We start from the raw sequence: 69861 nt of genomic DNA, 5'->3' as shown, positions 1-69861 counted from the left end.
ACACATCCAATAAACCTTAGCATCACTCCGGGACACTTCCCCTCAAACCTGAAACAAGGTATTGTTATTCCTATACATAAAACAGATAAAAACAATTACAGACAATAACTCTACTGATCAGTTTATCTAATGTAGTATTAGTGAGCAGTTTAGTAGTAGTATTTGAGAATATTATCAATGCACAGTTGGTAAAATTTCAAGAAAACAAGAATCCCTCAGACGCTATTACCGCTGTTACTGATTTTACTGTTAAAAACCTCGGTAAAAGCAAAAAGGGTATTTTAATCTTCTTAGACGTTTGTAAAGCCGTTGATACAATATCCCACCGTAAATTAATAAATAAACTTGAAAAATTGGTATTACGGACAGCGAACTTAACTTATTTGAAAGCTACTTAAATGGACGCAAGCAAAAAGTCAAAATAAATAATATCCTTAGCAACCAGTGCTCAACTAACTACGGTTACCTCAAGGAAGCATATTAGAACCATCTTTGTTCCTGTTGTATATAGACGACTTATGCAATATTAATATTCAGGGAAAAATTGTCAGTTTTGCCGACGACACTGTCCTACTTTTTGAAGCTGATACATGGCTAGCTGCTTACAAAAATGCTGAAACGAATAAAAGCATTGTAAAAAAGTGGTTGGATAGAAACACGCTCACACTGAACAACCAGAAAACTAAATATTTCACATCAAATATAAATATTACAGGTCAAACCCATGACGGTGTCTCTATTCGAATACACTCATGTGTGAATTGCGATGAATGCTGACAGTGCTCCAACATTGAACGCACTACTCAGATGAAGAACTTCGGCATTAACATTGATCCATACCTAAAATGGAATCTTCACACTCAAATAATTGCAAACAAAATAAGAAAAACCTTGCACTTTTTTCAGAACAATACAAAACTTTCTCGACTTACAAAACTTGATAATGATCTACTTTGCTGTCTGTCAATCTATCATTGAGTATGGAATCATAGCATGGGGATGTGGCACTTCATCTGCACTAGACCCAATCATAAAAACACAGATAACAATAATCAAAATAACCCTTAGGCTTCCTCTAATTACAGACTCGAACTTAATCTTTAATATTATGAATGTGTTTGACGTTCGGCAGATATACTCAAAAACTATATACAAACATACATAAATACCACACAAAAAGTTTAAATACTCGCTGTATTCGAAACAATAATAAAGATTTATTCCAAATTCCGGTAATGCATACTACTTTCGGTCATACAAATTATATGTACATTGCAACAAGGTTGTACAATACTCTTCCAGAGAACATAAAAAATGTGATACTCAAACAAATTTCAAAAAGAACATTATAATTTGGATCAAAAGTAATAATAGGGCCTTTACCGGTGCCCTCACCCAAATTCGAAACTATTGATATAGCAAAAATATTGGGGGATTGCATATAATTTAAGCGTAGGTATATTCATATGTATTTAAATTAACTTTTAAAATGACTGCCTCAACACACTCTAGCCGGTAGCCTAGTGAGGCAGGTTATGAGAAAACACTCTGGAACTTGCCGTAGATATACAAAATATTTTTTTAAGTGAGCAAATTGTGAAATAACACAATATAATGAAATAACATTTACTTGCGCACTTGAACCCGCGAGATCCTGCTTACTAGTTGGCTAGTCTTACTCAGAGACCACGGAGGCTGTCGATTTATATTAATATAAATTAAACAATGCCCGAATCTTTTTACCTTCATAAAATAAATTTAAAAAAATAATCTCGTCGAATTTAATGTTTCAAAGACCCAATCCTGTCTGATGACGTCTAAAAGGGATCCAAATAATAATCTAGTCTCCTTCAACGGAAGCAATCTTCCGAACAGGCCTTCCATTGATATGCTTGGTGTAACTATAAGTGACCAGCTCAGGTATGGGGGCTCCATCGAAGCCGTTGTAAAGTTGGCCTCTCAGAAGCTGGGCGTACTGTACAGGGCCCGCAGATACTTTAATAGTACACAACTGCTGACCCTGTACAAATCGCAAGTGCGCCCTACTGTCGAATTTGGCAGCCATCTCTGGTCCGGAGCCCCTAAATACCTGAAAAAAACCCTTGACTCTGTGCGAAAACGGGCGGTCCGTTTGATAGATTCCCCAATCTTAACAAACGGACTGCAATCTTTAGAGCACAGGCGTCAGGTAGGTATGCTGTCCTTGTTCTATCGGTATTACAATGGAAGATGCTCTGAGGAACTAGCGTCATTGATTCCTTCGGCACCGGTGCGTTGTCGGGATACACGCCAAACGCGCGCCCAACATTTGTCACACGAGAACGGGTCGCTTCTAAGATTCGTTCGTAAGTTCAACAGCTCAGCTGTGGAACGAACTGCCGGCCTCTGTGTTTCCTCCCTCCTACAACATGGGACTCTTCAAGACCCATGTTCACTCCTTCCTCTCCGCAAAAAGACCCTCCACACAGCATCCCCAAAGATGGCATAGGCCCTGAGGGAAATTATTTTCTTCAGGGCCTCCTGTGTGAAGTTAATATAAAAAAAAAAAAAAAAAAATGTGACACGAGTTAACTAATCTTAAGAGGAATTAATACTGCACTTTTGTTAATATTTATGATCAAAACACAGGCGGAACACGAGTTAATTTTCCAGTTCGAGACTGCTGGAAGTTTTCCCATGATCACTTGCGATGCTACAAGTCTCAGCATTCTCTACATCAGAAAAGGTTTCTGAAATGTGTATACGGAAGTGCCTTGTTAAAGCTGATTTGCGTGAAGACAAAAACTGACACTTAGAACAGGAAAATGATTTTTCTCCAGTGTGAATCAGCAGGTGCTTTTTTAATGCAGACTTTCGTGAACATAAATAGCCACAGCTTGAACATGCGAATGGCATTTCTCCACTGTGAGTCCGCATGTGTAGTGACATGTGAGACTTCCGTGAACAAGCGTAGTTGCAGTTTGAACAAGAGAACTGTTTTTCTCCAGAGTGAATCAGAAAGTGCCTTTTTAAGGCAGAGCTGTTTGAACATGAATAGTCGCATTCAGAACAAGAGAATGGCTTTTCTCCACTGTGAGTCCGTAAGTGTATTGATAAGTGAGACCGTCGCGAAGACGAATAACTGCAGCTAGAACACGCAAACGCCTTTTCTCCGGTATGAATAAAAAAATGTCTTTTCAAGGCAGATCTGTTTGAATAAGTCTTCCCGCAGAAAGGGCACGTATATGGTTCATCTCTAGGGTGAGTTCGCAAATAGGTTTTGCAGGAAGACGCGATGCTAAAACAGTCAGATGACTTGTCTCCAGAATGAGTCTTTAAATGTCGATTTAAATTGGACTTCAGTGAACACGAATAGTTGCAGCTTAAACATGAAAACGGTTTTTCTCCAGTATGGGTCCGCTTATGAGCTAGTAGTAGAGATTTCGAAGCAGATTTATGGTTGCATTCATTACACATGAAGGGTTTGGGAAAGCTTTGCCTTTCATCGTAATTTTGTTCATCTTTATTTTTTAAATTCACGCTCGTACCTAGAAAAAAATCAACAATTAGGTTAAATGAACTTTATTTGTATAATACCATGATTTAAAAGAATAAGTAAAAAAAAACAACAATCGTAAATGTTTCCACTAGTAACGCGTGATTTTTTTGAGGTTAGGATTTTCATGCATTAGTATTTGACAGATCACGTGGGATTTCAGACATGGTGTCAAAGAGAAAGATGCTCAGTATGCTTTGACATTTCATCATGAATAGACTTACTAACGAGCAACGCTTGCAAATCATTGAATTTTATTACCAAAATCAGTGTTCGGTTCGAAATGTGTTTCGCGCTTTACGTCCGATTTATGGTCTACATAATCGACCAAGTGAGCAAACAATTAATGCGATTGTGACCAAGTTTCGCACTCAGTTTACTTTATTGGACATTAAACCAACCACACGAATGCGTACAGTGCGTACAGAAGAGAATATTGCGTCTGTTTCTGAGAGTGTTGCTGAAGACCGTGAAATGTCGATTCGTCGCCGTTCGCAGCAATTGGGTTTGTGTTATTCGACCACATGGAAGATTTTACGCAAAGATCTTGGTGTAAAACCGTATAAAATACAGCTCGTGCAAGAACTGAAGCCGAACGATCTGCCACAACGTCGAATTTTCAGTGAATGGGCCCTAGAAAAGTTGGCAGAAAATCCGCTTTTTTATCGACAAATTTTGTTCAGCGATGAGGCTCATTTCTGGTTGAATGGCTACGTAAATAAGCAAAATTGCCGCATTTGGAGTGAAGAGCAACCAGAAGCCGTTCAAGAACTGCCCATGCATCCCGAAAAATGCACTGTTTGGTGTGGTTTGTACGCTGGTGGAATCATTGGACCGTATTTTTTCAAAGATGCTGTTGGACGCAACGTTACGGTGAATGGCGATCGCTATCGTTCGATGCTAACAAACTTTTTGTTGCCAAAAATGGAAGAACTGAACTTGGTTGACATGTGGTTTCAACAAGATGGCGCTACATGCCACACAGCTCGCGATTCTATGGCCATTTTGAGGGAAAACTTCGGAGAACAATTCATCTCAAGAAATGGACCGGTAAGTTGGCCACCAAGATCATGCGATTTGACGCCTTTAGACTATTTTTTGTGGGGCTACGTCAAGTCTAAAGTCTACAGAAATAAGCCAGCAACTATTCCAGCTTTGAAAGACAACATTTCCGAAGAAATTCGGGCTATTCCGGCCGAAATGCTCGAAAAAGTTGCCCAAAATTGGACTTTCCGAATGGACCACCTAAGACGCAGCCGCGGTCAACATTTAAATGAAATTATCTTCAAAAAGTAAATGTCATGGACCAATCTAACGTTTCAAATAAAGAACCGATGAGATTTTGCAAATTTTATGCGTTTTTTTTTTTTAAAAAGTTATCAAGCTCTTAAAAAATCACCCTTTATAATACTCTACTCAGATTTCATGGAAAATTAGTACCTTACTGACCAAGTAAGAAGTGCTGTTATACGTAGGAACTACTCAATACTATTTTTATTTATTTATACTATATATTATAAAGTAGAGCGGAAGATACTTTTAGTATGGCCCTGGTGTAAGACCACCATTTAGAATTGAAAAGTTGCTTGGAATGGCTTTGGCCGTGTTTGGTGGCTAGACCTTTACAGCCAGGTACTTCACCACCTTTTCTACCCAATTTCCTTCCTATACTTGCTACCTTCAGCCTCACAACAAACCCCAATTGCCAATTGGGATTAGGAGCAGTTTGGAATCTTGTGTGCTTTCACATTTAAAACAAATTACAATAAACACGACAAAATACAATATTCTACAGCAGCACACATAAGCGTAACTACATTGCCCACTCTCCGATACAACGACTTCACACCATGGGAAATCATTACTTGGGTGATGTTGACATATTCAATACCAACTTGGCAAGTTTTGTGGATCATTTAAAACATTTATTTCAACAATACTCCTAAACACATCATGTAAACCTACAAATAGCTGTAATTTTCTGTTTTTGTTTCTTATGTTTGTATGACTTGTTGCATAGCTTTTATCAAATGTAATTTTATTCTTATTTTTTATGTTTCAGAGTATCTGTCAAATTAAAATTATACTACCAACCATGTAAAAGCCCTCTGGGCGTTAAATAAATAAATTTTAAAAAATTGTCATTAATAAAAAAATACAAACAACTCTTAGGTCCAGTTTGGCAGCAACTAACAAAAAAATAGTTTGCAATAGTTACCTGCAGCTTGATCAACATTTGAAGAGCGCTCACTGCATTCTTCTTTAATATTGTGGAGATCGATATCAATTTCCAAGTCTGAACTATTAACTTTGTCTTCATCCAGACTTTCTGGTTCTGTCTTTATGGTAGCAACATTCCATACAGTTGAATTACTATCCATCGTGTTCTCTAGTACTGTCAGTTACTGGAAAAACATGTGTTTTTAGAAAAGAAAAAAAAAACAGCCTTAGACACATTACGCTATATTATAGGCGCATTAATTGGGCGTGACACTACGCTATAATCTTCCTCAGGAGAGGGAACAGAGCAATTGGGGGAAAGGACTTGGGCGGAACTTCATTTCTTTGTATGGGATCTGTCACTTTGACTGATGAGAGCCGTGTAATTACGGCGCTCCGTAAATTGTTCTGACCCCCTCTCTTGCCGTCGCATAATTTTCAAATATCTTCTGGTTAGCAGATCACAGCGCAAATCGTCTCAACTCCAACACTGTAAGCGTAGAACACGGCGTATATACAAATTATGGCTATGGTTGAAATATAGCCGCTGCATTACAACTAAACGTTTCGGCTAACATTGCCGTAAAATTTATCTCGTTTACGGTTGATTTTTTCACTCCATATTGTATGAAATGTATTGCATTAGTTAAATTACGTTTACAAACCAATAGAAGGACAATATTACGTCCAATATCATAACACAAGTAGAGCGGAGTGAAAGTGTTAATTAAACCACTCACGTGCGATGTTTCGCGAGTGTGAAATTATTTCACCATAGATAAACGTCAGAATCATAAATATACCACTCGCTTCGGAATATTGTGATTTATATTTATACTAGTTGACTGACGTGTACCCGGCGTTATGGCGGTTATCCTTAGAAGATAGACATAATATTATACAATTGCGAACTTTTCTGTAGACCTTTTCAAGATATACAATTCCGTAGATCATTATTTTCTTATGTATCTTATAAGGTTTAGCCAGCGTTAGCAATGTAAACGTCCGAAAATGAGTTTTTTACGACTTGATTACTAAACATCGACTTTTCTCTACTTTCTATAAGTGTAATATGTATGTATTTTATATGTACACCTTTAAATGATAGTGAAAATTCTATAAAAATCCGATGCATAGTTTTGAAGAACTAAGCGCACAAACAGACAGACGCGGATTGCCACTTTATTTTATACTATTTAGTACAGACATATGAATTAATAGACGAGAAGATAATGGCGAGGGGTAAAATCAACTGTTGAAGAACGAAGGGGGTTAAGCTGACTGTGATTCGTCAATAAATCAATCTGACAGTAAATAGGCATCTCGCATTATAATATCACCATTTAGTTCTTAAAAGTAAAATCTGCTTTTGAATGAATAGACATTTTTACATGGGAGCGCAAATTACTTGCCACGTTATGAACTAATTTGCGAAGTCCAAATTCGGCAAAGTAAATTTCTTCTGTTTGCAGAGTCGTAGTTAGTTTCAGAGTATTTAGTTAAGACACTTTTACAAATGTTTCATAATTTACTTACCCCAGTAAACAACGATGAGCACACTTGAGAATCGCTACATTGTGATGTGATAGTATATGTTTCTAAAACTGATCCATATAATACGGTGTGAATAAGCTTAAAATAAAGTAAAATAATGCTTACTTATGGAATGTAATACGACAATTGGGTTTATTCTCTTTTTCACATCTATTTTTACAAGTTTTCATATCACAAGTCAACATTTTGCCGTGTTATTTCGTAAAATGAACCGATGATGCCTCGACCATAGTTCGCACAAGAATGATGACGTCACGTTTTCAAATTTCACTTGAGGCCATACGCGAGCACAGCCGGCTCCAATGGAACCGGTATGGGGAGTGGGGATAATACGCTTTTAATCACTTAGGGCAGGTCTACTAATATTCATATGTCTATGCTATTTAGAGATATTTTATGTTATCCACTCGAATACGGTGCATATAATCCAATCCCTTGAGGCTTCTGGCATATGATCGTTACGTTTCTTAAAGACAGAGACTCTTGGAAAGTTGAAGAATTTTTGTGTATTTCGGCTTCTTAAGAAAATCCAAATAAATGGCATATTTATTGTTATCAATTTTAATTTGTAGAACTCCATTTTAATTTTTGGTTTTTCCTTTAAATATTCAAAAATATTATTATTAAATTTACCAAAAAACTGTTAACTTTCCAACGAATTCTGCTGTGTGTAATCATTACTACGCGTAGCAACTGATAAAATATTTATATATAATACTAATATTATTAATGAATTTTAAAATTGTTTCATTTTGAAGGAATAATGTCGTCGTTCCCAAGCACGACTGCAAATGGCAAAGAAAAGAAAAAAAAGTTCACAACGACTAAGCGTTTTTAATTTATTCGATGTAAACTGTTGTTTATACGTTAGCCAACTGCAGTCGTGCTTGGGAACGAATACAAGATATCGACATCTCTATATAGTATAAAATAAAGTCGCTTTCCGCGTCTGTCTGTTTCAGGGGGTATAACTCCGATACTTTTTTTGGTTTTTTGATGACGTCTTCACAAGATTATCCAATGAAAAGCCGTCGTGGTTTGGTCTTTCACTCTCTCTCGTGTAACAGAAAGAGAGGCTACGCTCCATTTCCCCCGGAAACGATGTGACGCCATTGTTGCGTCCTTCTGACAGATTCAGATTGTTTGCGTGATTGGTTTATTTATGTTGTTTGCTTTCGTGAATTCATGAGTTGTTGTTCTGTGAAAATGACTGAAATTATGAAGCTGTGTTGTGTGAAGGGCTGTACAGACAGTTCACTCGTCATAAATACCCAAAATACGGAAGTTACAAAAGTACAAAAGAAACAAAAATGCCAATGGATCGCTTCGAAGATGCGCACCATAAATAAACCACTCGCTGTGTTGGAGCCTTGTCGTCCTGAGAGAATCTGTTAACATTTCTAACATTTATTTTAAAAATAATATTTTATGCTGATGAATAGCACAATATGATCTTCCCTAGGTGCCTACCGAGGGAATATCATATTGTCTATGGCCGCGCTTTTTTTATTGTCTCCTCTACTTTGCTGAGTGGTTTGTTTATGACTTGAAGTCATCAGTGGACAAAACAGGGGCATTTAACTAAGCTTTGGCCTTGAAACTCATTTGAAACCGCCACGCCCACCTCAAAATTCTTATAGAAAACGAATAATATGGCTAAAAGCTCAGATCTCATTGGTGAGAAAAAGAAGGATTGGTTTGATCTCTCGATCTCTACCATAATGACTCGTGTAACAGAAAGAGATGACGGAATTTTGCCGTTTGACAGTTTCAAATCATTCAAACAAAATGAGTGTGGTTTATTTATACACGCGGGTTGTCATTTGCTGCCGAAATTCTATCATTTCCGTCGAAAATATTGCGTGTTAAAGTTGTTCGTGATAAAAATACAATATAAGCCAGTATAGTGTTAGCGAGTTACAAACATATATTCAACCTACCTACGTAAGTTCAAGTTTAAAGTGAATTGACAGTTTTTAGGTTTTTTGAACAATGCTTCATACTTGGCATATGTCTTCCTCCACAACGTATAAATGTTATTTATTATATCGATAAACTTATTCATGTTATTGATTAGTGTTATCCTGTATTATCTTATTGTTTTGGTGAAATTAAAGATTTTTAAACATATGTAACCATGAGTTCATGAGGCTGAAAAATGTCGGAATTCTTCGACGTACTGTCGGACAATCATGTTTTGGAAATTTTCTTCAGTGTTTTTGCAAATTTCTTGTCATTTTGGGTTTCTTCTTCTCAGATTAACAAGTTTCATCTTAAGGAAATGCACTGTAAAAGTTTATTTTCTTAGTCAGATGAACCTTGCCCTTGGAAAAAATTTCGACATTTTTCTGCTTCAAGGACATTTTTATTTTTATAATAGTTTTTTGGGGCTAGTGAATGAATAGAGTAGGCTGAAAGCAATTATGTTGTCTATGGTCGCATCTTTTTTTAAATGGCCTTGAGTTTCCTCTACCTTGTCTACTGCTCTGCTCCGCACGGTAGGTACTGCTTGTATTTCTGTGGTTAAGTACTGTATAATTCCGTTACATACAAAAAGCCCGAAGATATCGATCTAGAGAGTGGTATATTTATGGGACAAAATTTCTCCCTACTAAAGGCCGAAGTCAGCCGAAGTTATCAATCTAGTGATTAGTTTATTATTTTATGGTATATTTGTACGCTTAGTTTTCTAAACTATGCCCCGGCTTTTGATATACAATTAGTAATACTCTATAACTTATAGAACTTATTCCTGAAGCTTAATATATTTAAAACATGCATATTACATTTAGGAAAGCAGAGGAAAAGTCGACGTTTTGAAATCAAGTCGAAAAAAAAAATCGGACGCTTTATATTCCTAACGCTAATACATCAAAATTATGTGCAACGGAATTTTACATAAAAAAAGCCTAGAGAAATGTCCGCTACGGCACATACAATTGTCTTGGGAAATTTTCCTAAATCTAGGGGAGAACAATTTTTTTTCTCGAAATATCGAGCTCTTTAATTTTTTGAATTTATTTTTCACAATTGATATTCAAATTTAATTATTTAGAAACAGTAATGTTTATTTTAAATGCATACACTGGAAAAATAATTTTATCATGTTTCTAAAACAGTATTTGTTTTTATGGAAAATTTTAAAATAAGATGTGTATAGCGCGTTTGGAATATATTATACAGAAAACATTGCAAACTGAACAAATTAATGACTGTGATGAAAGTACTGAAGGGTTACATTAGTGACTCCTTGCAATGTAATAAACGTACAACAAATGTTATACGTGTATTAACACCCCCACCAACACCCCCCCCCGCCCTTAACTTTTTACTAGCTAATGTGGTATCCCCCGAATCTAGTGAAATAATTATTTTGGCCATACCATCACTGTCTTTCACTGTGTTTTGAATTCGTTTTTTACGTTTCGGAGTGGTTTACTTACGGTTTGGGCTAAAATATTTTTATTTTTATTTCTGCAACAAGCAACGATGACCGTAAGTCAAATGATTATTTTTTTACTTTCATGTTTATTTACGTTGGTAAATGTATGTCGTAAGATATCGTGACTCTGCCAAGAAGTAATTGGTACAAAAAAACATAACCTCAAATGCACTTTGATAATAACAGAGTTTTAAATGAAACCTTTCAATTCACCTTAATTACTTTGAAAGGAAACCATCTGCATTTGGGAAAATTTTAATTTTAACATTCTAATTTTTAATTACGTAAAATGAACATTCGCTTTCGTTATATGAGATTGTATGGTATGACATCCATTTAAAATAATCGTTGATGACATTTTCTTATGTTGGTATTGTTGATGCTACACGAGTGGCTAGAAGACAAGTTATTACCATTTACTTGAAAATTGTATGGGATGATAACCGTTTCCTATCATTTCTGTCAACGGTATTTTAATATGATGGTATTCTTGATGCTACATGAGGGGCTAGATTAAACGTAAGTACAATTTAATTCAGGCATATAAAAAATAAAATAATATTAAGGTATTTACATATTTTTTTTAAATGATTTTGTACCTATGTAAATAAACTTAACCTAAACTACCGTTACCTAATCTAACCTAACCTAAACTAACCTAAACCAACCTCACCTATACTAACCCAATCTAATCTATATTAACCTAACCTATACTAACATATACTTACCTTATCTAACCTAACCTATCCTATACTAACCTAACCCAACCTTTTAAAAAAATATTTACCTAAATACCTTTATTTAATTTAATTTAATTTCTACAGTCCGTCAAAATAGTACCTACCTAAAGCAAATCGTAAGAACATATCTTCTAGCCAATCGTATCAGGAAAACCAATATAAGAAAATGTCATCAACGATTATTTTAAATGGATGTTATCTCATATAATATCATAACGAAAGCGAATGTTTATTTTACGTACATAATATTGAATAGTTATCCCTTTTTAATGCGTTTCGTTCCATTCTAACGCATTGGCTAGGCTGTTATGTGAAGCTATTTCATCCGTTCAAACAATGCGTTTCGTTTCACACTGGAAACTGGAACGTGCTATATATTTTTTCGATTAGTATGAATATAACTCGTGTTAGTATTCTTCCACAGACTACTGACGGAATGGTAGTTTCAATTGTCAACGAATGTTTGGTGGCATGGCTCGGAAAGCGGTCAGCCATGGTCTCAGGAATGTACCAGGGGTTGGAGGGCTGAGCTTACCACCTTTGGGTTAGACTGGGGACAAATGGCAACAAGTATATATGGCTAGATACCCCCACGAAAAAACTATACCGAGATATGAACTTATAAAAAATAACAAAATTGTAACCAACTAACTAACCATCACGCCGTTTCACCGCAGGGGTAGGCAGAGAGGACGGACCGCCAAACAACTCGGTCACACCACACACTTCTTGCCTCATTAACATTCATACATCGTCTCATACATACTCTTCTATTATTCAGACTCTTGACATGGCCCGACTCAAGTGTCTGATTCACTTGATCATGCCATGTCTTCCTCGGGCGTCCCCGACTTCTGCTACCATTCACATTTGCATCGTATATTCTCCTTACACTCCTTTCCTTGCTCATTCGCTCTACATGCCCAAATCATCTAAGCGTCCCTTTCTTGATCTTACTCATTACGCTTACATCAGCCTTGCACTCTTTGCAGATATCCACATTCCTCACACGATCATACATGGTTTTACCACACATACGCCTCAGGGATCTTATTTCAACAGCATTCAATCTACTTTCATCCTTTCTTTGCCAGTTCCATGCCTCACTTCCTTACATCAGGGTAGGTACCAGCACTCCATTGTGGACTGCTAACTTCGCTTCTTTGGACAATGTTTAGTTAGCGCCAACTGCGTTCAGTCCTCCATGAATGGAGTTCCCTGCATTTCCCCTTGTTTCAATATCTCTGTCAGCCTTCCCATCTCTCTAGAACATGCTTCCTAAATACACAAACTCATCCACCTGCTCCAAGTATTCCACATTCACAATTATATTGCACACTGTTTTCGTACTCTCTCTTTCAAACACCATTACTTTAGACTTACTTATATTCATCATTAACTCATTCTTCACGCATACTTCGTTCATCACAAGAAACAAAATTGTACAAATGTAATAATATATGTTTTTTATTCTATAAAATACAAAATGGACTTATACACATGAACACAACATTTACAAACATGTCACAAGTACACAAACATAGTTTGACCATTTACTAATTGTTTCATGGAGGGACCTGGAGGCATGGAGGGACCGCAAGAACAACTCGAAGAACACTTCGCTTTAGGAAAAAGTTTTGGCCGTTATTGTGCCAGAACCCATTGATGAAATACCTGCAGACGAGACCTCTTTTCAGTTTGTATGTTCCAGATTATATTAATGCACACCTCTGGCCTGTAGACCCACAATACTTGATAAATCTACTTGTATGACCTGTGCAAAGGATGGTGGTCCGTCTGACAATTTGTTAACAGACCGATTGTCATGTCTAATGCACAGACGCAATGTGGGCATGCTGGTCTGTTCTACAGGTATTTGAATGTAGCCTGCTCTAAGGAGCTAGCAGCATTGATCCAGTTGATGTTGGCATCATTAGATTGTGCCGCTTCGACTTGTTTTTGTGTAGAACTGCTTGTATGTGGAACGAGCTATCGTCATCAGTTTTTCCTCCTTCATATAATCCGGTCCTCTACCTTAACCCGCCTCACAACGCTGCCCAACTAGGTGGCGACATAGTCTCCCAATTGGACAAACAGGGGACTCTTGCGAGGTGTCCCATAAAAATATTATTATTTTTTTAATATGGATAGTGAAAAATTAATTGGTAGTTTAAAACTTATTTTGTAGATAGATATTTTAACTAATGATATGACCGATTTCGAAGTTCCTCGCAGATGCGGTGTAATTGTCCCTCAATCGCACGGGTAGGAAGATTCTCCCCGCAATGCGTACGCCCGCGCCTGGCCCGTCTTGCGTCAAAAGAAGACCACGCCTAACTCTGGTGAAGGATTTTGTAAGTACTAATTCTGAAAAATGGTTGTATCGAAAAGATGTTATGAGAAAAGCATAAGAATCGGATGTATGTAATAAACATATTAGACTACTAATTTAAGAGAACACTAGAAAAAGCACAAAAGGCAATTATTAAACTAATTCTTCCAGTACCATACGATACAGACTCGGAAAAAAACTTTAAGATGCTCGACTTTCTGTCTATCAGACAGCTCTATGCAAAATCGTCTTTTTTTCACCTCTTTAACCTTTCCCTTACTGTGCTAAAAAAATCCACGCGTTTCGGTGCTGTGTAGTCAATACACATCTCAAAATAAGCGATTTAGATTAAAATAAATGCAACATTATGCCAATTATTTAATATTTAGTGCTTGTAATTTCATTTATTCAACACTAAAATTTCTTTCTCATTTTGTTTTAATATCGGAAAAATATGAATATTCATAGCTAATCGCTTATGTTTATTATATTTTATATCAAAAGTGATAATAATTGTAATTTAATTACTAAAAACATGAAAAAACCATCGGCAGATGCTAAAAAAACGTGCGAGGGATCCACATCTAACGACGGTCCGCGACCGACTTGCTGGAGGCTGGCACACACACAGCTATGCGGTCGTAGGTATCGATGGTCTAAATCAGAGGTTCCCAAACTTTCTTGCCTCGTAGACCACTTGCCAAATATATTTTTTTCCGTAGACCCCCTGCCTGCCGAATATTGAATTTTCCTAAAACTATTAACGTCCCATGTGATAATCATTTATTTTCTTAGTAAAAAGATTCCCTTCCCTTGCCTGTCCAACAACCGGGTGGCGGTATAGTTGATCTGTTTTTGCATTGTGCAGACAGGGGCGCCCTTGCGAGGGATTACACCAAATGAAAATGGAGGAGGATAAGCAACGGGAATTTCTTTCTGTAGCTGGCCATATAGAACTGCCCCTTAAGTTCTTTGTTAGCGCTTATTCCGATCAGTTCTTCTTGTCATATGATATCCGATTCTTCAACATTCCACTTCCACAGTCAAAATATCCTCAAACTTAGTTTTGAAGTCTGTGTGAAGTACATTTAAATGTTGAACGTCATTTTTACCCTGGACCTTTTTCAAAAACAAGTTGGGAATCTAGGAAAATTCGCAGCTTCCGATGCGCAATGTTTTGCTTCAATATATTAATACTGACTAGAAAAAGAATGTGTAATTTTATTTATATACCTCAATAAACAACTTTACGAAATATAAAAACACAAATATCAAATAAGTAATTTCTCAGTCTATTATTAGTATTACGTAAACTGTGTTATTTGTGTTAGGTGTATTGTGTCATTTACGGAACTCCTAAATGTTGACTTAACCCATTCATGACGAAGGTGCCATATGGACCTCGAAAAAGTGTTGGACCTCAATTAGTCACATCATGCCGATATATTAAAATGGCGATGTGAAATTCAGTTTTATGTAGTCTACAAGCATGTACGAACACGTTTGTCTTAGAGGCGCTCAGTTCGTTTGCATGTGCCGGCGTGGACAGACGTGTATAAACGGAGTTTGAAAAAAAGTGCAAATTTTTCAAAATGTCAAAGCGAGTGAAGTAAGTAATCCAATAAACTTATGTGTAGATTTGATTTTTTTTTTCCAAAACCGTTTATGATCCGTAAAGAATGAAATTTACTAACTATTTATAGACATATTGTTACAAAAATAATCCTTATTGTATCAAAGAGAGTACTTTGAATTGATGGTTTTGATTTTTGGCTCCATATGGACCTTTCGGCAGATCTCACTATACATAAATTGTAATTTTTCGCAGATTTCATTGTTTTTTCGTGTTTTTTAGGGGTCTGACTGTTGAAGAAGTGATGTTACTGCTTGAAGAACAATCGGATACGAATTTGGAGGATGATGAGGTAGTGGATGTGGATGTGTATGTGGAGCCGCCAAATAAGAGTGATTTGTCCGGAGCAGATTCAGCTGATGAAGATGACGGTGGAATAATTGCCAATATTTCTCGAGCGCAATTGTTTTCTAATTGCCAAATCGTAAATCGCCGTCGACACAAAAAGGGACAAGATACGCCCGATTATGATTCAGATCAAGAGAACCCTAATCTAGAGCATTTCGGAGACGAGCGTTTGGATTCAACTTTCAGTGACTTCGACATAAATTTATTCGACGCTTCAGCATCACACGGTCAAACGTCTGCAAGCACTTCTTTCGAGCCTCCTTTGAAACGATGCCGTGTTAGTACTGGAGACAGAGTGAATGATCCCTCTGAACCACCTTATCGCATTCCAAAACGTATGCCTGGTCCGAAAACTATGTTTCAATGGAAGTCTAACGATGTGACGCCAATTGTTTCTAGCATATTTCCCGAAGGAAATTATACCGACGTAGCTGCTTTATCACCGGTGGAATTATTTGAACTAAATTTTGACAACGAAATGTACGAATTCATCGTTACAGAATCCAACAAATATCAGACCAAGCAAGACCCTGAAAATAGTCATAAAGTATCACCTTTAACTGTCGGGGATATCAAAGCGTACATGGGTATACTTAGAACATCGGGATTATGCCCGATTCCATCAACTCGATTGTACTGGAGCAGCTCTCGCCCTTTCTACAATAAGCAGATTGCGTCCACCATGTCTCGTGATAGATTTGAACAGATACACAAAATGATACACTTTGCTTCACCAAATCAGTTCAATAGTGCAGACCGGATGTGGAAGTTACGTCCATTTACAGATAGGCTTATTGAACGGTTTATGCGAAACTTCCACCCAGAAGAAAATTTAAGTTATGATGAATCGATGATTCCATACTATGGCCGCCATGGATGTAAGCAATACATAAAAGGCAAACCCATTCGATTCGGATATAAAGTGTGGAGCCTAAATACACCCTCCGGTTACTTGATCAATTTTGAGATCTACCAAGGCAGCAATCCCCGGATTCCAAAGGAGTATGGTGTTGTAGGCTTGAATGCTTCACCACTACTTATGTTGGTCGATCAATTGCCAGTGGAAAAGCGCGAATTGCCATATCACTTCTACTTTGATAATCTTTTTACGGGTATGCCATTGCTGTACTATTATGCATTTTTATGGATACAATGGCACAGGTACAATTCGAGACAATCGGATTCCCAGTTCATCTCCTATCCCCAAGAAGAAGGCAACAATGTCAAAATACAACAAAGGTGTGCTTTCTCGAGGACATACTGAAAGTGCGCAGACATCATTTGGCAAGACCCCCATCTACGTTACTCAATGGGTTGATAACGCTGTTTGTTCTGTAACTTCAACAAAATACGGAAAGAATACATTGGATCTAGCAAGCCGTTACTCACGGAAGGAGCAAAAAAAGATCAGTATACAGAGGCCATATGCAATTCATCAATATAACACGAATATGGGCGGAACTGACAGAATGGACCAAAACGTTGCATGTTATCGCATTACTGTTCGCCAACAGAAATGGTGGTGGTCCATTTTTACCTGGGCCATTGATGTAACCATTCAGAATTGCTGGCTTCTGAAGCGCAAAGCCACGGGCAATTTTAAATTGGGGCAGTTAGAATTCCGTGAAGAAATATCAAAGCATTACTGCGAGAAGTATTCTATCAAGAAATACTTCAAGGCACCCGACAAACTCACCAAAATAGGTCAAACGGCGATGCAGTATGATACCTCCGTCCCCCATTATCCTGGGCCAATACCGATAACTGAGACTAATAAGGGAGGAAAACTGTCTTGTGCATCTTGTAAAAGCAAGCAGCGCATCCGTTGCATCACATGTAAGGTCGGACTATGCGTGAAATGCTTCGAAGGCTATCACACTAAATAATGTTGTTGAAAATTACACTTTTTGAACAATAAAGATGAAAAAATGAAATTTCTGACTAGTTATTTGCCGAAAGATCCATATGGACCTCATCCTTCTCGAGGCTCCTGGGGGATGAGGAGACGATTTTTTCAAATTCCGAAAAAAACGTTCTTATTCTACTTTCAAAACCAACCACTCTGTGAATTTTCTGCGCGAAATTCGAAAAAAAAAATAGTTCGTCATGAATGGGTTAAGGTAAATGGGGGTCCGCTCGTATGTACCCCCATTTGAATCTCGTGGACCCCCAAATTTTTTTCTCGCTGACATAGACCCCCAGCAAGCCGATATCGACCCCTGGGGGTCTATATAGACCACTTTGGGAACCTCTGGTCTAAATCATGATTTCTCATGTTCCCGCATAGCGAACTAAAGTGGGACACCAATATCGTTCATTCCTCACACACTCTTCGTGTAGCAGTGTCACACGGTTGATTGTATTGGTGTATTTGTTCCCGATTTTTAACAAAAATCTCTAATTTTTAATTGAATTTGAAAACAATGTAAAATATTATTTTTTAAAACGGAGGAATACCTAAAATCTGAACCCAGAATTTATTATATTTATAGAGTTATTAAAGTTATTAGAAGCAATGTGTAGTAAATACACACCACAGATAAGGAAAGGTTAAATACAAACTACATAATATATCCCTTTACTATCTCAGTCCTCAAGAATAAACCTGTCTTCAACAAACCTAACAATTAACATCCCGCTAAAGCACACAACCCACGGACAAAGATCCTTTAACTACTACTCCATTATCCTGTATAACTACATGCCACCTTCCTTGAAACAATCTGCTGATTATTCACCAAGACATCAACTAAAAAAACAGATCACAGACTGGATAAAATCTAAAGGAACACTATTTTTCCAAAACCTATTTACTCCAAACCAAACGTAATAATTAATTTAGTATTTAAAGTATACAATTAATTGTAATATAACTTCTGTTATGCTTTTTTCCGTTTTTAGCTTAACTGCTCATTAAGTTCCTTTCATGTATTTTTCTTACTTTTTCTTTTCATTACTCATATACAGGGTGTATCGGCACTAACCCGACAAACTTTAACCAGCTATTCCTTAGCACATTTGGAGTAAAAAATGTTATAGGCACTTTGCTGTCCGGTAGCATTTTTTTTCCAATTAAAAACAAAAAAATTTAAAATTTCCACACTACATCACTGTCATTGGCATTGCGTTTAGTGTTCAACAGCTGTTATAAGCAAGTATGTCAAAAAGCGTCTTCGCTCTTTCGCACACACTAAATAATAATAGTTAAAAATGAGACGAATGGTGCCGTGCCATTTCGTTGTGATTGTAGAAGTGCGCCAATATAGGTACACACGTGCATTATTCAACGGAATTCGAATAAAATATTTGCCAGATGGGTTTTCAAACTTTGACAAAGGATAAAACAGTGGTGAGATGTGGTGAATATATGAATAGTAAATTTTTTATTAAAAAAAAATGTTACCGGACAGCAAAGTGCACATAAGATTTTTTACTCCAAATATGCTAAGGAATAGCTGGTTAAAGTTTGTCTTGTACGTGCCGATACACCCTGTATAATATAATATGTAGTTTAAATCATGTTCTACATTTGTACAATGTATCTCTACTCTTGTTCTACAGTGTGTCTACAGAGCATTTTGATACGTAACTTACCTCAAATTACTACATTGTGTCTATATGTAACTCACCTTTGTATGTCATATTAATAATATTATCAACAAGGCCCTAAAGACTCTTGGCTTTGTTTTGAGAGCTGCAAAAGGTTTCAATAATTTAGGAACATTTATTATGTTTTATAAAACCCTTGTCAGATGCCAACTTGAGTATAACTCTACGTTATGGTCTCCATTTTTCAATATTCATTCAGATAACATTGAAAAGATTCAACGGAAGTTTATAATGTTTATAAATTGCATATTCCTATACAAAACATAAATTACAATTAGGTACCTCTTGGTTAAATGTCTCTATTGAAACTTTCAGAAAGAAGAATAAGCACAGATTTAATACTGTTACAAAGAATACTACATTTTAAAATTGACTGTCCCGAATTACTTCAATGTATCAATATCCATGTTCCCAAAAAATCATGCCGACATTTCTTACCTTTTTACTTCAATAACACCAGGACACTAGCTTACCAAAATTCTTCGATTCCGACACTTCACAGTCTTTCTGATCTGGGTGATATATTTCATCTTAAAACTAATCAGTATAAATGTTGTATATTCTATCACTTTTATTCTTCTAGACACAAATAGACCTATGTACCCATATAACTTCTCCGCTTCTACTATTTTGTTTTGTTGAATCTTTTAAATTCAATTATATGCGTGAGGATTCATTTTTGCCATTATGTTTACATTCTTCTTTATTGTATTAATTTTTAAGTGTTTACTCTAATACAAAATGCTTGTATTTTTTTTTAAAGAAAAGCCCACTAGGGCGTGTAATAAATAAATAAATAATATAATATTATGATGAACATTTCAACACAGCTTCTAACTTCTAACCTAATAATGTAAAATACTGCCACCACGGGTGGAACTACGGTGGAGACTCCCAACGAGGATATTGTGTTTACACCTATGACGGCAGAATAACACCATGCGAACACCTCGGTACAGCTTCTCCTAGTGAGGTGTTCACAGAATCACTTCAATCATGTATATACAGTTGCATATCACATAAAGTTCTACCACCATGTTTTATATATGAAACATCTATCTGTATTACTTGTACCCATTGTCAATATGTTTACCTATAATAAACTGTATGTGTAAGTGAATAGATAAATAAAAAATAAATAACTATGGTGACATTACGCAGCCTTGTTTAACACCTTTTGTGATATCAAACCACCCCGTAAAACCACCGTTTACCCTAACACATGCAACGCTTCCCTCATACAGAGACGCAATTGCCTGAGTCAGATTTGTATTAACTCCATACTTGGACAATACTTTCCATAGCTTTTTCCTGTCAACTCGGTTGTATGCTTTTTGTAGATCTACAAAGGCACAGAAAAGTTTCTGGTTTTTTGCCAGAAACTTCTCAGTGAGCATACGCAATGAGAAGATCTGGTCCATGCATCATCTTCCACTCATAAAAGCATCTTGCACATCCCATATTTTATCCTTTGTTTTATGTTTGTGTATTAACTTAGTGTAATATGTAATTGTACATGGTCGCATAAAAATATTTTCACTTTCAGCTACGAAAATCTCATTACAAGAACGCATCCGTCTTCTCGACGAAAAGATGATTCTTCTCAAAGAGAAGGAGGTTGAGCAAATAGGAGAGCTGCTGGCGAGTATGGCTGGAGAATGGGCCAAGAAATCTTACAACGGATGTGTAAGTTATGATTTATTGTATACATCTCTAGCTGACGGTCACCCGGCGTTGCTCCACTTTTCTCTACTTTCTATAAATATAATATGCATGTATTATACAGGAATGTACGTACATGACTTACTTTGACCAGTGATTCCTGACATTATTTGGAGTAAAAAATGTATTTGAGATTTTGGAGTCCAGTGACATTTTCTGAACATTCCTGGCACTAACAATATTTTTATTGTTTTTTTTTTTTAACATTCCAGCGGGCGCGCTGTCGTAAGATTTACGACAGACGCGCCTTATCGCTTCCCCCACTCTTACCACTTAGTCGTCAGCATCGAGCTTCGAGCTATGCTAGAGTCAAATCAAATGTCAAACATTTACCGCAAGATATAAATGTTTTTCTCAAAGTGAATTACGGTCGGGCAGTTTAACCGAAAACAGAAGCTTTCCAAAACGCGGTGTTTGTCGGTTATGTGCACTGGATAAGAAAAGATCCTCAGCATCAATGAAGTGTTGCCGTTGCCAGTCCTTTACATGCAAGAACCATTCTTCAGTTGAGGTGGTTTGTAACAATTAAAGGATGAGAATATTGATTCTGACTAAATAGGTCGATAAAATATTTTGTTTTGAAATATTAACATGTTTAGAGTGTTGCTTCGTTTTTTTTTAAGTCAAATAATTACTGCCTATTATCATTTTTCGTATTCTTAAAAAAATTCCCTAACATTTGTGTAAGAAAACAACACTTACATAGAGAAAACTCGATGACGTAAAATTTACGACAAGCGCCCGCTCAAGGGAAATTTCTCAACGCTCCCGCTGGAAGGTTAAAAAAAAGACAAATATTCTCGGATTACGAATAAAATAAAATACTTAACCCAGGATTCAATCTCAAAATCTAGAACCCTGTCCAACTGAGGTGACGATATATTCATGATGACCTAGGTATATTGTTCGATAGCAAACTAACTTTTGTGTATCATATTAATAACATTATCAATAAGGCTCTTAAGACTCTTGGATTTGTTTTGGGAGTTTTAAAAGACTTCAATAATTTAGGCACATTTATCATATTGTACAAAACCCTTGTTAGATGCCAACTAGAGTATAACTCTACGTTATGGTCTCCCTTTTACAATATTCATTCCGATAACATTGAAAAGATTCAACATAAGTTCCTGAAGTATATAAACTATAAATTGCATATTCCTTTAGAAAACATTGATTATAACTACTTACTAGATAAATTGTCCCTATTAAAACTTTCTGAAAGAAGAATAAACTCAGATTTAATAGTACTACATAAAATACTTCATTACAAAATTGACTGTCCTGAGTTACTCCAATTAATCAGCATCCACATACCCAAAAGATCTTGCCGAAATTTACCACCCTTTTATTTTTACAACACCAGGACACTGTCTTATCAAAATTCCCCGATTCCAAGACTTCACAGTCTCGGAAATAAATACTCTGATCTGGGAGATATATTTCATCTTAAAAATAATCAATATAAATATTGTTTATTTCAATTTTTTTATATATCGAGACACAAATAGACATCTATAATTTCCGCAATATACCTACATATTTTTATTTTTTATTTTAAATATTTATTTATGTGAGACTTCTTATCATTTTTACTAATGTATCTTATTTTATTGTATGCTTTTGTTGTAACGTTTAATATTTTTTCGTTGTATTATGTTTCCTTTATTGTTTTAATTTTGTAGAATTTATAATTACTGTGATACTCAACTATTTAACTTTGTAGTGTGTAAACGCCCATTAGGGCGTGTAATAAATAAATAAATATTGTCATTAATATATTCAATCTCAAAATCTAGAATCCTGTATATAATAATATACAGGGTTGTAAATTATTGTCATTTAAAAAGCAGATGAGACAATTTACAACATTATGAGTCAGACTAACTAACTAACCATCACGCCGTTTCTCTGCATGGGTAGGCAGAGAGGATGGCTCGCCATAATTCAGTCACACCACACATTCCTTGCCTCATTCGCATTCATACATACTCTTCTATTTAATGACTCTTGACATGGCCCGACCCAACTATCTGATTCATGTGCCGTGTCTTCCTCGGGCGTCCCAGACATATTCTACCATTCATATTTGCGTCATATATTCGAATAACAAAATAATATTTTGTAGAACAAATAATAAAACATAAGGGAAAAGGACATGTTTCGGTAAAGCAAAAATTAAAAAAAATACATATTATTAACTCTTTGCACGCGGCCGTATCAACTGTTGTTACGGCAAAAAGTCTATACTCACACGCGGCTGTATCAACAGTTGATACGGAAATTTTGACGGCCGATATTCCAGCGCTCTTTCGTCATAAATGTATTTCTTGCTCACTTGGACATTCGTAGAACTATCACGATGTTGACATCTACAAGAATTTCTCAAAAATAAAATTGTATTTCATAAAAAAAGATCGATAATCAAGTGCGCCTCTTCGTGCCTGTAAGTCCTTTAGTTTACATTTTTGTCGACGGATGGCCTTAGTACTAGTGTGTTATTCATAACTAAAAATGATAAGTGATCATGGTGTCCCACTTGTGTCTATCAATGCAGTGGCCTAAGTACACACACGCCGAGTGAATGGCCACATGTGACCACATTCAAAAGATACGGTACGTCTTTGTATGAAATTTTATGTTTTTGTTTTTATAAACATCTAAGAGTGTTGACACACGAGGATTTGTTTTCATATTGTGGAGAATAATCTGTTCTGTCTATATAGTCCAATAAATCATGCCAGAATGCTATAATTTGACATTTAATTGCGTGCTTAGGTATTTGAAAATATGTACCTATGTAATATGTTTTTATATGAATTAAATCAATTAAGGCGATGCCATGCGTAGTAATGCAAATTCATGTTTTTTTGGTTTGAAAATTTGGTCGCCTAGAAATGTTTTAGATGCTTTAATTAAATACTGCGAGTAGAACACATCTTGGCCTTTGAAATAATCGAGTATTTTTTAGATCAATCTTTTAATAAGCCTCGAAAAAATAATGTATCAGGTCTATAAAAACTGCTTTAAAGTTCAAAATCTCTTACTTACGAATGCATTTTCGGTTACGGTTTTATTGTATAATGTGGCAAATTAAGTTCTTTATAAAATGATCGTAAAACAATTAAATATTTGTGAGTGAACGTCCGCAAAATAAAATAAAAGCCACTTTTTGGCGATTTTTTTTCTTGTATTTATCAAAAAAGACGGATAGTGTTGAACGGGAATTTAAACCTTATCGCCATCTACATAAGGGGTGTTATTGTTAGCGGCTTGATACAAAATGTCACTCGACGTATGGCATCGCCTTAAGGAATGTGAGAGATGTGTGAATGGAGATTAGGGTGTTAAAGTGTACAACTTATGGGTTTTGTAGTTGAAATTTATTGCAGATGTTCCTAACATATGATCAATAGAGTTATTTGTGTTTTGAAAGTATAGAAGTAGACTGAATGCTATTGAAATGAGATCCCTGAGGCGTATGTGTGTAAAACCATGTGTGATCGTGTGAGAAATATGGAGATCCGCAAAGAGTGCAAGGCTGATGTAAGTGTAATGAGTAAGATCAAGAAAGGGTCGTTTAGATAGTTTGGGCATGTAGAGCGAATGAACCAGCAGCGATGTAGCAGAAGTCGGGTATGACAAGTCAGAATAATAGAAGAGTATGTATGAGACGATGTATGAATGTGGATGAGGCAAGAATTGTCTGGTATGACCGAGTTGTGTGGCGGTTTGGGAGGTAGGTAGGTGAATTGTCTTTGTGCTGATGTAGTATGAAGTTTCGGCACATTGTAGTGTCATTTGGTTATATTTCTGATGGTGTGATTGTGTTGTAAGCTTGAAAAATGTGTTAGCATAAATTTTAAATAGAGTTGACGTGTATTTAAGACACTATACTCAATAAAAAGTCGGATTGAGGAATATCTTGTCGGTTGCTTATTGATAAATGATAACATGTATTATCATTTTTTGCAGAGGATCAATGATAGTTTGAGCACAGCCACCCCAAATGATGATATCGTTTACTCATATGGATTCGCAGAGAGCATAGTGAACTGATTTTAGTGACAACACAAAGGAGTAAGGATATTTCTGAGAGTTTGAAACGCATAATAAAATGTCCACGTAAGTTTTTTTGTTAACATTTTCATGTTTGGTATTAAAAATTTATTGTTTAGAAAGATTAATGTTTTTTCAAATGCAATTATTTCAAAGACAATTTAATCTAGTTTCTAAAATAGTATTTCTTTTAACGACAACTTCAAAAATAAGTAATAAGTAGCACAATTTAGATACCTCGGGAGCATTCCGAAATTCCAAGAAAATTCACCGTGTCGTTAGGACTTGTTGGTAAAAATATTTAAAAACCGGTTAAACTGTTTGATCAAAAGATATTTTAAAGAATCTATAGAAATAAAAATGTAAAAAATAAAATAAAATACTTTTTTGTTTTAAACCACGAGTTTTTAATATTTTTTAGAACCGACCGATTTCGCTTTACTCAAGCATCTTCAGGGTACAAATTATGACTGATGAAATTATGGTGATTCTAAAAATTATTAAAAACTCGTGGTTTTAAAACAAAAAGTAATTTATTTTATTTTATTAAATATGTCAAGCCACAAAGTGATTGCTTTTTACAATAATAAAAATGTAAATGTTCGTTTGTTCAAAATCTTAAATCTCTGAAAGTTCTCTTCACCGATTGCTTTGAAATTTTGATGCAACGTTGCATTCGAATACGCCTGTGTTTTTATATGCATATATTATTTAGATGTCACCTGTAACAGGTTTTTATGCTTTTTTGTCACTTGAGACATATAAAAACATGCTTTTTTTGATAAACAACGCCATCTTACTTCTCTTATGTATTTAGCCACACATCTAAATCTATAAGTGACTCTAAACCAGAGGTTCCCAAACTTTTTTGCCCCGTAGACCACTTGCCAAATATATTTTTTTCCGTAGACCCCCTGCCTGCCGAATATTGAATTTTCCTAAAACTATTAACGTCCCATGTGATAATCATTTATTTTCTTAGTAAAAAGATTCCCTTCCCTTGCCTGTCCAACAACCGGGTGGCGGTATAGTTGATCTGTTTTTGCATTGTGCAGACAGGGGCGCCCTTGCGAGGGATTACACCAAATGAAAATGGAGGAGGATAAGCAACGGGAATTTCTTTCTGTAGCTGGCCATATAGAACTGCCCCTTAAGTTCTTTGTTAGCGCTTATTCCGATCAGTTCTTCTTGTCATATGATATCTGATTCTTCAACATTCCACTTCCACGGTCAAAATGTCCTCAAACTTAGTTTTGAAGTCTGTGTGAAGTACATCTAAATGTTGAACGTCATTATTACCCTGGACGTTTTTCAAAAACAAGTTGGGAATCTAGAAAATTCGCGGCTTCTGATGTGCAATGTTTTGCTTCAATATATTAATACTGATGAGAAAAGGAACTTATAATTTGAAATATAAAAATACAAATATCAAATAAGTAATTTCTCAGTCTATTATTAGTATTACGTAAACTATGTTATTTGTGTTAGGTGTATTGTGTCATTTACGGAACTCCTAAATGTTGACTTAAGGTTTTTTATTTATTGTTTTTGTGTTTAATTCGTAGAACTCCATTTAATTTTTTATAAATTTAATTTAGATTAAATTTGATAATATTATTATTAAGTTCTGCAAGTGTTTTAGTTTTTTATTATTGTGACAGCTGTTTCGGCTTACAAGGCAGTTTGAAAATGGCCTTGTAAGCCGAAACAGCTGTCACAATAATAAAAAACTAAAACACTTGCAGAACTTAATAATAATATTATCAAATTTAATCTAAATTAAATTTATAAAAAATTGACTTAAGGTAAATGAGGGTCCGCTCGTATGTACCCCCATTTGAATCTCGTGGACCCCCAAATTTTTTTTTCGCTGATATAGACCCCCAGCAAGCCGATATCGACCCCTGGGGGTCTATATAGACCACTTTGGGAACCTCTGCTCTAAACTTTCTTCCCCACTCTATAATTATCCACTGTCTAATATCAAAATAACTCTAGAGTAGGTCAAGATGAAGTTGAACACTCTCGATATCAAAAAGGGTTCCGGTCCAAATGGAATCCCTCCACTATTTATTAGAAATTGTGCAGAACAACATTCAGTACCATTACACAAATTATTCTTAATGTGTAGAATCTTTTACGTCAATAATAAGCTTTGGCGATATCCAGGTATTGTGAATATATTTTTTTTATTATTTTTGTTGTAATTTTTAATATATGGAGCATCTTTCCCAACTATGCCGATTTCGAAATTCTCAAAAAAAAAAATTCACTCCACCTTACTGAACAGATGTTTACAAAATGAGTCACTTGTGACTGGACAGGGTTCATATCAACAACATGATAATTTGCAGTATGTAAAAAAATCTATGGAATTGAATTCTGAACATAACAATAAAGTTGTCCTTAAATTATGTTAAAGTGTTGCTATATTGGTGTTTCAAAATAATCAAGCAATATATCGTTTTAAAAAGAAGTGGTAAATGAATGTATTCAAATAATTGGTTTTACGTTGTCTTGAGTAAACAAGGTGTAATATATCTTTAAAGTTTACATTAAAAGTTTTGACAGAAAAAAACCACAGAAAAACATCAAAATAGACAGGTGATCTGAGATAAACGGACATAAAACTTGATTTTTGCCGTGAATAGTGAAATAAATAAAGTAACTCAAGATGGATCCTAAAAGTTTTATTGATAAAGCCAGAGATGAAGTTCTAATTCTACAAAATTGCATTAATGACATTTCGACAAAACTAAACAAAGAACAAATTAATAAATTAACTCCGAAAACAATTACAATTTTGGGGTTAATAAGCGAAATGGCAGCAAAAATGGCCGATATTTCTGGAGAAAATAGAATACTTAAGGAAATTACGGGTAACAATAAGCAATACCAAAATTTGGGGAAAAAAATATTATCACTCCGAAAGAAGAGCAGACCACGGAGAAAACCGAAGAGGATATTCAAAAACAAATTGATCCAATTGAAACAGGAGTGATGGGAATACAAAATGCAAAGGATGGTAAAATCATTGTTACATGTAGAAATAGTCAGCATATTGAAAAACTACAGGAAGACATCAAAATAAAGTTCTGTGAAAAATATACAACGAAGATTCCCATCAATAAAAGTCGTGGGAGTAACACATAAAATGGATGAAAAAGTAATCGTTCAGAACATAAAAATTCAGAACGAGTTTCCAGAAGAACCACAAAAAATGGAAGTAACTGTAATAAAAAACAAGAAATTAAACACAGAAGAAGAATATATAATATATTTGGAAGTAGATACACAAACACATGGAATAATGTTGCAAATGCAAAAAATAAATATTGGATGGGAAAGGGTCAGAGTATTTGATGCATTTGACATTGAGCGCTGCTATAAATGCTACGGGTTCAACCATAAAGGGAGCGAATGTAAAAAAGACTCCTTTGTATGCCCTAAATGTACAGGTGGTCATAAAAGTGAAGAATGCAAGGCTATTAGAGGAACAGAAAAGTGTAATAATTGTATTAATACTAAAAACAAGTTGAAGATAAACCTAGACTCAAATCACCCAGCGAGGAGCTTCGAATGTCCAGTATACAAAAGGAAATTGGAATTGGAGAAGAAAAAGGTAATTTTTTTATAAAAAGCAACCAACTGCAAGGAATTATATACTTAAATATTCAGAGTCTGATAGCGCATAATGAAGAAATCCAGATACTGATTGAACGAAATGATCCAGCACTTGTAATGTTAAGCGAGACTCACATAACATGCGATATTGAAGACAGCGAAGTTACTTTTCAAGGATATTCAACAATACGCTGTGATTCCTACAGTAGACACACAGGGGGAGCAATAATAATTATCAAAAAAGACATAATATTTGAAGTTATTTCTAACACAAAATACGAAAAGAACTGCTGGATACTAGCGATCAGGATAACTTCTGGATATAAGAAAGGAGTATACGGAGTAATTTACCATTCTCCAAATGCAAGTACAAAAGACTTTTTATCATTTATAGAGAACTGGTGCACCCAAAACCTAGAAGAGGAAGAAGATAATATCCTAACTGGTGACTTTAATATAAATTTCAAAAATTTGAATGATACATATACTAAAAGACTTAAAAAAATTATCCAAGCATCGGGAATGAAACAACTTGTTAAAAGTGAGACACGAATAACGGATAAATCCAGGACGTTAATTGACCTTGTCATATCCAACAGATTAGATTTGAATGTAAAAGTTCTAGATGAGCCAAAAATAACCGACCATAACCTTATCCACATTACAGATAACACAAAAAGAACTAATACGAAAACCAGCAAAGTAATAAAATACAGAAATTATAAAAAATATAACAGTGAAAGGTTAATTGAACTTCTGGGTGATATGAATGAACTTCATCAAATGGAATTTAATGAAAAGGCTAAATCATTAATAAATAACCTTCAAGAAGTAATCGATCAGTTAATACCAATCCAAACTACTAAAATAAGAGGAACAAATAAATGGTATAACATAGAACTACAATCAATACAATATGAAAGAGATAGACTGTACAAAATTGCAAAAATCTCAAGAAACTCACAAGACTGGAAAGCATTCAAAAATGCAAGAAATAAATACTCAAAACAACTGAAAGTTTGTAAGAACGATTACTTCAAAAATAAAATTATCTGTGAAAAAGGAGACACTAAAAAAATGTGGAAAACCATAAAAGGATTAATGCAAACTGAAGATAAAGGGATGAAACATGACATTGAATTTCCACATCAGATACAGGGTAGCATACAGAACTGCTTCAACAAATATTTTGTAAACAGCATAACGGAATTACATCAGAGTATACCAATACTGAAGGAAGACAACCGCGTGAGAAATGTTCCCCTAAACCGAGAAAAACTTGTGTTTAAAGAGATTGATGAAACATATCTTTTACAGATTCTAAACAGCACCAAATCAAAAGAGAGTCCAGATGGAATAAGCTTTACAGTTTTAAGGGATGCAATGCCAGTGATAGGACCTCATCTACTGAACATAATAAATGAATCGTTAAGAAGTGGAAAATTTCCAAACACATGGAAAACATCTATTGTGATCCCGATTCCGAAAGTTGTTAATACCAGAAAATGTGAAGAATTTAGACCTATAAATATGTTACCAAAATACGAACAGGTACTAGAAATTGTAATAAAGAAACAACTCGTTGAGTATTTGGAAAAACATCATATATTATGTGATGAACAATCAGGATTCCGTAATAATAACTCTTGTGAAGCTGCAATAAACATTGTGATTAATACATGGAAGAAAGAAACAGATAATAAAAAAATCACCATTGCAACATTTTTAGATTTTAAAAGAGCATTTGAAACGATAGAAAGGAAAAAACTTTTGGAAAAATTAGAAGATATAGGTCTTTCTGAAGTAGCTCTAAATCTTTTCAAAGAATATCTCCATGAAAGAAAACAGGTAACAAAAGTGGAAAGCTCAGAATCAGAACCGATAGAAAACAACCTCGGTGTTCCACAAGGGTCGGTATTAGGTCCAATTCTATTCATTATTTACATTAATGATATAATTAAAACCATAAAACATTGCAAAATTAGATTATTTGCAGACGATACATTAATCTATATTTCATGTGAAGAATACATAGATGCAATCAATAAATTAAATGAAGACCTACAAAATATAGCGAAATGGCTGAAATTAAACAAATTAAAACTGAATGTCAAAAAAACAAAATATATGGAAATAGGCAACAAAACGCATAACACAGAGTTAAAATTGACAATTAATGGCGAAAAAATTGAAAAAGTAAATGAAATTAAGTACCTGGGTGTGATACTAGATTCAAAACTAACTTTCGCAGCAAATTTTGAATATGTGCTAAAGAAGGTATCTAAAAAAGTCAATTTTCTTAGAAGATTAAGAAATAAACTAAATGGAAACACTACAGAGCTGATTTATAAAACTATAGTTGCTCCACATTTAGATTATTGCTCTACTATGTTGTATTTGGCCAATGAAGGAAACTTGAACAAGCTAGATGTTATACAGAATAGAGCTATGAGATGTATACTAGGAAAAGGAAAATACGCAAGCATAGATCAAATGAGAGAACAGCTAAATTGGATTTCTATAAAAAAGAGACTATTATTTAATGTGTTAATTTTTGTACATAAAATCATGAACAACCAAATGCCAAAATATTTTAAGGATGAAATTGTTTTTAATAGAGATGTTCATAATTACGAAACCAGAAATGTAAATAGGATTAGATTGCCACATATGAAAAAAACAAAATCACAGAACTGCCTAATGTACAAAGGACTAAAAATGTATGATGAAATGCCTGAAAGTCTGAAGAATGAAGGAAGAATGAATGTATTTAAAAAGAAATGTTATATTTATTGTAAAAATATGTAAAATTACAAAATGAAATATGATCTTGTTTATATTAGTTTATATTCAAATGTATAAACTAACTCAATAAATAATAAAAAAAAAAAAAAAAAAATGTCTTCCTTGGACGTCTCCAACTTCTTCTACCTTTCACATTCTCGTCACATATTTTTTCCTTTCTTCGTTCATTCGATCTACATGTCCAAACCATTTAAGTATATCTTTCTCACTACGCTTACATAAGCCACATTTCTCACTGGTTTTATACATATACTTCTCAGGGACATCATTTTTACAGCATTCAATCTACTTTCGAGGCAGTTCCATGCCTCATTGCTATACATCAGGGTAAACAAGGTAGGCAACAGAACTCCATTGTGGACGATTTTTGTTCACCAAAAAATTGACAGATTTACGAATAACAATCCAAATAAGAAAGTTGAATAAAATCCACTCCAAAAAATTTTACTTTTTATTTATTTGATAACAATTATAACAAGATAACAAATTTTCAAAGCAAAACATATAAAACTGCTACAATATCAATTTATATCATTGTGAATCCGACTTCCGCGGTTTCAAAATCAAAAATAAACTGAAATCACCTATTTTGTAAACGTCTAAATCTGCGCCTTTTGGTTTTCGAATCAAATCAATTTTCAAAACGGTCCACGGTGAAGCAGAAAAAATGTGGACGAAGAATTGTGTAATTTTTTTGGCCTTTTTTGTGGCGTGTAATGCATACGAGGTTCCTGAAACTGTCAAGGCTCTCGGCTGGCACACTCTGGACTTCCAGCAACTGCCGACTCCAGCGGACTTGGCTTTCGGACTGTCTGAAGACGAATTTGAGGACTATTTGGACTTCTGGCTACAAAAGAAGACGGAATTGACTCTGAAAAATACCATTATTCAGGATGAAGTTGATTCGAGAGGTCAGTTATTTTTATTGCTTTAAACTACGTTATATTGTAACTAGCTATAGTCCCCGGCGTTGTCCGGTTTTTATTATAATTTAATGGGCAGGCAGCAGCCTGTTGATACACTCACATCTGATTTCACAAAAAGTTTAACAGTAATTAAGTTATTGCCATTGAAAATAAGTCAATCCTTTCTTCCCTCCAAATAAGAATCCAACAGAGCTTTCAATAGATTTATATTGGTAGAGTGGAGGACATGTTGTGGAAGTATGTTCCATGCATCCACTAGTTCAATGCTAGCAATATTTCAAATCCCCGCAGCTATGTAACGAAGCAAAACAAACAAAATAAAGCAAGAATAAGAGAAGATGTTTTTTTGTAAACAGTATTTCAAATCCCCGCAGTTATGTAACTAAGCAATACAAACAAAAAAAATAGAGGAGATGTTTTTTTTAATATGAGATTATTTTGATAAAAGTATTGATAAACGATATTATTGCTATATTTAACTTTATCACATATTTTTTATCATCTCAATTGATTAAAATTGGAGATACCCGACATTTTAAATACGGAGATTAATCCAATTATTGATTATTAACAATGATATTAATACTTAGCAGATTTGTATTGTATGAAGTGACGTGGTCCCGGCGTTGCTCGGGGTTTTGACTGGTTTGTAGTAATGTTTGGAGGTTGTGAGTTCTAGTTTACCTGAAAACTGGGTCAATTTTTAACTACTCAGGTTCATTTGAGAACAATCAAGTAGTACCCGTATAGACCATTTGTTCGATTTTTTAAACATCACATATTATGGACCCATAGAACTTTTTGTATCTTCCTTACCGTCACTGTTAAAAATATGAACTGTAAAACGAGAAAACACCAAGCTTTAAATTCGAATACACAAATTAACCACATAATAATAAAAATGTAAAGCTCTATCAAACCAAAAGTTCCGACCGCAATTTGAGAAATTTTTTTAAAATTTTGTGTTTTTTTATTATCAGTAATTTTACGACAACGTAGGGCGAGTAATTTTTAAAACTTTTTCTTGTTTTCATTCAGAATTTGAATATTTAAAAAATTGTGTAGGTAGTAAATTAAGAAAAATTTGAAAGTGTATTTTATCACACTTTAAAAACAGTTTTTAGAAATATACACACTACACACAAATTCTCTGACTTTTTGACCGGCCCAGATATTCTAAAAGCGCGATCTCCAAACTTAGTATTTAACGGATGACGTTGTGATCTAAGATTTAACTGCCACAGAACAGTGTTTTCCGGAACGCATAGACGTTCAGAGATGTAGGGTGGGGCCATTTCATTGATGGATTTAAACACCATCCAGCACAATTTGTACTAGATTATTTCAGGGCACTTGAGCCAGTGAAAATAACGAAGGTGTTCTGAAATGTGCGAATATTTTGAAACTGGTTATGAGCCGTGCTACTGTATTAAACATTTATTGAAGTTCGTCAGTTTGATATTTTGGAAGGCTGGCATAAATTTCGTTGCCGTAATCGAGACGTGAGACTTCGCAAGAGTTGATGAGTAGTTTTGTTGCCTCTGAAGGAAGGTTTCTTCGGATTGATTAGAGTTGTCTTATGTACTATATATTTGACTTTTCGTGTCAGTTTTGACACCGAGATATTTGACTGTTGTTTTTGGGATGACATCGCTGCCGGAACTATAAATAGGTGAATCTTATTAGAACTGTTGACGTTCGCGTCTACCATCCAGCACAAATTGTACTGTATTCTATGAGGGAACTAGATAGGTTACGAATGAATTCTTCACCAGAAGTAAACCTCCAGGGCACCTAACCATTTTCTTGGATCATAAGTATCCGCAAATCCCATACTTTAGCGAGGAAATCTTTAATTTAATCAGATGTACAAGTGTGGAGTTAATTTTGTACGTATTTTCTATTTTAGCTTCCTGTTCAGTGACTGTGTCGTCTCTGACAGAACCACAGCCCGTGTACGCGACTGGTGGAGCCCTGCTGGCCCCCTCGAGCAACTCTGGCAGTATCGCCTTCTCCGACCGACAGGTGGTCACCATGGCTTGCCCCAGTAGTACCTTGAGCCATTCCTCAACGACCAGCAAACCAGAAGCCGTGAGTAGTATTTTTTTGAATATTGTAAATTTTGTTTTAATCAAAAATTTTCTGTCCCCACGTAGTTATTTCATATCATATTAGGGATTGCGCTAATGATAGGAGATATATTTACATGTTTAATAACACATTTGTTTTTACTAAAAGTTTATCAGGAAACCTAGCAATAATCACTTTTCTACGTGTACCTAATACCTAATACAGCGCTCTCTTATTAGCGTTTGTTCTAGGGCTGGCCCTGTTTGTAGCTTTATCTCCAAAAACTAGTATAACTCGATGTTATTTTCAGAATCTTGTCTGCACCGGAGGAACTTCCTTCTCGGCGTCGAGCTGGCTCTCCGGCACGATAGGTTTCTCCACTGTGGCCTGCACAGCACACTCCAAGCCCACCGAGGCCAAGGGGAGCAGCTGCGTGGACGGAGGCACCATCATCACTGTAGGTCTGACCGCCGCAGGCAAGGCGCACACCATCATGACTATCTGCTTCCACGAGACCAAAGCCGAGGTGTTCTATGTGCTTTATGACCAGAACCCCGATAACGCTGTATACATGTCTGGTGTAGATAGACCTTCCTTCTCACGTGAGTTAAAAAAACATCATATTTTTGCATTAGTTCCCCACACAGCTTGCGTCTTATTTTAGGATGCTGTGTGGGTTTTTTTAACGACTCGAATACTCACATCAATAACTGGAATATGAGTTGAGTGATTGGCTTCGAGTTAAACAACCGTTCTTTGGAATTTTAATACTGATAGATGACGGATTTCCTCAATATGGTATTGACCATCGTCCGTGCTAGACCTCCAGAGACCCTTTTGGAGACGGTCTGTTCTGTTTGGCCTTAACCTTGTCAGAACAGCTGATCTTATGAAATCTCAATAGGAAACTAAGTTTTCGCAGACCTCACAAAGTCTGTTTGATTTTTTATCCACAGTGGGAACCTTTTCAAATGACTTTGTCTTCTTTTTTCATAGAGGGCGCCTTCTACCCCGGCCTGAGTGTGGACACGTTGTATACCCAGGTCTCACAGAAGGCCGCGTTTGACACAATCCTTGGCTCTGGGGCCGCCAACAAGTACATCAATACCACCTACTTCCTTGCTCGAGGACATCTCGCCGCCAAGACCGACTATGTGTTCTCTCCGGCGCAGAGGGCGACCTTTACCTTTGTTAACGTGGCCCCGCAGTGGCAACCGTTCAACGGAGGCAACTGGAACACTCTGGAACAGGTAACCTTCCTGTATCCAAGATGGAGCTTTACGTTACCTGTCTTTAGTAAAATGAGGCAAAATAATTTTTTTAAATAATTTTCATTTAACAATATGATGACAGTAATTATTTCTTAGCCTAAATTTGATAACTTAAAATACAAATAAATAAGGTAGGACAAATCGGTATTAGATATTTGCAATACCTTTTAGTCAAACATTTTATTTTTATTTTGTTGGGTATGTTGGTCATATTGAAATTTAAGTTTTGCATAAAGAAGGCCACGCAGCCGTTTCCCTTAGTGAAAATAGAGGTTTTGGTTGAACAAACGACCCTTTTTCGTGTGACAATTTAATGTTTAAAGTGTACAAACGTTTACGAGCGTTTATCGTATATCCAGACTTTGCACTGGTGCTGACGGGATCAATGACGCAGTTCCTCGGAGCATCTTCCATCGAAATAATGGTAGAACAGGTACAGAATTTTCTCCACCTGACGCCTATGCCCTAAAGATAGCAATTCGTTTGTTAAGATGGGGAATATGTCAAACGCACCGTCCGTTTCTGCAGATGTTTGAAGGCCGCAGTCATTTTCTATCACGTAAGATTAAAGATTAAGTTATTTTATTTAATCTGTGCGACCCGTAGTCACAAAGTAAGCACGCTCTGTTTAAATCACACCCACCAAACATGCCATCGTTACGCTATCTCGAAATACACTTTATTCAAAGAATAATCTTAAGCTGCCATCCATCATTACAGATTTTAATCATATTTACAAGGAGATTATATTGGAAATTCTATATTCAATCAATAACTTAAAAAACAACAACATAGTCTAGTCTCAAATCATTCGCTGTTTTAAGGCGATGCACTACGTCGTGTAATATTTTAAATTGAGCCGCCATCAGTAACAACCCTTACGTCGATGGCGATAAGGTTTAAATTCCCGCTTAACACTATCCGCCTGTTTTGATTTATGCAAGAAAAAAACATGGCCAAAATGTGCATTTTATTTATTATTTGAAAATTTGGTCGCCTAGAAATGTTTCAGATACATAATTAAATACTGCGAGTAGAATACATCTTGGCCTTTGAAATTATCGAGTATTTTTTAGATAGGTTTTTTTATAAGCCCAGAAAAAAATAATGTATAAGGTCTATGAAAACTGCTTTAAACTTCAAAATCTCCTACTTACGAACCCATTTTCGGTTATAATTTTACTGTATAATGTGGAAAATTAATTTATTTACAAAATGAATGAAAAAAAAATTAAATATTTATTCCTGAACATCCACAAAATAAACTAAAAGCGCTTTTTGGCCATGTTTTTTGTTAAGATGATGTTAAGCGGGAATTTAAACCTTATCGCCATCTACGTAAGGGGTGTTATTGATAGCGGCTCGATTTGAAATATTACACGACGTAGTGCATCGAATTAAGCGGAAAATATTGCTCGGGCAATGATGGAAGAGATAAGTCCTTTGCTTTGATAAGTGCTTTGATCTCGAGACGCCCGGATGGGAATCTGACGCATTTGTCCACTCGGTTATTATTCGGTTAAATTGATATGATTTAAAGGTTTACATTTTAAACAAAATACAAATATTTCTATTTTAAAAAAGACAGGATTTTCGTCTAATTCTCTTCGTTTGCGCTGAGACCTAGAAACGTTTTCGTCTTCTGCGCTTGTATAGTGTGTTTGTTAATATAATAGTTAATATTTCAATCCCACGTTATTAATTTGTTTGTACGCAAATTTTTATGAGCTGAAATAACTCATTCTTTATTAGCGGGTTGACATTATATTGTTCCTGGATATTTTCAATTACTATAAGGCATTCTTTAATGGAGATGTTGCTACATAAGGATTTTGAGTATAAAGAAAAGAATTAATTTCTCATTAACATTCCCTTGGGCAATAAACGTATGAGAAAAAAAAGCAACGATACAAACCATCGCGGTTAATAATGGCTATGACATAAATAACATCGAAAAAATTATAATAAACACGAAATATAAAAATAAAATTAATCCAAACTATCCGGTAAATAATAAAAAAATTTAAAAATTTCCATGTCTCGAATTCATCAGCCAAATATACATAAAAATAACAAAAGAAATAAAAAAAGCGATCTTAATATAGCTCTCAAAACCAAAAATAACATAAGAACAAACCTTTAAAACTCTAAAAGTAGAAATCCTAAACTTAATCAATCTTCTATGGACTACAAATACGTATACAAGTGCAAATAAGTTATCCTGCTATTATTTATAATATCTATACCGAAAGTGAGTGATTTGTGTGGAAAGGTGCTCGAAACTGTGAGTTAGATTACAAAAAATCGATTTAATATCCGTAATCCCGGATAACTAAAGTGATTACAAAAAAAAATTGAGAATAAATCTTATAAAACTGTCACTCCATAGTTATCCATAGATAAAAATAAAACTTCTAACTGTCATCACCGGTATTGTACCTCTACTTCAATATCTAAAACCGGGGCAGGTTGTTACATTTAACAGTAAATAATGGCTAACACTAGAGGAAAGGGTGCTAACATTGAACCTGAAGAAAAATTCAGCATAGAAAAAATTACACTGATTTTCGAAAAAAAACTAGATGCTATAAAAAAAGAAATTATTTCAAAAATTGAAAAGCAACAACAGGACACCCAAAAAAGCATGGAGTTTATGAGCAGTCAATACGATGATTTGATTAAAAAACTAGAGTTAACAATCGTTCAAAACAAAAAAATTGAAAATGAATTTATAAACCTAAAAAAAGAGCACCAGGAGAAAAATACTATAATTAAACAATTAGAAATAAAAATTTCAGATATGGAGTACAAAACCCGCTCTAATTATATTGAAATAGCTGGCATTCCACAAAAAAATGGGGAACAGCAAATTGAAGTGGTTAAAAAAGTGGCAGCGGCGGCAGGAGTGGACCTAAAATACAGCGAAATTATAGAGGTAAAAAGGATACCTGATAGGCGAATCAATGCACCACCTAAAATACTAGTGCAATTTTCAGATAAATTGACCAGAGACAAGCTTATTGCAAATAGAAAAAACATCAATTATGCTGCGATCAAAGATATTTCAACTGAAACAATATACATAGCTGAAGAACTGAGCCCTTACCATAAGGAACTTCTTTGGAAAACCAAACAAATCTCAAAAGAAAAAAACTATGCATACGTCTGGCACAAAGAGGGAAAAATAATGGCAAGAAGAAATGCAAACGAAAAAATAATTTACGTTAAACATATAGACGATTTGAAAAACATCTTATAAATAAAATGGCTCAAAATAACAAATATAACAAAAATTAAAAATGGCTGACACTACATTAACCACGGAACCTAATGCAAAAAGAGCAAACTTACCTAACCTATCAACAATAAACAAAAATTTTAACATACTGCATCAAAATATTAGAAGCATAAACAAAAACTTTGACGAGCTACAAATATTAATTAAAAGTTTAAATTTAACCTGGGACATAATTATACTTACTGAATGTTGGTTAACTGATAAACACTACCCTCTACAAATTGATAAATATGTCTCTTACTCCACACTAATGAATAATACAAAGAGTGATGGTGTTATTGCATACATTAAAGAAGACACTGAAGTTGAAGTCAAAGAGATCAATATTAATAACGCAAACTGTCTAAGGATATCAATTGGTAAGGATATAACAGTTCTCGCAATATATAGATCACCTTCTACAAAAAATCTGGAGCCATTCTTAAACTCCTTACATTTTGAGCTTAACTTACTCAAAAATACTAAGAATGTTTTTATTATCGGAGATATAAATATTAGAGATGTGCCGATTATGACTTTCGCCGACTAGCCGACTAGCCGATTAGTCGGTTGTAATAAGACCGACTAGTCGGCTAAGCCGATTACAGTTTCGGGGATAGTTCTAGGTACCCTGAAATGTCGCGCATGGCCAAAGTGTACCTCTGCTGTCCCGCAAGTTCTGTTTACAGTGAGAAGCTGTTCTCTGAGGCCGGAAACATATATTTATTTATTTATTTATAGAATACATGATAATACAATAATACATTTTCTTACATGTGATACATTAAATCACCACACTAGGCGACTGCCTGTCTCGTGGCGACCAATGGTATATAGTTAGTATGTGAGGTATATGAAACAAAAAGAAATCGATTGCTACCAGAAAGGGCAGAAGCTTTAGTCTTCTTACATCATAATTTACCCTTAATTAAAAAATATAAGTAAGTTATAAAAAATATAAGGAGATTATGATATTTTTGGTTGTCACAATTGTGACTTTGATTTGATTAGATTATGTAGGTATGGTTATAAGAAACATGTTTTTTCATTTTTTTTTGTTTTTATCAAACAGTTCATGTTTAGAATTTTTGGATATATACAGGGTGTCCGGAAACTCGTAGTACAAGCGGGAAACTGGTGAATCTACATCACATTTGGAGTCGATTTTGTAGTATATTTTTTTTTGATTTGAGCTTTCGTTATCGAGTAAATCGAGTTTGAAGTTGATTTTTTTTTTTTTTTTTTTTTTTTTTTTTTAATAAAATTCTTATAAATTATTACTGAAGATCAAAGTACCCAACTAATTAAAACTATTTGAAAGTAAAACAAATGAAGAAACTCGGATTTGAAGCATTATTTTGAAATCATCCTTCATTTAACCCGGTGTAATCATAAAATATTTCTGCTCTGCAGGGTTAAATCATCTGTTGTTCAACCCTAAACACCAGAAAAAAAAATTAACCCTCAAATAGCCGAAAAATATTTTTTTTTGGCTTTTTTTTTTTTTTTTTGAAAATGCTCAAATCAAAAAACTTTATGTTTTTTTGGGTTCCCCATGTGGTGTAGATTCTCCAGTTTCCCGCTTGTACTACGAGTTTCCGGACACCGTGTATATAATATATACATATATTACTGTGCATCTTGTACATACAATCTTGATTTAATACATATAACTGAGTTTGTTAATTTAAAAAATCTACTTTTTATTTTAATAATAAGAAATACTTATAAATGTTCATTGAAGATAAGAAGATATTATGTTGTTTTTTATGTTAATTAGGATAGATACTAATTTTGTTCAATAAATGTCATAATTATGTTTTCTTTACAAGCAAGTAATTTTAAAAACTGATTACCAAAGGAAAGATTGCTTTACATTTTTTAATGTATAAGACTGATTATAAAAAATATATATATATAATCAAGGTTTTTATTTCATGTAGTTCCCCCGCATTCATATTATTGAGAAATACATACAACGTAAGAAGCCGGATAGTCGGCGCTCTTTGCCGATTAGTCGCCGACTAATCGCCGACTACAATAGTGGCCGGATAGTCGGCTTTACCGACTAGTCGCCGACTAGTCGGAACATCTCTAATAAATATTGATATCCTGGAAAATGGAAATCCAAAAAAATATGATTACATACATACACTAGCTCACCATGGTTTTAAAAGCCTGGTTGATGAACCTACACGAGTATGGAATGAAAGCAAATCATGCATTGATCATATTTTTAGTAAAACTGATAAATTAACTCAAACCATTATTTACCCTTCTACACTGACTGATCACTACACAATACTTCTATCTATTAATAATAAAAATACATCTATAAATCAAAAAAAGAAATCTGTCATAGCAAAGTCTGAAACAAACTGGGAAAACGTTAAAATCGAGCTACAAATTGCTGACTGGTCAAACCTTCTTGGCAATGATGATACTGATGCTGCTTGGAATTATTTTATTGACTTTACTCAGAACATTATTCTATCAAACACCATAACGACAGAAAAAAAGATATCTCATAAAAATATTCATATTAAACCCTGGATTAGTCAGAACATTATCAACTCAATCAGGAAAAGAGACGAACTCCACAGAAAAGTAAGAAACCACCCCTATGATATCCATTTACATCGCTTCTACAAAAGATATCGTAACATTTGTAAAAATGTAATCCGTTATGCTAAAGAAGCATTCTATAAAAAGAAAATCGAGGAATGTAATAATGATTCCCGGAAATTCTGGCAGATTATAAACGAAATTACAAAAGCTAAAGCCTCGCACAATGTTAAAAACATTAAAGAATTAAACATTGACAGGATACCAATATCTTTTGCAGAACATCCAGAAAAAATTCTCAACTTTGCAAACAACTATTTTTGCAATATAGGCTCGAACTTAGCGAATAAAATCAAACAATCTTCATTTACTGCCGAAAAAACAGTATGGAATGAAAATGTCAATCAAGAAAACTCCCTTAACATAGTCAAGATAACAAGTGAAGATATAAGAAATACCATAGCCTCCCTAACCACTGGAACGATTTCGGTCGAAAAATCGACCACTTTTATTTTTCTGCGATTGATATCGGTCCAAAAATGGACCGATTTTTCTACCATTCGTAAAATATTTATTGTAATTATTTAAAACGTTTATATGGCCAGCTACTTGTTTTATCGAATAGCTGATAATATATTCTCTTTGTCTATGAACTTATCCGTTGTCTTTGAAGTGTTATTTAACGAGTTTTCGCGGTTTTTTTATGGCGTCCTGTCAAAAACATAATTATAAATTTTCAACATTCACGAAATTTTGGACTCTTCCTAAAATGCCGTAAGTAATTAATTAATTGGGTTTTTAACGCATAATTATATATCTGTGTAATCATGATTGACTTAACTATCTTTGAAATGCGTTTTTAATTCGTTTGTTTGTATTATATTGTTTTGGTTGAAGTTTTTGTGTAATATTACGTCAACTGAAGACGTCATCTGTTTTTGATTTACAATAATGTCTTAAATACTGCACTCGCGCATTTGAAATATAGATATTCCATCACAGTGATTCAAAACAAAGAGATATATATAAGTTTTATTTGAATTGGTTCATTATTAATACAGATATTTGCTAACCAATTATTTTAAGTCATATGTCAAAAAGTTGACTCTTTTTCACATGTAAAATGGTGTAAAGCCTTCGTCACACAATAAAAATCTAGTAATTTAGTTGTATAATTAATTAATTTGTTTACTTTTACCAAATTTGTGCAGTAACAGCTGTCGTCCAGGGAAAGGGATCACTCCACGACCCAATAATTATTTTCAAATTTTATATTAGTGCAATATTTAACAAAATTTAAACATTTTACATTACTTACATTAAGTGTTTTCAATTTAAAATATATAGAGTGGTGCTGACTGCAAGAGGTGGCAGAGGAAGAGGGAGAGGAAGAGGGAGAGGAAGAGGGAGAGGTGGGGTACGAGCTGGTGCCGGACTACCTGCACGTGGACGTCAACGCAGAGCTGCAATTGCAGCCTCGTCTGGAGTGTTAGTATTTTTTAATGTTTTTTTATGAAAGTACTTTGCTGTGGCCGTTGAACTCATCATATATTTGTATTTATTTAAACAGCGACCCTGCTTTGCTACTGGTGCGAGAGGATCGCGTCAAGGCCCTAAAGGCTGTTAGGGCCCTGCCTGCTTCCTTCCGGCTAGAGCTGGAAAGCCGAAAATTCAAGAAGCAGGCGGCGCGCATTTTGCTCCCTACCGCACCTCCAAGAAAAACTAAACAAAAGTAAGTAATCGTATTTAGATGCTTGATACAATATTATTGTTTTTTCCTGACAGCGTTCCACTCTTACAGTGAGAGTTGGTAAGATCAGCGCTCTGTGCATTTGGCACATTCAGTGCATATTTTACAGAGTTCTAATTTTATTGTTTATTTACATACTGTACATACTGTTTCACACGTGAATGAGAACAATTTATATGATTTATGTAAATGTTTTCAGAATTCCATCTCCGGAGAGAACAACGTGTCCCTTTTCACAAGGGACGCCTTCACCGTTGCCACGACCCGTACCACCACCGTGGATGTCCACTCCCGCACAGACCCAATCAACGGCTCCCAATGCACCAATTATGCCTATCCGTGCAGCATCTCCCGAGCCGTTACCTGGGACATCGCGGAGTGGGGAACTCTTCTCTCCGGAGGCCGGCTATCATAGCGAGTTGTGGGTGGACGTGCCATTCTACGAAGAATTGTCGGCGTTTGGGAACGGTGAGTTTATTTTTTGAAATGTCATACCAGGGGCTCAATATAAAATCAATTATCTATATTTTATATTGATATCCCTAGCACAGTTTCACTGTTGGTATATTGGCAGGAAATAAGCATAGTACTTAAAAATTCCACATAACAAACATACAAAATGTATTGTTGTTATGACGTGGATGCATCATTACACATCTTTTTTTTCTGTAACGGGTATTGCAGAGTGAGAAATAAGACATGCCGAACTTCTTTGCGAGGATTACATTTGATTCACCGGCTTCTAAACGGTGTAATACAGCATTTTTTTCTTAAATTGAAAAAACACTTTCGCTTCACGGGACTCATTGTGTCGAGCTTCCTAGTTAAAAGCGAGGCTGTATTGGTAGGTGGGTTTTGTAACCGGACAAATTATCATTAAAATAGGTCGCTTTACGTAGTTGGTCACTTTAAACGGATACGTTTTCCTACTAAAAGCTATGAAACCTTACTAGAGTTTACATTATCGTCACTTAAAACAGTAGACCGTTAAATGCAAAGTCATTATATCCAAATTCTACTGTAAATTTGTGTTTTCTTTTATTTCAGAGTCAGACATGGGCAGAAACAGTAACGTGGACGAGGCAGCTGTACTAGAAGAGTCTGTACTTGGAAACCGTGAGTTATAAAACTAACTAACTTACCTTCACGCCATTTCGGTAGGCAGAGAGGATGAACCACCATGCAACTCGATCTTGGCACACACACTCTTTTCTTCATTCCATACCTACCTGACTGTGCTATTCTGACTCCTGACATTGCCCGCCTCAAGTATTTGATTAAATTTTTTTTTTTTTTTTTATATGAATACCTCACAAGAGCCTCAGCTGGAGCCAGTGAGACTATGGCATCCCCAATCGGGGTATGTTGTGAGGCTGAAGGTAGCGGGGAGGGGAAGGAGGTGTGGCTATTCAGAACTGGTCACCAAACACGGCTAAAGCCATTTCAAGCAACGTTTCAATTCTGAATGGGGTCTTACACCAGGGCGATACTATGGGTATCTTCCACTCTGGAACGTGCCGCAAATATAATATATATTATTTTTAATGAATTTTGTGTGAAAATAACACTAATTATTCAAATATAATTTATTTGATTTGATCCCGCGACCATCGTATTGCGAGTCATAAGCCGTACCAGAGGCAGTGGGTTATCGTAATATAGGCTCATTAAATTAATTTGGGTTTTCTGTTGTTTCAGAAATGGATATGGACAGATCGAGCGACGAGGATGACGAAGCGAGCGACGTCGACCACGAAGAGAGCGATGAGGATACATGCCACCAATACCTTATCATAATATTATCAACGTTTCACCTAACTCCGCTATGGCCATAGACTTTAGTAGACAAGACCAGGTAGATAGTGAGGCAATGCGTTCGATTCTGCCGCCTGAAGGTTACTCTTTCGATTGGTCTAATGATATCTTACGGGATAAGGGAGACTTTCACAGGCACGCCAAGACCAACTTTCAATACCGACAAAATGGGCAAACCTTTCTTAAAATCTTTGATGCAGATTTCGTTGAACTGATCGCGAGAGAGACCAACAGGCAGTGGCGTAGCTACCTAGGGGCTACGCGGGGCAGTGCCCCGGGGCCCTCAAGCTCAGGGGGTCCTCGAATCCTTACCAGAAATCTCGATCGAACTGAACTTTTGTAAATTTCTCCAATTTTCAAATTCAAAATAAATATGACAGGTTGCAACTTGCAACTCCACTTTAATCATGACAACTCAGTTGAGAGAAATTCAAAAGTTATGCCTAGGGAATTCCCCTAAATTCTTTCTGTAGGTTGGCAGTGTTGTCAATTTGACGGATAGTTATAATAATAAGTGTTTTATTATCTTTTTTTTGTGTAACAAATAGATATAATGATATCCTCACTGGAATCTCCCGTGCTGAGGATTTCATTTACATATTATGTATAATTTAGTTATATTATTTATTTATTATTTTAGTATAGTTATATGTGCCTCATTCCCCAACGACACTTGTAGCGTATTAAAATATAGATAAAAAGAAGAAACCCAGTGGTGCATTTAAACGCAAACAACGCCAAGAAAGAGAAGATAGTAAACAAAAATTGCCCAAAATTGACAAGATTTTTAGTCAGCCTTCTGCAAGTACATCTGGCCAAAATATTTCTATTGATAGTGACTTAAATAATGTGGTAACTGCAGAGTTGATTGAGAAGCCTACTGAAGAAGATTAGACAATTATTGCAGTTGGAGATACCTCCGCCGCTGAACATGTGAACGTGGATGATGTTTGCATGACACACATAAGACCGGAGGGTTTGGAGGAACCACATTTCATATTTTTATTTGATAATACCTAATCAGTTTACATAGCAGTGGGGCCCCATTTTTTAATTTGCCCCAGGGCCCTTGGTTACCTAGCTACGCCACTGCCAACAGGTATGCAGATCAATGGATTGCGAAAAACCAATTTAAGCGTCATGCGCGTACCAATAAATGGGCTCCCACGAATAAAGAGGAAATGTATGTATTCTTGGCAATTTTAATGTATCAAGGTATTAGTCCCCTTCCTGTTGAAAAAGACTACTTCTATTCAAAAAAACTCACCGCCATGCCTTATTTCAGCCGAGCCATGGATTATAATCGTTTTCTTCTAATTAAAAAGTTCCTTCACTTCACCAACAATGAAAGTCTTTCTTCTGATGCACCATTATCTGTGCGAAGGTTACAAAAGATTCAGCCCGTCTTGGACCACCTCTCAAATAAGTTTGAGACTTTATACCTGCCCGAGCAAGACATCTCTCTGGATGAATCCTTACTCTGCTATAAAGGCCGTTTGGGATTCGTCCAGATGATCAAAACCAAAGCGGCCAGTGCGGGTATAAAGTCTTACGAGCTTTGTGAGTCTTTTTGAGTTTTTTTCTGTAAAGAGGCTTTTCCAGATCTAGTCACTAAACATAACTAAGCCAATTCAAGCAATGTTCAATTCTGAATGGTGGTCCCTCACCAGAGCGATACTCAGAATCTCATACTATAGCGAGGCACAATGATATTATTATGTATTGATTTTCTTAAATTATGAATAAAACAATAAACTGAATACATTTTTATTATGACAAAGTGTGTAAACAATGTTTAAATCAATATACTGCTCTTTCATTGTAACCATACAACTGTTATATTGATTTAAAAGGATATTAGGGCTTAATAAATAAATCAATTATTGGTTCCATCAATTATTTTCCCCTCACCCCTTTTTTTTCGATACCTTTGCGTTTAGATATAAAATTATCACTATGATTTTATTTGCACTCTACGGTCATACAAAGGTTTGATATATATACAAATTTATCATCATTTTACATATTCCGATTTACTCTATGTAGATTGACCTTAAGGTAGCTGTCAGAAGTGATTTTTCGTCAAATATTGGTGAATTTCATCAACTTTCAAAGTATCCCCCTGAAATATTGGCAATGTTTATATCTATGATATTGTGGGATTGAATGTCTATAGCGGGAATCGTCGGGAGAAGGAATCAGAAGGTATTTGAAGGGAAACACAATTAATTGTTGATCGATTTATTCACGTCTCAGGAGAAGCTCTGAGCGTCAAGTTTAAGTACACTGTTGACCGTGGGACGGGTACGTGGCTTCTGGCGGCGTGGTACGCTGCGCGTTCTCTCCTCCTGGCGGCGCTGTCGTCGCAGTCACGTGGTGGTTGGGGCCGTGTGCAAGACCTCCAGGGTTGTCGCAGAAAGGTAGGGTTGCCCCCTACAGTACTCCGCCCCCAGTAGCTGAGTCGGTTTGAGATTGAAGATTGAAGACGCAGCTGCGATACCTTTGAAGTCGGGCGTTGAAGTCGATCAGACACGGTTATTTTTGAATCGGGTTGTTTGGTGCGCCTTCTTTCAGGATTTGTCTTCTAATCCTATTGCGGCACCATCTCCACGTGAGGTATACTATGCCGGCGGTTACCAAGATGCAGAGTATGACGAGTGTAGAAAGCGAGAAGTGCTGTACGGTCGTATTCCCATCTTGGGTGACAAAGATCTCTTCCTTGGTCTGTTGTGAACCCATTGTTGGTTATTTTCGAACTGAAGATTGTTTGACTAATGCAAACTATATAATACAGCCAAAGGTACGTACTCAGCGAATTTGTCGGCAGAAGCGATTTTTGCTAAATCTGCTTTTCGTTGTACTCGTGTATATGAAGGGATTCTGCGAAATGCGCTGTGAATGTTTTGTTTATGTAAGCCGTTATCAGCATGATGTCATGCCATCCATTGTTCTCGAGAATGTTTTGAAATGCCTGGCGTCAGCGCTTATCGGAATGTGGCTTGTACCCGTGTTGTTGATAAGTTCAATACAGGGGTAACCAATCGTTGGTTAGTGATCTGTAAGAAAAAAAAAATAACAAATAAAATTATCCCAAAAAAAAAAAATCTTGTCACTTGTCGAGGCGATCCGGGAATCGCACACGTCGGCCTGAGCGTGTTGTGGTGTGAGTTTGATCAGTTTTCTCAAAGGTGTTGGGTGTGGTATTTGTCGTGTTTGTCGTTTTTGCTGCCATTTCTGTCGGTTCGGAGGTAATGTAGGCTGGTTTTAGTCGGTCGATAGTCACGGTGACTTCTCTGCCTTTAACACGAATCGTATACGTGCGTTCACTGCGGCGAATGACTTCGTGCGGACCACTGTACGGTAGTTGGAGTGGACTTTTCACCGTATCGTCTCTCAGGAAGACGTGAGTTGCTGTTGGTAGGTCCTTAAAGATGAATTGTCGCTTTTCACCATGGCGAGTGCCTTCTACTGGCCTTAAATCGTCGAAATGCTGTCTCAGTTCCTTGAGAAAGTTGCCGGTGTCGACTTCGGGTGCTGATGATGGACGTGCAACCAGAAATTCTCCTGGTAGGCGAAGTGGTTTACCATATACCAGTTCGGCCGACGAGGTTGCGAGATCGTCTCTCCAGGCTGCTCTGATGCCCATTAAAACAGTTGGAAGTACTTGTGTCCAGCGGTTGCTCTGATGGCATTTGATCGCTGCCTTCAGCTGGCGGTGTAACCGCTCCACCATACCGTTTGCTGCCGGGTGGTACGCGGTGGTGCGTATTTGGGTCGTTCCTGCCAGGTAATTTAATTGCCTGAACAGCTTCGACTCAAACTGTCTGCCTTGGTCGGTCGTGATGCGGAGTGGTGTGCCAAATCTGGTTATCCATCCTTCGTAAAATGCGCGTGCTACTGTCTCTGCCTCTTGGTCCTTGATGGGGAATGCCTCCGGCCACCTGGTGAATCTGTCTACGCATGTCAGACAATATCGACATCCCTCTGACATGGGCATGATGACGATGTCCACGTGGACATGCTCGAATCTGGATGCGGTTGTGGGGAAATCTCCAAGAGGTGCTGATACGTGTCTCGACACCTTGCTCCGCTGGCACTGGAGACAGTTACGTGCCCAATTCGTGGTGTCGGCTTTGATGGCTGGCCATACATAACGTTGAGTCATGAGTTTGGTCGTTGCCCTGATGCCTGGGTGAGCCAGTTGATGAACCGCATTGAATGCTGCCGGTCGAAACTTTTTCGTGACAAAGGGTCTGACTGTTGTTGTGGAGACGTCACAGTAGAGATCTGCATCGGTACCGGGGATGCGCACCTTCTTGAGCTGCAGGTTGGATCCTCCCTGAAGGCAATTCTCTAATTCTGCGTCGTTAACTTGGTCCGCTGCCAGCGCTGCATAGTCCAGAGGAGTATCGATTGCTTCGACTCTGGAGAGGGCATCTGCGACGATGTTATCCTTGCCTGCCACGTGAAGTATGTCGGTTGTAAACTGGCTGATGTAGTCCAGATGTCGGAATTGCCTTGGCGAGCATTTTTCAGCTTTCTGCTGGAAGGCAAAAGTGATTGGTTTGTGATCCGTAAAGATCGTAAACATCCTGCCTTCTACCATGTGCTTGAAGTGTTTGACGGCAAGGTATATGGCAAGAAGTTCTCTGTCGTACGCTCCATATTTTCGTTCGGCTGGGCTGAATTTCTTCGAGAAAAACCCAAGTGGCTCCCAGTTTCCGTTGACGCGCTGCTGAAGTGCGGCTCCAGCTGTGGTGTCAGAAGCGTCGCTAATGATGGATAGAGGAGCTTCGCACTTTGGGTGGGCGATTAAAGTTGCCTGAGCAAGGGCTTCTTTGCATTTGTCAAAGGCTTCTATGGTCTTCGATGTCCAGGGAACGGGTTGTTTGCCTTTTAGGTTCCCTTGTAGGAAATCGTTGAGTGGTGACTGGTCCTCTGCAGCGTGGGGCAGAAATCTCCTGTAGAAATTTAGTGCTCCCAGAAAGCGTCGAAGATCTTTGATTGTTTGGGGTCGGTTGTAGCTCCTGATCGCTTCCACCTTCTCGGGAAGGGGTGTGGTACCCTTGCTGGACACCAAGTACCCCAGGAACTTGACCTCGTGTACACCGAAGTGGCATTTTGCGACGTTGATGACAACACCGTATTCCTGTAATCGTTGGAATAATATTTCGAGGTGTGCCATGTGTTCCTCTTCTGATGATGAGGCTATGAGGATGTCATCAATGTAGGCGTAGCAGAAGTCGAGTCCACGCGTTACTTCGTCGATGAAACGTTGGAAGGTTTGGGCTGCGTTGCGGAGGCCGAAGGACATCATGGGGAACTCAAACAGACCAAACGGTGTGGATATGGCCGTTTTCGGGATATCTTCCTGTGCCACTGGAATTTGGTTGTACGCTCTCACGAGGTCGATGGTGGAGAATATTCGAGTGCCGCTCAACGACTGAGCAAAATCCTGAATGTGGCGAACAGGGTAGCGGTCTGGAATAGTCCTGGCGTTCAGGCTCCGATAATCTCCGCACGGTCGCCATTGGTCGTCTTTCTTGGGTACCATGTGTAGAGGCGATGCCCAACAACTCTCAGAAGGACGAGCTATTCCAAGGTATACCATTGTCTCAAACTCCTTTTTGGCCAGCTTCAACCTGTCGGGGGCGAGGCGGCGTGGTCGTTCGCTTACTGGAGGTCCTGGAGTTGTTCTGATGTGGTGCCTAGTCTCGTGTCGAACTTCCCTCCTGGTACCATCCGGGCGCGTCAGGTCAGGAAATCGTTGCAACAGAATGTGGTAGGGTGACGTACCTGTGACTATCTTTATGGAAGGAGTGTTGTCGTTGCTCCTGGTCCCTGTCGTGGTCAGGTTCGTCACTTGATCGAGTAGTTTTCCGTTGCGGACGTCAACCAGCAAGTTGAATTTTGCCAAGAAGTCCACGCCGATGATAGGCTTGGAGACATCAGCGATGACGAAACTCCAGGTGAAGTCGCGTCTAAGCCCCAAATTGAGGGTAAGTGTCAGGTTTCCGTAAGTGGCGATGGTGCTTCCGTTCGCGGCTGCCAGCTCGTAAGATTGTTTAGGAGGTCGTCCTCGTACTAAGGTCCGTGGGTATACGCACAGGTCCGCGCCCGTGTCCACGAGGAATTGTGTGCGTGTTACCCGGTCTGTGACGAAAAGGCGACTTAATTTCGGTGGGCTGCAGGTACTGGTCGCCATCAGTTGTAGCCCTGGGCGTTTCCCTGTGCGTATTTACAGGGCTCCCGGCACCGTTGGGCATTAGCTCCGAAAGTTGCGTGGTACCAGCATACGTCCGATGGTTGCGTACCCCTGGCACGACTGCGGCTACGGAAAAGTCGCGACCTAGAGCGGTTATCGCGGCGAACTGGGCTCATATCCCTGGGTTGACGATCCCTGACTTCGAGGGCGGCGATTTTCCCGCGCAGTTCGTCTATCGCATCCATTAAATTTGCCTCCGTGATCGATCTTGGAGAGAAAACTTCGCTGGCGGAGGGCATTGTCGCAAGGTCGTCGATGGCATCGGCGAGGTTAGCCATTTTATCCAGCGGGGTGTCCTGTTGTGTGGCGAGGACCACCCGTGTGCTGTGAGGTAGTCGGCCCATCCACAGAGTCCTCAATACTTCGTCAGACACTGTGTTGCCGGCGAGGGTGCGCAGGTGCCGGAGGAACTGGGACGGCCGCCGGTCTCCTCGTTCCTCGTGCTCCAGGAGTCTCCTCGTCTTCTGCTCTTGCGTGACACTGAGGCGTTTAATGAGCTCACTCTTGAGCAAAGCGTAGGCTCCGACATCCGGTGGTGCCACTATTATGTCTCGCACTTCCTGGGCGTAAGCTGGATCTAGGGCTCCTAGGACGAAACCGAACTTGGAGGCATCTACAGTCACCCTTGCCGCCTCGAAACTGCGCTCTACCATCGCGAACCACAGTTCCGGATCCGTTGGGCAAAAAGGCGGGATGCGAACCGCCACGCGATCCACTTCCGGCGCGGCGGTAGGTGCGGGCGTGGGTTTAGATGCGGCCGTGGCGGTCGGTGCGGGGGTGAGGGGTTCTGTCGGCTCAGGCGGCACGCTGCCGCCTTGTTGCGTCATCTTTTTGCTGCACAAAATCACTCACTTAATCAATATACAACTGATTTAAAATGTTCGTCTGATACTCCTGACGCAGTGATCGTCTCTTTGGCACTCGGGAATGCGCCAGGAGGAAAGTTCAGATGATTACACTTCACTAGATCGCGTGTTCACTGTCGGAAGGTCACCAATGTGGGATTGAATGTCTATAGCGGGAATCGTCGGGAGAAGGAATCAGAAGGTATTTGAAGGGAAACACAATTAATTGTTGATCGATTTATTCACGTCTCAGGAGAAGCTCTGAGCGTCAAGTTTAAGTACACTGTTGACCGTGGGACGGGTACGTGGCTTCTGGCGGCGTGGTACGCTGCGCGTTCTCTCCTCCTGGCGGCGCTGTCGTCGCAGTCACGTGGTGGTTGGGGCCGTGTGCAAGACCTCCAGGGTTGTCGCAGAAAGGTAGGGTTGCCCCCTACAATATATATCTCATTTTAAGCTTTATTTCCTCGTTTTGCACGTTATATAAAAACATGTTGACAAATCTCCAGTTCTAATTTACAATTATTTAAAAAGTAGCACCATGATTTTGACATCGTGAAATAGGCTCTCTGTATAATTCATCAAATGAATAAAATAAAGCCAACACGGCGACTATGCTTATTAATAATTGTAGACATTTAAGGTATCTTCCTAACGTTATACCAGTTTTTGTGGTAAATTTATTATATAGTATAATACAGTGATTTCAATTTTACACGTCACGCACTCAAATTTTAAAAAATTATTTTCTAACCAAACTTTTGAAGAGAGCATAACGTACAAAAAAATATTTTTCTATTACATTCTTGCATTTGTGGTTATCAAACAGGCCATAGAGAACATAAAAACGTAGAAAATATTCTATAAAGATATTTAAAACTGCCACTGGCGGCAATTTCAAATCACATAAACGCTAATTTCGCGCATTTATAAAGTTTAAGATTTTTTAATAATTTATCTATCAATTCTAAAAATACAGAATAATTATGAAAATATAGGTGAATTCATTGGCTGTATAGCACTACAATCAGTTTTATGTCTCCGTATTAAAATTCGGAGGTTTGATTTTTTTTATGTTGGCGGAAAATATTCAAATTCGTCGCCAAAAAACCGCGAGCAATCGGAGAAAAAAGTTTTTTGACGCGCGATCGTTCGAGTGGCTACACAAATACCTCATCGGGAAATGAACTGATATCAAACAGAGCAATTAAATATCTACTAAATGAGCTAATCTACCCACTGACGTACCTTGTAAATCTTTCAATAAGAAAAGGTATTTTTCCCACACGTCTTAAAGTTGCTACGATTATTCCAATATACAAAAGCGGTCCCAAAAATGATATATCTAACTATCGACCAATTAGTCTATTACCTATACTATCGAAAATATTGGAAAAAGTAATAAAAAAACAAATGGTTAAATTTTTGGATAAAAATAAAATATTATCAACGACACAATACGGTTTTAGGGAAAACCTGGGTACTGGTGATGCTATAGCTAAAGTAACAAATACAATTATAAAAAAACTGGATGAAGGTAAAAAATGCTTGGCAGATTTTATTGACCTTCAAAAAGCTTTTGATACAATTGACCATGAAATACTATTTTTTAAATTAAAAAAAAATGGAATAACACAAACAACTCTAAATCTAATTAAAAGTTACTTAACTGGAAGAGAGCAGTATGTACAAATTGGTAATAAAAGTAGCAAAACTCTATCAATCAAGTACGGTGTCCCTCAAGGAAGCGTATTGGGTCCAATACTATTTCTCATTTATATTAATGACCTTATGAGTCTTCCCATTGAAGGAGACATAATGAGCTTTGCAGATGACACTGTCATTATATTCTATGAACAAAATTGGACAAGCACACTGTAAAGTATTAAATACAACGGCCAATGGAAGACAGGAAACCCCGCACCCCCGCTCTCTCCCGGACCCCCGCAAACACGTGCCCACCGAACATTTGGACAGGAAACCCCGCACACCGCTCCCTACCGGACCGTCGCTAAGGAGCCAAATGCACGTAGGCCATCAAAGATATAAAAACCAAGGAAGCCGCCCGCTAACGACAGTTAGGAACCAAAACCCGAGGGAATAGGTCACGCGGGGACGCAACGATATCCCGACCAGCGCGCGAACTCTAGATTATACGATACACTTAAAACACAAGCTCCCGTACAAATGGTAACAAGCTCGTGCAGTGATGAACATTTTACAAATACCTATCTAATCGGATCTCCCGGACTCAGTGCTTGAACGGTACAATAGTAACAAGCTTGTGTAGTGATGAACATTTTACAAATACCTATCTAATCGGATCTCCCGGACTCAGTGCTTGAACGGTACAATAGTAACAAGCTTGTATAGTGATGAACATTTTACAAATACCTATCTAATCGGATCTCCCGGTCTCAGTGCTTTAACGGTACAATAGTAACAAGCTTGCGCAGTGATGAACATTTTACAAATACCTATCTAATCGGATCTCCCGGACTCAGTGCTCGAACGGTACAATAGTAACAAGCTCGTGCAGTGATGAACATTTTACAAATGCCTATCTAATCGGACCTCTCGGACACAGTGCGAGACAACCATCGGACACAGTGCGAGACAACCCAGCCTGCGGCTCCCCCACCGGGCTAAGATAGCCCTAGGCCTCCCCACGGCGTCGCTCACCAAACCACTACAACCTCCAAGCGTCGAACTACGGATTCCCCCTTTACGTCATTGACATCTTCGAACGGTAATAGAGCCAATATAGGTAGGGACTATATTTGTATAACCTGTCCCTAAAATGCTTTACTAATGCAATGGTTTTGGGTTGAGTGCAATTCTAAAACGTTACACTGGCGCTCAACGAAATCATCAGTATCATTGTATTGGTATGGCTTTTACGAAGTTTATAATATGTATATAATTGTGTTTGTTTAATGTTATCCGTCGCCAGAAATATATTATGTGACATAATCTTGAATACCTATTACAAAGTAATTCAGATCGGAACGAAAATCACCGCGCGAGTTACCGACGGCAACTTGAATAAATCAAATTCTCACTATCTCGTCATAAATACAGTCTCATAATTACCGCTTAATTGCACCTTTTTATACATCTGTTAATTTATACTAATCATACAAATTTGATATGGATTCCCAAACCCCAATTTTAAATTTTGAAAACAGTTCAGCAGCGGTAATTAAAAAGCTGGAAATGATCGCCATTTACGACTTGGTCGCGGATGCCTTAACGAAAGCTTACCAGCAAAACGCAAACAGGTATAATCTCCGTCATAAGATTGTACATTATAAAATCGGAGAAATCGTTTGGCGTAAAAATAATGTTCTATCGAATAAAAGTATGTTTTTTTCCGCAAAATTGGCAGCACGTTTCATCCGAAGCAAGGTTATAAAAAAAATATCAGACACCGTCTATTGTCTAGCGGACATGAACGATAAGTACATAGGAAGATTTCACGTGAAAGATATAATTAAATCAGAATCCCCTTAAAATAATATTAAAATAAAATACCGTAAACGCCTCGCTCACTCCAATTTTAATTTCCCCACCTTTTACCACAGTAATGATTTAGATAAAATATGCGTGTCATAAGCATGGTACGGAACTTAGCTTTTTCATAGTATCAAATCGTATGTATGGTCTCTGGCAAGTTTGTTTGTCACATCAAATAGAGGAGTGCACGCCTCGAGATGAGACAAATTAACGTTGGCTATCATGCATTACGTTCACACAACCACTGCAATAAGGACCCAATTGTCAAGCGGTTTGTGAAACTTAGGTATATATATATAATTATATTTTTTTTCTTTCTCCCTCTTACCCATAAATCTCACTTCAATAATTTACAAATCGACTTTTACAAGCTTAAAGTTTCATAATGGTTTACATGTCTCCCATAACCAGTTAGAAATAAAAGAAAAGAAACGTAAATTAATAGTAACATAAATAACTTCAAAAAAAGACATGTTGGCGCTCAATTTTTTTTTAAATTATTCTTCTACCCCACGTAATTCTCATTATTTTTAAACGTAAAGACATAATCACAGTGATAATAAGTGATAATACCCGGACGTGACACGAAGGAGAATCTCGTATACACGGATAAACTGTTTACTTTGTATAATTAATAGGTATTGAAGATTAGTCCAGAAGGACATTTTCTTGTCAATGTTATGCCTAATTGTAATCATAAGATTATTCAAAGTATATGTACAGGGGTAACCCCCATCTCAGTCAGAGGAAGTCCCCTCTGAATTTGTTATAATTGTGTATTCCTGTTATGCACAATTAATTATAAGTCACACGCCTGTCAGGTGTTATTCTTACCTTGATGAAGTTTTATTGTTGGCTCAGTGTAAGCCATTGTGCCTTACTCAGTCGACCACCAAGTCAAAACAATAGATTTCGCTGTTTTGTTTTACATGAATAAATTGTTTTATTACGTTTAATAACGTGATACCTTTTTGGTAATAATTTCAGTTTATTAAAACTGACAAATAAATTGTTTTAATTACGTTTAATAACGTGGAACCTTTTTGTAATAATTTCAGTTTATTAAAACTGACAATTAAATTGGTTATATGTTTGACCTTTATTGCATTAATAACGTGATATCATTTTATACGACACTTTCAGTTCCTTAAAATCTATTGTATATAAATTGTATTATTATTATTATTATTATTATTTTAATTTTTTTGTTTGTTTTTCTTTTTGGTTCTTGTTGAGGGGACAAATCGTCCAAATAACCAGTTCCACGAGTCTCAATGTCTATAAGCGACCCCCTAGGTCACCTGTTTTACTTATTAGAAAAAAGTTTATTTATTATTCCAATGTATAAAAAACTCAGCAATGGCGAATAGTTTTTTTTTGTAACAATTTATAAACATTAGTTTATAAAATTTAAAACAAATTATTGGTTTTCTTTTATCATTTTCAGTATAAAAAAAATTGTTTTTTTTTTGTATAATTACACCGTACTATCAATGATTTCTAGACCTTAGTCTGGTCAAATTCAAGTAGTAAGACTTGCTTCATTATTATTAACTTTGTTCTTATTTCATGTTGTTCAAACTCTATAAACAAATAAATAATAGTGATAATCTTAGGCTCATACATTCGTCCATGTCATAGTTGTATAAGATAAATTTTTATTAATAATTGTTATTTTCGTAATAAAACTCAATTACGATTTGTAAAGAGTTCCCTCTTTTGCATAATTTCTAATTTATAAATTTTCAAATATAGCCACATCACAACCTAATTAGTTAATCTTTTTGCTCTGTTATACTTTCTCATCGCTTTCAGCACAAACCATCTCACACATTTTTTGGGTGGTTGCATTACATCTTTCTTACTAGTTTTTATTATTTACAAATTATTATTTCCCTTACTAATCACATTTAGATTCTAAACATAAAAAGGGACACTCACACCTTCACATTTATATTCTGTATTCTGTACTTACCCGTAAGTTAATTATAAGTAACATTTAAGTTTTCTTCTTGTTTATGTAGTCTGTAACTAGTTCTTTTCAATCAACTTTTGCTTTAGCTGGCTCTTAGGCAGTTAACTTCTAGTTTTGGTTTAGGTATTGGCTCTAAGGTAGGTGAATATTTTTTTTTTTTTTTTGTTCTTTTTTTTATTTTTCCGAAAAAGGGGGATAGTGTAAAGTATTAAATATAACGGCCAACGGAAGACAGGAAACCCCGCACCCCCGCTCTCTCCCGGACCCCCGCAAACACGTGCCTACCGAACATTTGGACAGGAAACCCCGCACACCGCTCCCTACCGGACCGTCGCTAAGGAGCCAAATGCACGTAGGCCATCAAAGATATAAAAACCAAGGAAGCCGCCCGCTAACGACAGTTAGGAACCAAAACCCGAGGGAATAGGTCACGCGGGGACGCAACGATATCCCGACCAGCGCGCGAACTCTAGATTATACGATACACTTAAAACACAAGCTCCCGTACAAATGGTAACAAGCTCGTGCAGTGATGAACATTTTACAAATACCTATCTAATCGGATCTCCCGGACTCAGTGCTTGAACGGTACAATAGTAACAAGCTTGTGTAGTGATGAACATTTTACAAATACCTATCTAATCGGATCTCCCGGTCTCAGTGCTTTAACGGTACAATAGTAACAAGCTTGCGCAGTGATGAACATTTTACAAATACCTATCTAATCGGATCTCCCGGACTCAGTGCTCGAACGGTACAATAGTAACAAGCTCGTGCAGTGATGAACATTTTACAAATGCCTATCTAATCGGACCTCTCGGACACAGTGCGAGACAACCATCGGACACAGTGCGAGACAACCCAGCCTGCGGCTCCCCCACCGGGCTAAGATAGCCCTAGGCCTCCCCACGGCGTCGCTCACCAAACCACTACAACCTCCAAGCGTCGAACTACGGATTCCCCCTTTACGTCATTGACATCTTCGAACGGTAATAGAGCCAATATAGGTAGGGACTATATTTGTATAACCTGACCATAAAAATCAACAATATATGTATACTTCTATGTCTAAAAATAATTTGTTTCTTTTAACAAACCTATCCAATACAATGATACTTGGGTTGAGAACTGCACGCCTGAGAAATCGAGCATAGCCGCGGGGCGATTAAGTCACATAAATCAAGGTAAGCCAGTAAGGTTTCCAGAGGTAAGAACTCCAAATTATAAAACGTTACAACACATAAAAAAGCGGAGCAAGGTCTGACCGTACTCCAAAACTGGTTAAAAGCAAACTCCCTTACATTAAATGTGAGTAAAACTAAATATCTAACTTTCTCTAAAACCAACAGAGGTCAACCAACGAATGAGCATACACTCAAATTACATGAATGTCTAAATAAATATCCGCAATGTTCTTGCCCGCATATAGTCCAAACTAAAACAATTAAATATCTTGGGATCGTAATTGACGACAAACTTCATTGGGATGCACACATCGAAGGAACCTCAAAAAAGCTAACAAAACTCATCTATTTCTTCAAAAAATTACGAAATATCTTGTCAACTACAGATCTAAAGAGAGTATATTATGCGCTATGCCACTCTCTACTGGAATATGGAATAATAGGATGGGGCTCAGCATCATCAAACCATATTAAACTACTAAAGAAAACTCAAAATTGGATCATAAAGACCATATTAAAGCTCCCCGTAAGGACGCCAACTACTGATATTTTTAATCTGTTTGATGTTCCAAGTTTACAAAAAATCTATGCTAAAAATATTCTAGTTCATCACTTAAAAAATAAACCAGAGGCAAACCCCTCTCACGATCATAAAACCAGAGCCAAGCAAACAGACATGCTAAATATTCCTAAATGTAATTCTACCTTTGGACAAAGAAACTCTGAATTTTTAGCAATTAAATTATATAATAAACTCCCTCTCAACATCAAACAAAGGAAAACGAAAAATAACTACATTAAGGACATCAAATCTTGGCTTAAGGAAATATCGGAAGAAGAACTAACTAATATATTTAAAACATCATCTTAGTTGCTGAAAACGTATTCTAACATATTTAGTCCCCCTCAGCACAGGATCTCCTAGTGAGGAGGACTTCAATGATCTGTTTTAATTTTATTTATATATTTTATTTCATGTGCCATACAAAAATGTACCTAATTATTTTAAAAAGTAACTAAATAAAAAAAAAATAAAAAAAAATAAAAAAATAAAAAAAATAAAAAAATAATAGTGACATATATGAATTAAAATGTGACCACGCCGACTGCAACGCTACTTATATCGGACAGACGGGAAGGCTAAATCAACTAGATTAAAAAAACATAAAAGATGTTATAATAATAAAAGCACTTTTTCAAAATTCGCAGAACATCTTTTAGTGAATAATCACGTCCCGCTTGACAACAATGAACTTAAACCCTTACATATAGAAAGAAAGGGCAATAGTTTAAATTTGCTAGACAATTAGAAATCAATAAAAGAACCAATGACCCTAATATTACGTTAGTTAAAAAGTAAAGAAAATTATTTACTCCCCGCTTCTTAGTATTTTCACAAAACCTAAACAATATAACACATTTAAATACATTAATAGTAGATACATCATTATTAAACAATAAACATAACATTACTGTGTGGAAAACAGACTTCAAATTACCTCACAGAATATGAAATCTATTGTCACAATTATTTTATCAGTAAATCGGTTTAACCGGTAGTAATCATTTTAAATTGGTAGGGGGTAAAATAGAACCATATAAATTAGTCGTCTAAACGTGGTTATAACCACAGTTTAAAAATGGCCTTGAAAGCCGAAACAGCTGAAACAATAACAAAAAACAAAAAATACTCGCTGAACTTACTCTAAGTTTTCCAAAAAATAATACGTAGGGGCAACTGCTGTACCTGTGGACAAAATCCCGATTTTTCAATAAAACAATATTTTTAATTTTTTAGGTGTAACATTTTAATTAGATTATTTTTTTATTTGGAAAAGAAATAGTTAAGACACAATAATTACTAATAATAATTTATTTTAACCACTTCAGTGTCGAGTTATTAACATTTATAAAAAAACGGCATATTTGTCCATAGGTACAACTACCCAATGTACCTATGGACACACATCATTGTACCTGTGGACGCGTTTGTACTTGTGGACAGTAATAATATAAATAAACAAAAAATAAAGATATATAAGAAAGAAACCGTCTTAACTTAACAAGTAATAATAATAACATTTTAATGGTGTGCATTCCGTTAAATAGTCTTATTTATTAGCATCACACGCAGCTCTGTATAACTCTTCCGAATCAATACTATCCTGATCTCCATCAGTATCTTCAGATAGTATAAAGAATCTCTGGCATATGAAAGAATTCTCGTCATCTGAATCTGAATAATTCTCTTGTGTGCACTTAGAGTGAAACACACTTAGGACGGGTTGCTTCGGAGTATTTGAACAATTCATCAAATTTCAACGTTCATTTTCAAGTTCTGTGAAAGATTTTTTCTGTTTTTCTGTTTTTTTCAGTTTTGTCAAGCAACTAGCCTATAATGATATACTAACAGAACTTGAATTGGACTTTCACAGATCCCAGAAATGAACGTTGAAATTTGATGAATTGTTCAAATACTCCGAAACAACCCGTCCTTAGGACGGGTTCTGACGGGTTCGGACAAGTTCTGTGAAAGATTTTTTCAAGTTCTGTTTTAATTTCAGTTTTGTCAAGCAATTAGCCTACAATGATATAATAACAGAACTTGAATAGAATTTTCACAGAACCCGAAAATGAACGTTGAAATTTGATGAATTGTTCAAATTCTCCGAAACAACCTGTCCTTAGAGTGGTAATAACCTTGGCATAAGTTACATGTCAGGATGTTAATTTTGTTTTCATATTGTCTACAAACTGTGCATATAACAAGCGTAACATCGCTTATTATTTTAATCTTGCTGGTGCTGGGCTTGTCTAAATCAATTAATGTTTTATCTTTGATGCTGGGACCTTTTGAACCCTTTAAGCTTTATTTTTTCCTCCCCTTACATTATTAGCCTTTATTTTGTTGTGATTTCTTTTTAAAGATGCGTTCATTATCTCATTTTTTTCGGGGGTGTCTGTCAGTATTCTAGTCCTACAAGGTTTTCTTCCTTGTTTTTCTGTCTTCCTGGGTGGTGCTTTAGGGAATGTACATACACGCACTATATAACTATAAATGCACTTGAAATAGAAACAAAAAAAATCTTAAACTTTAAAAGATATATTGATTGTACCTGTGGACAGTCCACAGGTACAATCATCGTGTTGTCCACAGGTACAATTTTGACATTATAAGCTAAAATTGTTATAATGGCTAAGATAATCTACTAAGAAGGTTTAAATATCGTCAATGGATATATGATATGTTATTTCTCAAGTAAAACTAAATACATATCGAAATTTGTGATTCGGGTATTAGGAAAAACCGTTTCAATATGGTAATTAACTAACTTTTTATTAAAAAAATATTGTAGTTTGCTGCGCTTTCCAAGTTGGGACAGAAGAGAAATGGCCGTTAGTCAGTGTTGCCATATAACAAAATTACTACATGTTAATATTTTTTTTGTAATTTTAGGTTGTACAGTTTGTGAAATATGCATAGTGTCCATAGGTAAAACCGTCCACAGGTACAGCAGTTGCCCCTATAATTTATTTATGTCTTTCGGTTTTTTTCAAGGTAAATCGACGAATAATAGATGTTTATCTTGCACGAAACAAATTTAATATACTAAAAAATGTCTTTCCTACGATTTTTTTAATAAATTTGTAGAATTAGTTACCAAATCAAAAAACCGAGATGTAAAAACGAGAATCTCGCAAGTAATCCATTAACGTCGCTATCATAATGTTTCAGAACTTGAGATTGCGTATTGGGGCTGCAAACGCAAGGACTAAGGTCTACACCGGCACCTGGGGCATCCTTCAACTGAAGGACAACAGTGGAACTGCAAGGAACCTTTACCTCAGTCCTTCAGGAAATAAAATCCCTGTGCCGCTGTGGTACTACAAGGTAAGATATTTCACATCTCTCTCTATAAAGATGTGAAAATTTTGGACCCGATAATTGGTGCTGATGTCAAGTTAAAAAATAATTCTCAACATATATATTTTTTAGATTTCTCATCCAAAAACACATACAACTACAATTTTTAATTTTAGGCTGTCTGTGGCAGGACATCGTCTGCCTGGGCCTATGCATTATAATATAATATAATTAAAAATTGTCACGTCTGATGAGCATGGACCCTTGTCAACCATCAGGGCTATGATGGGGCTAAAGCAAGGAGGTCAGAATGTGTGATAGCATTGAAGAACCTTGATCATGTCATGTCTGAGGATGTTTGGAGAGTCCGCTAGCGGTGAGCAGGACGACAAGTCCCCGCGAAATCCGAATGAGTTAGCTCCGGGTAGAAATTCGTGAAAAGGAGTGCGCGAGGCTATTTTCAATTAACCAGCATCTATGGAACGTTTGGCAGGCTACGCGGGAACAATCAGACTCATCTCTGTGTCACCCCAACAGTATCCTGGACAATCCAGTGCAGTCTACAGCAATCTAGATACAAGCAACAATCTAAATGACAGAGTCCTGATATTGCTGTTTCATTAAGTAACTGTAGTTGATATTCATTACCACCTGTCTTCCGAGATAACACACTGTGTAAATTACAGTCTATTGACTACGAAACATTTCACCATCTCATTAAAACCTACTTATCACTTGCAGGTAGTACACGAGCCCAGCACCGGCAAGGCCACCGCCTTCCTGGGACTGAACAACCCGCACGTGACTCTTGCCGAGGCGCGAGCTCTGGCGTTCTGCACCGACCGGTGCGCCGGCAACACCGCATTCAGTTGGCTCAACTGGCAGAACACCAACGTGGGCATGGGCTTCAGTATCTGCTGCAATATCGCGGACTTCAGAGCGGTCGTCACCCGCCTGCCCGCCTTCACCGCTAACGGCGGACTTTTCTCCTAGACGTCTGTGCAACCTGACTTCAGATTTGTGCAACTTAACCTAAGCGTTTTACAACTCAAACTAAGATTTGTGCAATCCAACCTAATTAATAACCTAATTCCATTTCCAACTGGCAGAATTTTTGTGTGGGTATTTAGCATTCACAATAACATCGCCGAAATCAATCACTAGGTTGCTCACCGCTGCCATTGGACATCTAGTAGACATCTGCGCAACGTGGTTGGAAGTTGGCGTAGTTGGAAGAATGTTAGTAATTTATTAATAATTAGATTTTTTTGTGTAATTTCGAAAACTGACAATTGGCCGGCATTATCGTTCTTCAACAGATCCATAAATTCGATCTCATTGGCCGTATTTATTTTTTTCTTAAAAATTGAGGTACACGTTTAACGTTCTTAGATGCACGAGCTGTGTGAGTCGGAGATGCTTCCAAAAAATATTAAATAAAATAAAACTTCTTAACCTTAGCTTTACTAACAATTGTAACTTTTTTCGTGTGAACATATTACATAAGTGTGGTTGAATATTTGAATACAAAATGTTTGCCGTAAACTTTTAATTGTAAGTCAGCATGTGCTCGTCAGAAAAGATGATAATTATATTAACTCGAAACGAGAAAAATGTTTCCTTTTACTGTAGGTCAGGATGTGTGTTGTCAGATAGCTATTCCGAGAAAATGAATATTTGCACTAAGAACATGAAAAAGGTTTTTCTCCACTGTGAGACAGCATGTGTTTTGTCAGATAGCTCTTCCGAGAAAATGAATATTTGCACTCAGAACATGAAAAAGGTTTTCTCCACTGTGAGTCAGCATGTGGCTCTTCAGATTGACACTTTGAGAACATGAATAATTGCACTCGGAACATGAAAAAGCTTTTTCTCCACTGTGAGTCAGCATGTGCCTCTTCAGATGACCCTTTTGAGAAAAAGAATACTCACACGCGGAACATGAAAAAGGTTTTTCTCCACTGTGATTCCGCATATGGCTCGTCAGAGAGCCCCTTTGATAGCATGAATATTTGCACTCAGAACATGAAAAAGGTTTTTCTCCACTGTGAGTCAGCATGTGTTTCGTCATATCGCCCCTTCGAGAAAATGAATAGTTGCACTCAGAACATGAAAACGGTTTTTCTCCACTGTGAGTCAGCATGTGTCTCTTCAGATTGCCACTTAGATAAAATGAATGGGTGCACTCAGAACATGTAAAATGTTTTTTTCCAGTATGGGTTCGTAATTGCCTTTTAAAATTCGACTTATGAGAATGGGAGTAGGTAGAATGAGGAAAAGATAATTGTTTTTCCAAAGGATGCGTCTTGAGATCTGTCGAAAAAAATAAGTTAATACGATTATAAAGGCTTAAAACGACTTAATATCTATACTTGGCGTAAGAAAGCACAGAAATCGATAACAAAATACGATTGCAGAATTGTTAAATTTCAGAAAAAAAAGTGTTTTTACCGGACTGGACAATTCTTTCAAAGCGTTCTAAGCCTTCCTTTTTTACATCCTGCAGGTCTATGTCAATTTCCATACAAGAGAATCCCCCATCATTATCTTCTTGGCGTCCGAGTTCCTCCTTGACGGTAATAGTCTCCATATTAATGCAAGCTATAAAACAACATGTACGTACATTGATCATCGATGTTAAACTCGTTTAAAAAAAGCTTAAAATAGAAACAATAAAATAAATCATTTTTGTTGTTTGTTTTTGGGGTGTTATGCCGTGTTGCGCTAACTCCTTCTTTAGCCGTGTGATCACACATCTTCGGATCTACCGGATCTGCCCTGATGATGGACACTGCAACGCTGTCCGAAACGTCGGCTAAAGAAGGAGTTAGCGCAACACGGCATAACACCCCAAAAACAAACAACAAAAATGCTTTTGGCCGTGAGAATCTAAAAACTTAAATAAATCATTGATTAACCCTGCAGAAGTGAGAAATAAGTGAAGAGAGTTTAAGGTTAATTTAAGAAAATTAATAAGAACGACCCCGAATGTCCGCTTCAGAAGGAATAAGCATTTGCTCTTGAGTACCTTCAGTATGGAGTTGTTGTTTTAATTCAATAGAATAATGTTTTCTTCCATCAATATGTATTTTTAACGAATGAGGATGAGGTGGAAACTTGAGGAATCGAGCACTTATTGTAAGCATTGGCGGCTTCTGTGATCGTAGGGTATGGTCACATCAAACAAATCACAAATAAATTCTTCAAAACAATACATATTTTTGTAAACATAAGAAATATATATAAAATAAAACAATTGAAAACAATATACTTGTTACTTTGCCAATCATTTATAAAATATGGAATAAATGCTTGGAGAAGAGCAACAAACTGGGCTATCGATTCATTAGAAATCGCACAGAAACCGATCTGAAAGGTAATATTAAAAAAACATAGACTGACTCATACAGAGAAAATATTCATCAGTTGTGACGTACTAGATTTACGCCAATTATACGTTAAGACACTACTAATCTACATTTTTGACCAAAAAAATAAATTTTAACATGCACAAAATATCACTAACAGACCAGTTAGACAAGCGTACAAAGAAAACATAAAAACTACGACGGTAAATACAAGTTTTGGACAAATACACTATCAATACCATGCTATAAAAGCTGTCAACAGTCTAACACTTGAAAATAAAATTGAGGAAAACAAAAATAAATTCAGACACAAAATTACAAAATGGATTTAAGAACAAAAAGGACAATATTACCAAAGTTGGTAAGGCAAAGCCGTAACAAATATATATACCTGAAACAAACATAGTTGTAACGTAATCCTACGAGCACACGAAAGCATTTAAATTATCGATTAGATCAACGGATATATATAAGTGTCAATATCAAGGTCAAGATAGTCACAATATGTATCCCTTATTTCCAATGATATATAACACCCATAGTGGACTATGGGTGTTATATATCTATGCTTATTTCAAATATCAGTTTCATATAAGATATCATTGTTTTGACAGAATATTCAAAGCAAACAAAATTTAATAATATTAATTGATCCTCTTTGTCTTTAGAATTAATTAAAAATTTTGCTAAGTTATTGTTAGTATAGAAGGCCGGCCTTATTTCTGAAGGAAGTTAAGATAGGCAAAGGGATGACAATTTACTTATATACAAAATTCTACGCCATTAGGTGGCAGCATTATTATTATTGATAGTTGGAAAGGCATTATATAGGAATTTATTTGTTGTGATTCGGCGAAGTTTTTTTGAGAGGATTTTATCAATTGTTAGGAGAATTGTAGACAATTGCATTTTTATGGTATTTTAAATAACTCTTTAACGGTTCAAATGAAATACCTCAAGTGCTTTATTTAAATCATTACAAAGGACAAAGGTAAATGTGTGCCGGTGCTTATATTTTGCAGTTTTTTCTTGTGAAGGTGAACAAGTCCCGTACAATCGGGGGTTTTAAATACAACAAGGAGCCAATAAATATTCCTCCAATCTGTTAAGACGGAAAAGAACTACTTGTAGCCTCACAAGTTAAATATCTGGGACATATCCAAACCGAAGATATGAAGGATATAGAAGACATGGAACGACAAAGAAGAGCAATCAATATACGGGCCGGAATGCTCTCAAGGCGGTTCTACAACTGTAGCGGTGATTTCAGAAAATTACTTTTCAAGGCATCTGCACTGCACTGTGGTGACACATCTGAGCTGTGGAAACAATACCCAGCAGCGCAATGGGACAAGCTGAGGGTGTGCTACAATAATGCATACAGGCAGCTCATGCAACTACCGAGGTTCTGCAGTGCCTCCACAATGTTTACTGAAGGGAGGGTGCACTCATTCGCCGCCTTACTTCGCCACCGACTAGCCAGCTTCTGGGGTAGGACTCAACCAACATCTGCTGCATCCGAGTGGCTCAGTTCCCCACTCAATGAGCAATGGATGCAGATGATGCGGCGACCTCCCTGATGGACGGTTTAATTTAATTTAATCTAATTGTTTTTAATTGTATTAACTATTTATATGGCTATTTAATTTTTGATTTATATTTGAATTTTATGTTTAGGTACCTGCCTAATATATATATATTTTTATTTTCTCTCTTTGTTTTATCTTATTTCCATTTTTATAATTTTTTACTTTATTTTATTGTTTTCCTGTTTTACTGCATTTCATGTAATATGGCAGACTGAGATTGCACTATCCTCCCAGTCCTGCTGGATTAAAACTTAAATAAATAAAATAATAAATAATAATGATTTAAGGAAATATGATTTTTTAATAAAATACATGTAAATAAACAAATAAAAATGTATATTTATTTATAAAATGAGAATAAATAATGAAGTTAGTAAAATGACATGGTTCACAATGCTACAACTGGGCCACTCGGCCTACTTCTATTTTACAGGGGTAATTATAATGTTTATTTAATCGAGTTGAAATATGTACATTTAAAAGGTATAACATTAATTTATTATTAATAGCTGGCTATCATAGGAGTTACAAATAAAGGAATGTAGGTAAGAGGAATAATGTTATAAATTGATCAAGAATTAGATGTTTTTTGTATAATTTCACACCGATGGAGTTTTATTATTGTCACAATAATATTTAGAAATACTCAAGTGGATCGAAGGTACATAAAGAATAAAAGGGTCCAAATATCACATTAAAAAATTTAATAATCATTCGCCAATTTTGCATGAGTTTCATAAGATGTTTTTAAAAAACGTTATGATTAAAAAATTAAAGTGAGAATAATGGGTAAGTTTCAGTTTTCGGTACCATCGGTTACAGTGCATCCGCTGTCGTTAGCAAGACTTTGGTGATGAATGTGTATATTTGTTTGTGAGATCATTTACATCGTTCAATATCCCCGTCCCGAGTTTACTCCGAGAGACAGCTAATTGCTTGCGAAGTAGTAAAGTTTATTTTTTTCGAAACCAGGTTATTAAACCAGGATAGCTTGTACTAGATATAAAGTATCTTTATTGCGAAATATGGGTAAATAAGACAAATTTTAATTAAGCGCGGCCAATTGGCCGGCATTATCGATCTTCAACACATCCATCGTTTCGTTCTTGTTTGCCGCATTTTCATTTTTTTCTTTTTGAGATACACTTTGAACGTTCGCAGATGCACGAGCTGTGTGAGAGTCAGATCTGCTTCCAAACTATATAAAATTAAACAAAGCTTTTTAACCTTAGCTTTACTGACGATTATAAATTTTTGGTGTGCACCATAACCTTGCATTTCATAAAAGAATTGATGAAAAGTAATGTAGTTGAATATTTAAATTAAAAATGTTTTCCGTAAACTTTTAACTGTGAGTCAGCATGTGTCTTATTAGACTGCCCTTTTGAGAACATGAATAATTGCACTCGGAACATGAAAAAGGTTTTTCTCCACTGTGAGTCGGCATGTGTTTCGTCATACAGCCTTTTCGAGAACATGAATAATTGCACTCAGAACATGAAAAAGGTTTTTCTCTACTGTGAGTCAGCATGTGGATCTTCAGATTCCACTTTCGAGAACATAAATAATTGCACTCAGAACATGAAAAAGGTTTTTCTCCACTGTGAGTCACCATATGACTCGCCAGAGCGCCCCTTCGAGAACATGAATAATTGCACTCAGCACATGAAAAAGGTTTTTCTCCACTGTGAGTCAGCATGTGACTCGTCATAAGGCCCCTTTGAGAACATGAATAATTGCACTCAGAACATGAAAAAGGTTTTTCTCCACTGTGAGTCAGCATGTGCCTCATTAGATGGCTTTTTGTAGAATATGAATAGTTGCACTCAGCACATGAAAAGGGTTTTTCTCCACTGTGAGTCACCATGTGTTTCGTCAGATAGCCCCTTTGAGAACATGAATAATTGCACTCAGAACATGAAAAAGGTTTTTCTCCACTGTGAGTCAGCATGTGCCTCAT

At 36.5% G+C, this 69861-nt stretch overlaps 2 protein-coding genes across 2 annotated transcripts; both read left to right on the top strand.

The window, feature by feature from the left end:
* The first annotated feature begins 32176 nt into the window (after positions 1–32176).
* Positions 32177–64150, top strand: LOC149414510 (salivary endonuclease-like). Its single transcript, XM_089644211.1, has 6 exons — positions 32177–32534; positions 34459–34640; positions 34930–35221; positions 35616–35869; positions 62816–62971; positions 63686–64150. The coding sequence occupies exons 1-6, from the start codon at positions 32291–32293 to the stop codon at positions 63935–63937; spliced, it is 1380 nt and encodes a 459-aa protein (XP_089500337.1). The 5' UTR covers positions 32177–32290; the 3' UTR covers positions 63938–64150.
* On the top strand, positions 41332–45436 carry LOC149414511 (uncharacterized). The gene is made up of 6 exons (XM_089643890.1): positions 41332–41366; positions 43080–43220; positions 43303–43464; positions 43682–43950; positions 44530–44598; positions 45181–45436. The coding sequence occupies exons 1-6, from the start codon at positions 41332–41334 to the stop codon at positions 45315–45317; spliced, it is 813 nt and encodes a 270-aa protein (XP_089500016.1). The 3' UTR covers positions 45318–45436.
* Positions 64151–69861: the final 5711 nt, after the last annotated feature.

Source organism: Hesperophylax consimilis, chromosome 20, assembly GCF_061612785.1.
Source record: "Hesperophylax consimilis isolate HC1 chromosome 20, BYU_Hcon_1.0, whole genome shotgun sequence".
Lineage (NCBI taxonomy): Eukaryota > Metazoa > Arthropoda > Insecta > Trichoptera > Limnephilidae > Hesperophylax > Hesperophylax consimilis.
Note: the sequence above shows the minus strand (reverse complement) of the source record. Positions and strands in the feature narration are given on the sequence as shown.

Excerpts from the sequence above, each read along its gene's own strand:
- LOC149414510 (XM_089644211.1), top strand. The coding sequence starts at position 32,291 with ATGTGGACGAAGAATTGTGTAATTTTTTTGGCCTTTTTTGTGGCGTGT. Across the intron at positions 35,222-35,615 it reads AGATAGACCTTCCTTCTCAC|AGGGCGCCTTCTACCCCGGC; the intron begins GTGAGTTAAAAA and ends CTTTTTTCATAG. Across the intron at positions 62,972-63,685 it reads TGCCGCTGTGGTACTACAAG|GTAGTACACGAGCCCAGCAC; the intron begins GTAAGATATTTC and ends TATCACTTGCAG.
- LOC149414511 (XM_089643890.1), top strand. The coding sequence starts at position 41,332 with ATGGTTTTAAAAGCCTGGTTGATGAACCTACACGA. Across the intron at positions 43,221-43,302 it reads ATTGCAGCCTCGTCTGGAGT|CGACCCTGCTTTGCTACTGG; the intron begins GTTAGTATTTTT and ends TTATTTAAACAG. Across the intron at positions 43,465-43,681 it reads CCAAGAAAAACTAAACAAAA|AATTCCATCTCCGGAGAGAA; the intron begins GTAAGTAATCGT and ends AAATGTTTTCAG.